General features: G+C 33.0%; 1 protein-coding gene and 4 long non-coding RNA genes across 5 annotated transcripts in view; 4 read left to right on the top strand and 1 right to left on the bottom strand.

The window, feature by feature from the left end:
• Positions 1–69, top strand: part of LOC128279370 (uncharacterized) — a 2,637-nt gene extending 2,568 nt beyond the window's left edge. The window contains exon 3 of the long non-coding RNA XR_008269422.1: positions 1–69. This exon is cut by the window's left edge and continues 287 nt beyond it. This is a non-coding gene — a long non-coding RNA (uncharacterized LOC128279370).
• A 35,981-nt stretch (positions 70–36,050) lies between these two features.
• Positions 36,051–45,350, top strand: LOC128279367 (uncharacterized). Its single transcript, XR_008269419.1, has 3 exons — positions 36,051–36,183; positions 37,100–37,141; positions 45,109–45,350. It is a non-coding gene; the product is annotated as an uncharacterized LOC128279367 (long non-coding RNA).
• LOC128279371 (uncharacterized) lies at positions 37,258–38,278 on the top strand. Its single transcript, XR_008269423.1, has 2 exons — positions 37,258–37,373; positions 38,020–38,278. It is a non-coding gene; the product is annotated as an uncharacterized LOC128279371 (long non-coding RNA).
• A 6,385-nt stretch (positions 45,351–51,735) lies between the features above and the next one.
• Positions 51,736–52,463, top strand: LOC128279369 (uncharacterized). Its single transcript, XR_008269421.1, has 2 exons — positions 51,736–51,865; positions 52,194–52,463. It is a non-coding gene; the product is annotated as an uncharacterized LOC128279369 (long non-coding RNA).
• Positions 52,464–53,003: 540 nt separating this feature from the next.
• LOC108484905 (GDSL esterase/lipase At5g22810-like) lies at positions 53,004–54,425 on the bottom strand. The gene is made up of 5 exons (XM_017788789.1): positions 54,200–54,425; positions 53,968–54,098; positions 53,655–53,888; positions 53,320–53,575; positions 53,004–53,200 (listed from the first exon to the last, which is right to left on the bottom strand). Exons 1-5 carry the CDS (start codon positions 54,423–54,425, stop codon positions 53,004–53,006), a joined length of 1,044 nt encoding a protein of 347 aa, XP_017644278.1.
• Between the last annotated feature and the right edge of the window lie 17,664 nt (positions 54,426–72,089).

Below are 72,089 nucleotides of genomic sequence, written 5' to 3'. Positions count from 1 at the left end.
GATTGAATTGAGATTCATTGATGAGCTAGTAACTAATGCAGGATTAAGTGATTGGTAAATAGTTAATAATGCTTCATGAATGGTTTGCGATGTAATGATAGTTATGTCTAGTATGTGGTAATGATATGGGCAAATTCTATAATATTTATTGCATAAGAAAATAACTTGAGCATAACATGTTTGTAGATATTTAAGAGCTCATTTATGCCACGTTGTATGTTATTGGATAAGTATGTATCTATGCATGTGGTGTGAGAGTGACAAAAGGCTTGATAATTAGCCTATTTCTGGCCACACGGCCTGAGCACATGGGCGTGTGAAGCCTTAACGCAAGAGATTTTTCTAAGTTTTTCATGAGTTCTCGATTGGGTCCCGAACCGCCTGAATGCATGTATTGGGCCTCGTAAGCTCGCATAAGGGATGATTGCATGTGAAAAAAAAAGTTTTTAATTATTTGAGATTTCATGGCCCTGTTTAGTATGAAAGTGTTAGAAAAAGTCAGGTAGCACCTCGAACCCCGTCCCGGCGTTGGATGCGGGCGAGGGGTGTTACAGCGCCGGCGATGGTCCGATGACCGGACGGTGACCGGCCCTGTGGCCGAAAATCGCCTCCCCCAGCTCCCTCTCTCTTTTTTTTTTTTCTCTCTTCGCTACTGCAAATGAAATTTTTTAAAAAATTTTGGCCTTTTATAGCCTCCCAAAACGACGTCGTTTTAGAGGCTGCCCTTTAACCCCAAAACGGCGTTGTTTAATGCCCATCCAACCCGATCCGACCTGACCCGCTAGAGGATCCGAGTGTTTTTGTTTAAGGGGTTATTTATGCACGCGGTCCTTCCGCTTTTTATTACTTTGCAATTAAGTTTCAATTTATTTTCAATTTAGCCCATAATTTTTCGCGCTTTTTCAATTTAGTCCCCGCTGATACGCTGCGTTTCGATGGAAGGAATAATTTCTGTTTTGGTCCTTCCAGGTTACGCTCGTATTGTATTTTGGTCCTTTTCCCTTTATTTCTTTTAAAATTGACCCCAAAACTTCATTTTTGTTTCGAATTTAATCCTTTTTCCAGATTTAATTTAGTTTTTATATTACTTTTACCATTTTTTATTGTTTTAACATTATTTATTATTATATTTACCATTATCGTTATTATTATTATTATTAATATATTTTTACTATTATTAGAATTATTATTTTAGTTTCAATTAATACTTATATATATATATATATTATGTATATATTATATATTTATAGTTGTTTTTAATATTAATATTATTCCTAATAAATATATGTATACATATTTAAATACTATATTATACACATATTTTAATACCATGTTATATACATATTATTATTATATCTATTTTTTACCCTTATTATATTTGTTATTAATATTAGTATGTGTTTTATTATATGTATATATCTTTAATGTATATATATATATATTTTATGTAATATTATTAATAGTTGTTTTTTAACATTATTATTATTTCTAATATGTATATACTATGTAAATATTTTAATATTATATTATGTATACATTTTTATATATTATGTATATATATCTTTTAATATTGTATTTTTATATGTTATGTATATATCTTTAATACTATATTATTTATATATTTTTTATTTTTCATATTATCTTACGTATATATTTTTAATAACTATATTATGTATATATTATTACTATATATCTATTTATGTAGCACTATTAATGGTTGTTTTACTATTATTATTATTCCTAGTATATATACTATGTATACATTTTTAAATACTATTTTATATATATATATATATATATATATATATTAATACCGTATTATGTACATGTTATTATTATATCTATTTTTATCCCTATTATATTTATTATTAATATTAGTATATATTTTATTATATGTGTATATATATACTTTTTATATATAGTATTATTTTATATATCATTATATTTATTATTATACTTATTATTTTCACTATTTTTGCTTATTATTTTATTTAATACTATTATGTATTATTTGGTATACATATATCTTTTTGTACATATTGTTATTTTTTATTATATGATATTATTTTATTATGGTATTAATACATTTTATTTTTTTTATTGTAAGTATTATTTATTATTACTCTAATATCCTAATATTATATTATAATACTTTTTATTAATCATCTCATTATTTTGCATCGTTTATTTACTTATGAATTTTAGTTACAATAACATCGTCAAATTTTTTTATCATTGTTTTAGAAACATTTTATTTTAATAAATAAGGCAATGTACAGATTTTAACATTAAGTCTGTGATTTCATCGCTATGTTGGGTGAATCACGTTGGCTGGTGTTAAAAACGGGGCATCCTTCAAAAAACCAAAAACTTGAAATTTCTCGTGTTTTAGTCAGATCATGATTAAATGTTATATTGAACTCGCAATTTTGAAATTCAAGACAACGCATGTTTAATGAGATACCAATTATGGGCGTCGCGGGGGTGCTAATACCTTCCCCGTGCATAACCGGCTCCCGAACCCTATTTTTTCTCTGGCTTTTGACGTAGACCTATGCTCGTCTTCTTTTTGTTTAAAAAATAAATTTTCTTTTAAAAAAGGAGGATTTATTAGGTGTCCGATCACACCTAGGAAAAAGGATCGGTGGCGACTCCCTTTTTAATAAAATCCAAAGTCGGATTTCAAATTTTCAATAAATAGCCTCAATTAGTGACCGAAAGCAGAAATTTTTACGTCGCTACAATGAATACACGTGACAAGGCTGGTACTATCATTTTTAGGCTTGGTGGACTCGTAACCACATAAGTGTACCAAAGTTTGGAGCTGCTTTGGGCCTTTACACGGATGAGTTCATGACTTCCGAGAATTTTTTACAACTTCACCGTCACATACACTACTCGCCCTCTTGCTGTTGAACCGACCTTACGGTGAGTACTGTTCCCTATGACGTAAGTCACTCAAAGGTAACTTCTCTTCCTCCAACACTACACTACATTCATGCTATCTTGGCTCATACCTTGACTGGGAGGAGAGAGAACACAGGAGTAGTTAGCACCACCGACGCATACTATCTTTGGAGCATGGCCACTGGTCATGTCTTTGATCTGGCATATTTCGTAGCGCTTGCTTTTCACCATCAGACGGACCGCCACAAGAGGGGCCCCATCTGCCTTGGCCCTTACGTGACTCGCCTCGCTCGACACTTCGGCCTCTTCAACACTTTAGAGATGTCATCGACACTCACACTAGTAGGCCAGATGTCTCATCAAGGAATATCTAGCATGATCCACATGAGGATGATAGATCGACGCCGTGGATTCGACCCCCCTCAGTACAGACTCGTTTAGTCTGATGACCAGGATGAGCCAGAGGACATTACTCATGATGTCCCTCCCCTTCACGAGGACCCACCCCCACCACCACCACCACCGAGTCACTGACCTCCAGCTACCACTTAGACAGATTTATCCAAGCGATTCACTCGCTTTGAGCAGCAGTACTTTGAGCAGTTCGACAGCATCGATGCCACTCTTCGACAGATTTGCCACCTCCACATCTCTCCTTCAGCACCATCGACCCACGAGGCATCTGATGATAAAGACCTTTGAAACCTTTATTTTACTATTATTTTTATTTTTATTTTATTTCAATTTTATTTTGTTTTTTATTTCTTTTTGAAGACTTATGTTTTATATTTTGACCGATGTTTTTCTTTATGATTATTATCGAGTGACGCCTTAATTCTCTTCCACAGTTGTGTTTATTTTCTTATTAGTAACTTAGAATCATGCCTTTTATTCGACTTTCTCTACAACTCTTTCTTGCGCTCTTCCAAGGATTTCATTCAAAATTTTAAGGCAGTTTTGCCTCTCTCCCTCTCTTCTGATATTATGCTTATATTGTTATTAACTATCTTTGTACATTGAGGACAATGTACATCTTAAGTGTGGGGAGGTTATTTATGTGATTATCAGAAAAATCCCTGAATTTTTATCTTGTTCTCAAATAATTTCCTCATATTACTATTAGAATGAATCTTGAATGACTTATGATTTTTATTAATATGTTTTGAATTAAATCATAGGCAATTGTGCATTGATTTTTTAAACTTTAAGATATTAGATAATCAAAAATGATAAGTTGACTTTTGAGAAGTAAAATTGCTAGGTTGTTTCCCTGAATTAAGGTATTATCTTGAAATTTTAAATTTACAGGATTGACATCAAATACTCATAATTTTCGTGAGATCTTGAGCCTTTTAGAGCATATATCTTTCTTGCTCACTAATTCTATTGGTTATGAGTGTGTCAACATTGATTTGTTATTCTAGAACTTACATCGATTATACATGTCGAGACCACACCTTTGATTTGTTATACTAAAATGATAAAGACACTTAGGTTTAACCCATTTACCCCATAAAAAGCCTACCCATATAATTGACACCTAGTGAACCCCTTTGGGACTTAACTATTATTTCTTGATTTTTCCCTTAATATTAACCCACAACTTAACCCTTTTTTATTCATTTAGAATTTCTCCCTTTTTATTAACTCCCTTTTTATCAAGATTTAATTTGATTAGTTACTTAATTATGTTCATTCATTCCAGTTGCTGAATTATTTCTTATTATGTATTTTCTATTATTGTACTTGTTCTTGTTCTTACAAAAAAAAAAAAAAGAGAAAGAGAAACTTATATTGATATTCATTCCAATTATATATTGTTCTAAAGAGCTTGGGTAAGTTAAAGTCATTATATTGAGAGAAAGGCTCAATTCATTAGTTTGGGTTAGTGTTAATCCTGGCACTTATTTGTAATTCAGTGATTAGCTTTTTTTTTCTAAGTATGGTAAGCTATTAAATTAATCTCGATTCTAACCCTCTTTTGCAGCCTTTATCCACACCTTTAACCCAAGCCCCATTGCAACCCTGTTAAAGACCTTTTGATTTGTGTATCATTTCATTATAATGGTGGAGATTTGATTTTCATTTAAGCCTATGGTAATAACTTTTCATGTTTGACTATTGAGTGCTTAATTATTAAACCTTAAACACTTTGAGTGATTTGAGTGAACCATTAGTGAGGATGTCAACCTTGTCAATTTGGAATTAAATGTGATTACTTAGATAAAGGGGGATACCTATGATTTTATGATTAAAATGCTCAATTTGAATTGTTTGAAACTTTAATGTTCTTATAGTTAAGCTCTTAACGTATGATTACTTGTGGATTATTTCATACATTATTAATGAGAATTATAAGTTGAGAAGGATTTATTTTATTCGTGAATTGAGGATTTTGCTTGAGGACAAGCAAATGCTTAAGTGCGGGGATCTTTGATAAACCATAATATATACATATTTTTACCCCATGCTTGGCATATTTATGGATGATTTTTCCTTGGTTTCATTGAATTTGATGCTCTTAATCCTTTAATTTCATGTTTTATACTCAGAAAAGCTTAGGATAGCAAAAAGAGTGAGAAACGGGCCAAAAACGGACAAATTGGGCCTAAATCAGTGTTTCACATAGCTTAGGCACTTTCACACGGGTGATCCACACGCCCGTGTGTGACACACGGGTAGACCACACGCCCGTGTGTCATGGCTGTTTCGACATTAATCCAAGTCAGAATTGCACACGGCTTGAGCACCTTCACACGGTCGTGTGCTACGACCGTGTCCCTGTCGAGCCCAAGTCTAGTTCTACTCAAAAAAGGCTAATTTTGGGCTATTTTGGGCATTCAAAAGTCTATATAAACACCCTAAAAAAGAATTTAGGGAGATGTAGAGTTGAAGGCAAAAAATACTCAATGACAGCCATCAGAATCACCTCAGAGGCAGGATCTACATCAAGACTGAAGATTTCCATCTAATTTCCTAGAAGTTCTTGGGGTTCCTTTATGTTTTGTTGTTTTCTAAACTTTGACATATTTTCCATTATTATTATGAACTAAACTCCCTAAATACCTAAGGAAGATAAAACCTAAGACGGATCTCATTATTATTTGAGTTATATGATAAATACTTGTTCTTATTCTTAATTGTGAATTTAACCCTTACTTTAATATTCCAGGATATTAATTCAGGTTTTTGATGTGCTTATTCAGTGGAGCAAAAGTCCTTGTTTAAGATTAGATCATTCATAATTAAGCGGAGTTGCATACAATCCTAGAGATAGGACAACATAAATCTGTAGGATTAGAGTCAAATCTAATAAGGGAATCCATAGATCGAGTTAATGCGGTAATAGGGTTTTAATTAGAAAGAGATTTCGATTAATCAACCTAGAGTAAGTTGTTTTTAGTCTCGAAAGGGATATTAACATAAATCAGAGATTTCTACGGGTTAAATCAAGTGAATAAATCGTCTAATTCAAAGGTAATAAGTGAAGTCTAGGTGGATTCTTCCTTGGGTATTGTCTTCTCCATCGGTTTTCCAAAAAGTATTTTTCCACTTTAATCTCTGTCGCAATCTCAGTTAATTAGATAATTAGTTTTAGATAAAACATTCTCTTAAATTTTAGGCTAGATAATAAGAAGATAGTAATTACTAGTACTTTTAATCCTCGTGGATACGATATTTCCAGTCTCACCATAACTATACTATTGTTCGATAGGTGCGCTTACCTTAAGTCGAATTTTTAGTTAGTTTAGCGACCATCAGATCATAAAACGGAGATTTAATGGAATCACGGTGGATTAGTTCAGCACTAAAACCACCCTTTTGAGCTTCAATAAGGCAAAGGCAAAAGAGACCAAGGATAACAAAAACATTGGCTGCCATTGTTGTACGATGATTGAGATTAAGAAAATTTTTGGTTTGAATTACTTATTTGATAGGATTGAAAGGGTAGTTGAATCAGCACAAAACAAATCAAATTCCAATATTTAAAAAGTAATTAATGGTGAAATAACAACCAAAAAATACAGTGAATTTCTATTTTTTTAATTGAATCTTTTGAGATTCTTTGAATCATATGGCCTCCTTAAATTGCAATTATAGTGAGCATGGAAAAGTATTGTAGCGACGTAAAAATTTTGCTTTGGTCGCTAATTGAGGTGACTTATTGGAAATTTGAAAAACCGACTTTCGGTTTTATTAAAAAAAAAGGAGTCGCCACCGATCTTTTTTCTAGGTGTGATCGGACACCTAATAAATCATCTTTTTTGAAAAGAAAATTTATTCTTGAACAAAAATGAAGGCCAAATTTGGGTCTACGCAAAAATCCAGAGAAAAATAGGGTTTGGGAGTCGGTTACGTGCGAGGAAGGTATTAGCACCCTCACGACGCCCAAAATTGGTATCTTTATTAAAGAAGTGTTGTCTTGATTTTCAAAAATACGAATTCAATTTGGCATCTAATCGTGATTCGATCAAAAAATGAGAATTTCTAGTTTTCGATTTAGAAGGGTGTTCCGTTTTTAACACGAGCCGACGAATTTCACCCAACATAGCGATGAAATCGATGACTTAATGTTAAATCGGTTCAATGCTTTATTTATTGAAATTAATAAAAATGAATAAAAATCTTTAAAGTAGTGAACAGCAAAATGATATAAATGGGCGGGAAACAAAAAATCAAAGGGTTAGAAATACATCGAAACAAAATAAATATGATAATAATTTTAAAGACAATAACAATGTATGCGATATTAAATATGATAACAATAGCGTTAAACGCGAAATAGAGACGAACGTATATACAAACACATAACAACGAGTGAAGTGACGTAAACGTAATATTAAAAATACTAATAATGTTACCTACATACCTACGTATATATATTTAAAATATGAACATAATAATAGTATTACAAAGTATATTCATAGTATGAAAACATATTCATAGTATAATGTTAAAAAACATACATAATATATAGTTATAAAAAATATAATATGTAAGAAGAAAATGATATAGTATTCAAATATATACATGATATATAAAAATACAATATTAAAAGGTATATATATACGTAATATATAAAACGTATATATAATATAATGTTAGAATATTTACATAATACATACATACATAATAATAATGTTGAAAACACATACTAATATTAATTACAATACTAATATTACATAAAGATATACCTATATATATATATATATATATATATATATATATATAAAGATATACACCTATATAATAAAGTATATAAATAATATGATATTTAAAAAATATATATATACGTAATATATAAAAATATAATATTAAAAAATAATATACATAATATAAGAGTATTAAAATAATAAATAATAAATAATAAAGAAATAAGTAAAATAATATACATAATAATATAGTAAGAAAATAATATATTTATAATAAGTACTTAAAAACATCTATATGTATATACGTATAATAATGATAAAAAAATAATAGTGAAAATAATAAATATAATAATAGAAACGATAATACTATATAAAAATTATATATATACATATATAATAAAATATATATACTAATATTAATAATAAATATAATATTATAATACTAATAATAATAATATGAAATTAAAGTAACTAAAATAATATTGTATGCATATATAATGAAAATATACATTAATATATAAAAAATAATAATAATATTGATAATATTAATAATATTAGAAATAATAATAATATTTAATAAAGAAACAAAATAAATAAGAAAGGACTAAAATTGAACTAATAACAAAGTTTTGAGGCAAATTTAAAAGGAAATAAAGGGGAAAGGACTACATTGCACGCGCAAACAAACAAGAGGGACTAGATCAGGCAATAAACCATTCAGCCTCAAACGCACAGCAGCAGAGGGACCAAAATGAAAAAAATAAAATTTTTGGGCAAAATTAAAAATACAAAAAATTGAATTTCAAAACTATACAAAAGCAGAAGGGCTAAAAGTGCAATTAGCCCTTCCGTCAAAAACACGCGGATCCTAAATGGGTATGGGTCGGGATTGACCGGGTCGCATCAAAACGACGTTGTTTTGGGGTTAAAAGGCAGCCCCCAAAATGACATCGTTTTGAAGGGCTATTTAAATCCAATTTTTTTAAAAAAATTCATTCTTCTCCTATAAAAAAAAATTCTCTTCTCCTCTCATCTTCCTCTGCAGAGACCCCCACACCGTGAAGACTCGGCCACCACCACCGCCACCACTGTCACGGCATACCACGCCGCCTTTTTTGCTTCTTTTTTTTATTTTTTTAAAAAACTTATTGATATATCTTATATAGATACATAGAATACAAATAAAAATAAAATATTTATGAATATATGCGTAGTTTCGAAAGAAAAGAAAAAAGAAAAAAGAAAAATCAACAACCTTTCGTGTTTGCTATTTGCTGTCTTGTTTATGTGCTTGAATCTGGTGTTTTGATATTGCGAAGATCGATTTTGTACTCTAGAAATCTACTGTTTGTATTGATGAAAGAAAAATCCGAATAGATTCAGCCCCCCATTTTTACAATATTTTGTTTAGCTTTTTATAGCCATTTTACATCAATTTTTTTCAATATTTGCTGTCTTTTCTTTCTTTGATTTTACAGGTGCAAGTGGTGGTGGAGCAGGTGGCGGTGGGTGGTGGTGGCAGAGTCGTCAGAGGCAAGTGGGGAGAGGGTGGCTAGGGTTTTAGCTTTTTCTGAAACCCTAAGTCTAGAGTTAGGTCAGAAATTGGGCCTCTTAGGTTTGGGCTAGGGTTTAATTTTGGGTTTGGGTAGTTGGGTTTAGTTTATTTATTTGGGCTTCTATTGGGTTTTGATGTAAATGGGTTTAAGTGGGTCTGATGGGTTAAGGGTTTTGGGTTGGTTTGATTCAATTTGGGTTTGGGGTTTGATGGGTCAAAATTGGCCTGTAACAGCTGCCCCTCTTTGCTCATTGTCGTGTAACGAGAATAGAGCATAGACACAAAGAAAGGCCAATTTTGCCCGGTCTTGCCGAGTCTTGACTTCTTTGGTGCTCTTCTTGTTCAAGTAGTCTCTTTCCAGTCCATTGTATCCTGTAGCTTTGGTTCAATCCACTGTATCTTCTGATATATGCCTTGTAGCTTCAATCTGCTCGCATCTTCAGGGGTATGAGGTTCCTAGCTTCGATCTGCTTCACTGTAACTTCAGAAAGATGAGATCTACAGCTTCAATCTGCTATTCTACCGCTTCAGTGGGATAAGGTTTGTGGTCTTCTCTTCAGCAACTTTAGAAAGGCAAGATCTGATATCCTCGATCAACTCCACTACAACTTCAGGGAGACAAAATCTGGTGTCTTCAATCAGCTCCAATCTTTATTCTTTACTCGGCATGTGATCCTGAGCTCAACTCACTTCTCGCAATATGAGTTGTCTCTTTAAAATAGACATTAAAAACAAAAATTGAAAATACATCAGCGTGTCCTGAGGCTCAACTCACCTCTCGCAATATGAGTTGATTTTTTTGAAAAGCAGAATTTGAAAAGTAGAAATTGAAAATACCTCAGCGTGCCCTGAGGCTCAACTCACCTCTCGAAATATGAGTTGATTTTTTTTTTGAAAAGTAGAAATTGAAAAACAGAAATTGAAAATATCTCGGCGTGTGACCTGAGCTCAACTCACTTCTCGCAATACGAGTTGACTTTTTTTAAAAAAAAATAGGAATTGAAAATACCTCAGCGTGTGACCTGAGGCTCAACTTACCTCTCCCAATATGAGTTGATTTTTGAAACATAAATTGAAAATACCTCGGCATGTGACCCGAGGATCAACTCACCTCTCGCAATATGAGTTGATTTTTGAAAAGCATAAATTGAAAAATGGAAATTGAAAATACCTCAGCGTGTCCTAAGGCTCAACTCACCTCTCACAATATGAGTTGATTTTTGAAACATAAATTGAAAATACCTCGGCATGTGACCCGAGGCTCAACTCGCCTCTCGCAATACGAGTTGATTTTTGACAAACAGAAATTGAAATTACCTCAGCGTGTCCTGAGGCTCAACTCACTTCTTGCAATATGAGTTGATTTTCTTTGAAACATAAATTGAAAAATACCTCAGCGTGTCCTAAGGCTCAACTCACCTCTCGCAATATGAGTCGATTTTTGAAAAACAGAAATTGAAAATACCTCAGCGTGACCTGAGGCTCAACTCACCTCTCACAATATGAGTTGATTTTTTGAAACATAAATTAAAAAACAAAAACTGAACATACCTCAGCGTGCCCTGAGGCTCAACTCACCTCTCGCAATATGGTCGATTTTTGAAAAACAGAAATTGAAAAAACCTCAGCGTGTCCTAAGGCTCAACTCACCTCTTGCAATATGAGTTGATTTTTGAAACAGAAATAAAAATATCAGAATACCAAAACAAATCATCTGGTGGAACTCAAGTGTCTCTTCCTTGATCCAGTATAACTATCATTCAAAATTTCTTGCTCTGCTGGAGTACCTGTATATGTCATGCATGATGTTATCATGATAGGCACATGTTTGCCTTGAATACCTTTATGCCTATATGATTATGCTATGCGCATTGGGCTTGTTTGACATATGTCCCTTTTCGTCATGATTTTTGATGATCTGCGTTCATTGCTTCGACTCTTGACTTTCTCTTCAGTACCCATTCTCTACTTTATGAGTAACCTGCGTTTATCAGATATCACTCTTTTGCCCCCCGTTGAACTTTGTCCTTGCTTTGAGGCTCTTTATCAAATTCTCATCCGGGTAATACTCAACATTTGTTTTGTTTAGAGCATGTCATTTTAGAATGTTCTAGATGTTCAACGCATGAACTCTTCCATATTTCTTAATCAATAATCTTTTCGAGCATGGCTTCTTGCGTACAAAGTTTCAGACTACTGAAAATGCTTCAAATATTGTAATCTTGCTGTTTGCCTCACTTCTTGAATCTTTTTACTCCTTGGGCCCAAACCTGCTTCATTAGGACGCCCTTTCGGGTTTTCATTCTAATTTTTGTTTATCAAGACGCCCTTTTCAGGTTTTCATCTTGATCTTCTTCTTCTTCTTCTTCTTCTTCTTCTTCTTCTTCTTCTTCTTCTTCTTCTTCTTTTTAAGGCGTCATCACTCATTGCCCATCAAGGCTCTATTACTGACGTAGTACGCTGCCCTATTGCTCGGTTGGTATTTCGACCCAAAATCTAAGGAAATAACCGCGTTTTGCTCAACCAGCTTACCCCACCGTAACTTTAGGGTCCATTCCACTATAATTTGGGGATACAAGGTTGGTACTATCTTTAAACCATTCCATCGAAATTCCCGGCTATATGATTTGTATTAACTTTCATCCATCCCACTGTAACTCAAAGGTATAGGATCTGTAACTTGTTCCATCAACTGACCATTCCCCGGGTGACCTGATTAGATGTTTATGCGTGATATTTGCATGGATGCAGAATGTCATTTTTTTTAGAATGATCCCTTTTTATGCTTAGATTGACTTTGCTTGTTTTCATCGAGATTATATCACTGACGCGATATCTTGTTTCTGTTCAGCTAATATTTTTGACAGAAAATCTGAAGAGATAAATTCGATTTACGCTTAAATATTTCCAACTCTTACACTTGGTGAGCTCTTAAACAACAGTCGTGTTTCAGGTTCCTGTACTATTTAGAAGCTTTCAGAGTAATTGTAACACCCCCTACCCGTATTCATTGCCGGAATAGGGTACGAGGCATTACCGGAGTTTACTGAACATTTTCAGATAATTTTGAGTCATTTATTATTCATATTTTGAAATAATCATAACGTCTCTCTATTGGGCTCTCGAAGCCCAAAACATACATTAGAAACCAACTGGAATAAAATTGAGATCATAAAAATTTTTGCAAAATCTTAAATTATATTTTCATCTAAGTACTTACCATTTCAACGCTCCTTATAATTAAACATGTTACCATTCAATCAATAGCTTGGCACTTGTCTAAGCGTCAAACAACAACATTATTAGTATACTTGCACATATTTCATATAAATTCAACATTGATATACCTATTTTCTCAACATATCACACTTGAATTTAATAATAGTCTCAACTTACATAATTTCCTTATATCAACATATCAAAGATAATTATATATGTACATGTCACAAAATATGTTATTCTCTTTATCGTTTCTTCATAAGCATATATCATTCATTTCGTTATGTCAATATTTCATGCACCATCATTTCCTTATATCTTGTATATATTTATTTGGTAATAGTTCAGATTAAACTTAACATAAATTAAATTTCATGTACCCATACTTATTTCATTTATCTATCTTTTAATTATTTCATACAACTATTTTGTACATATATTTCCATATGACCAATTCCTAAACATTTCACACAACCATTTCATATAACCATTCCATCTTATACATATTACCGAATATCGATTGTTCAATAGATATCTTGGCGTTTCTCTTCCTCGGTCTTATTTATCTTCAACATGATGTCATAGTATCTTTCAACTATGGTTTTACTCGTTTTTTGTCATGTTGCCATGGTATCTTTCAACCATGGTCTTATTCATTTTCCCTTCATGTTGCCATGGTATCTTTCAACCATGGTCTTACTTATTTCATGTCAGGTTGCCATGGTATCTTTCAACCATGGCCTTATGCATTTCATATCACGTTGCCATGGTATCTTTCAACCATGGTCTTACACATTTCATATCACGTTGCCATGGTATCTTTCAACCATGGTCTTACACATTCCATATCAGTTGCCATGGTATCTTTCAACCATGGTCTTACACATTCCATATCACGGTTGCCATGGTATCTTTCAACCATGGTCTTACACATTTCATATCACGTTGCCATGGTATCTTTCAACCATTGTCTTACACATTTCATATCAGGTTGCCATGGTATCTTTCAACCATGGTCTTACACATTCCATATCAGGTTGCCATGATATCTTTCAACCATGGTCTTACACATTTCATATCAGGTTGCCATGGTATCTTTCAACCATGGTCTTACACATTCCATATCAGAGAACACACTCCCACGAACCTCATCCTTACAGTGGGATTACCATCCAAGCTAAATCCTCAGAATATAAACTCATAGAGTATTGTCGGATTACCACCCAAGCTAAATCCTCAGCAACAATTACTCTAATGAGCTTGATCTCAATTACCAATCCAAAGCTAAATTCAGACCCTAATTCGGATTACCCGTCCAGGCTAAATCCATTTTCCACATATTCTTCGAAGGCTATATCAGGATAGGATCACCCATCCGGCTAGATCCTTTTTACCGTCAATTCCTTTTCGAGATCCATCGAATTTTCCTTCCATTCAACCGTGATTTTTTCCTTTTTTTTCAAATATATCAATGTTTCATAAATTTCCATATAATGAACATTCAAATCATATTCATATAAAAACATGCATTTCAAGCATTTAAGAATATAATTCAAGTTACACGAACTTACTTGGCGAAATTGCGTAAATATCAAGATTAAGGGACATTCTGGTAATTTACCATTTTCCCAATTTTCACCCGATCTTAAATTGAAAATTTCATTCAATTTATTAATTTAGATAATAAAAAATTCATTCCCTTCAATTTGGTCATTTTTGACATTTTTACAAAATTACATACAAGTTTTACTTTTATTCAATTCATCCTTAAACCTAAAACATGCAAATTAGCCATGCTAGCTGGATATTCATATATATTTTCCTCCTCCTCCTCTCCATTCCACATCCTTAATGTATATAACACACTTGTAAGTAACATTATCTATAATCTTTATTATTTACTTTTATGAATATTCAAGCTGTCCATCTGTGTCATAGTCACTAAATTATTTATATCTGGAGCTATATAACTCCAAATTAAGATCCAATAATTTTCTCTGAAACTAGACTCATATATCTTCTTACCATAAAATTTTCAGAATTTTTAGTTTAGCCAATAAGTACAGTTTATTCTTTAAAGTTACCCTTGTTCTGCTGTCTAACAGTTCCGACTGTTCTTCACTAAAAATTAATTATATCCTCGTACAAGATTCAAATGATGTTTTCATTTGTTTCTATGGAAAATAGCCTCACTAAGTATTCTAAACATATGAATTTAAGCCTGTAATTATTTTTCTCCAATTTTTTATGATTTTTCAAAGACAAAATAGGGGAACCCGAAATCATTCTGACCTTGTCTCATAAAATTTATTATATCTCATGATTCACAATTCCATTGCTTACATAGTTCTTTTATAATAAACTAGACTCAATAATCTTTAATTTAATATTTTATTCATCCTCTAATTCGATTTATACAGTTTTTAGTGATTTTTCAAAGATACACTACTGCTGTTGTCCAAAACAGTTTTAATGAAAAATGTTGATTTCCATTTTGCCCCAAATTTCAAAGTTTATACAATTCAGTCCTTGCTCAATTAACCCCTCAATTGAGCTAATTTTTCTCAATTAACACTTTAGTCTATCATTTTAAACTTCTTCATAACCCCTAAAAATCAAAACTTTAGCATTAGACATTAATTCCAAACTCTTTCTTAATTAGGTCCTAAAATGAATTTTCCATCAATTTTACTTGATAAAATCATCATATACCAAAAGTAAAGCTTCAATTCTATGATTATTCATCATATTATTTCAGCACTCATCCATAAAAACTTTAAAAATTAGCCATGAAATCAAAAACTAATGAAATAGTAAGTTGGACCCAATTGTAAAATTCCAAAAACATAGAAATTTCAAGGAGAAAGCAAGAATTAAACTTACATGAAGCTAGAGCATGAAAACCAGCTTGAACCACCTTCCATGGCTATTTTTCAGCTGATGAATATGAAGAGAAATGAAGAGAATTCTAGATATTCCAATTTAGTCCCATTTTTATTTAGCAAATTTTGACAATTTTCCAATTTTGCCCTTATTTCACCCATTTCCTGATTTTTCTCAGCTATTGCCGCCCAAAATATCTCCTTTGGGCTTATTTTCACTTTAGGTCCTTCCTCATTTGACAATTGAGCTATTTAATTATTTTAGCAACTTTTACACATTTTCCAATTTAATCCCTTTTATTTAATTGACCACCCAAACGTCAAAATTTTCTAATGAAATTTTAATACTATCTTATTGACATTCCGTAAATATTTATAAAAATATTTATGGCTCTGTTTATAATATCGAGATCTCGATACTTTTTTTTCTCAATTTCTTGACCAAATAAATCTTTATAAAACATAATTTACTATTCCAAAAATCTTTTAAAAACTACATTTGGCTCGTAAATATTAAATAATATAATCTACGAGTTCATTTGTCGGATTTGATGGTCTCGAACCATTATTTTCGACATCGTTGAAATTCAAGCTATTACAGTAATATGCAAAAATCCTTTTATAAAAGTATGATTAGTCCATTAATCATTATTTCAATGTGAAATGCTTGAAAAGGATCGAACTGATGGACAAGAAGAAAATTGATTAAGAGCATAGCTCGAAACAAACAAGTTGAACAATGAGAGTAAATGCAAGTTTATTGGAGCCCATTTTGAAAAGAATAAGATAATCAAAGATAAATTCAGAAATGAGTAAAATGGAAAGCTAAGTGCCCCAAATATCGCAGCCTGAGCTTCTCTGTACAAACTCCTTTGAAACCATTTTGAGTTCAGCATGTGTTTAGGATTCAGAGTACTTTGTCGATGCCCCAAGACGTAGCATATTTCTTCACTGTTAATCCAAGTATAGCAAGACTATCATATGCCCCCACCTTTGAACAAAATTTGAGCCACCTTTTTCAGGTTTTCAACTCAAAACCCCTTTGGTCTTAAGGCGCCCTTTACGGATTTTCACCTTGACCTCTCTATTTTCTTTTCTTTCTTTTTCTTTCTTTCTTTTTTGCTTTTGAATGAATGAAGGTCACAAAGCACCCTTTGCGGGTTTTCACCTTGGCCTCTCCTTTTTAAGTATCTCTGGACTGAATTCGAATTTAGGATTGGATCAGTGTTCTTCCGGGGAAAGCCTCATTTACCTCATAAAGTTCTTAAGCATTCATTTTCCTTTGAAATCCTTTTGTATTGAAAGGATCTTCTGCAATACCAAGTTCCTACTATGAAATTCCTTTGGGTGAACCATTTCCGTCATAACTCAGCACCATACACGTTTGACTTTCAAACCCTTTTCTGCAGTCAAGTTTACTGAAGAAATTTACTTCATCCAATTCTTGATTCAATCAAAGCTTGGAGAAAAAGAATCTTAATTTCCATGGACAGAACCACCTCTAATGCCCCAGTGAAGGTCCTGGTCAACTTTAATAAGCACAAAGAGTAAAAGGTAGTTTCTTATGCCAATATTTACAAGTCTCGGTCACCTTCCATAACTTTTCTTTATTTTTTTATTTTTCTTTTGGCAGCCTTTGTTGCATTGTGATATGACATTGTATAGTTACACATTAAAACATGATTCTTTCTGGCATTTGATCTCTCTTTTTTTATTTTTTTTGTTTTTTTTGTTTTGTTTTTTTTTGTTTTTTTTCTTTTCATGACTGTCGACTTTATGATATTGGCATATGAAGCAACATTCACCTTCTTAGTGAAGCAATTGACGACCACGACGATGATGTCGACTAGAAGCTTTTGACGAGATCATCCCCAGAACATCTATGCCCCACGTATTGAAAAGTTTGTGAAGAGATGGAAGAAGCACATGAGTCTTGACGACATAACTGATGCCATTCCCTTCCCATGGTGGACCAACAATATCCGATCCTCATTGATTAGCCTGGCTATTGCAGAACCATTGTCATGTGTTCTTTAGACACCCTTATGGACCTCTTTCAAGATGTTCCTAAGTGCGTCTTAATATGATCGTGCGAAAACATCCTTGAATTCTTGGAAATAACTCCATAGTCTTGCCTTATTTCTGCGGTGAGCTAGGTTTCAATCTTCATCTCTTTCCCAAGCTCACAATGTCAGCTGACCCTTTGTAAGTTAGGGTCTGTCTTTCATCTCATTCTGTCATCCTTCACGAATCGGAAGATAGACACAATCTGCATCTTCAAGTCCCGAGATCCTCTAGACACATATCTTGCTCCAAAGGGAGTTAGTAATGCCGCCGTGACATTGATATCTGGGGACCTAGTGTGTGTACGAAGGCAAATTCCAGAGAATAAATGATTCTAAGGATGATTATTTGTATAGGATGATCATGAATGTAAAATAAAAGAATGAAAGCCCAAATAATAAAAGAATCTATAAATAGAAGAAAATTTACTCAAAAAGATGCATTTCATTGAAATAAAAATTTTGGACCGGGGCTTATTTCTCAAAAGAAGTCTTATCACCTCTAGGCTTAAGGCAATAAGTATGTTTTGAATATTACTCTAGATTAGCTTTAAAAGTACACGGATCTCTTCCACTGCCCCATTGTTCAAAACACTCCCAAGTATGTAAAGTTCGGAGGTGGGTGATATCGAGGTCGTGGTTGAGTTGGGTACGAATTAGAAGTATAGTGGCTTCATGTTCCCACCACATGGGTTTCTGGCTCTTTTTTCTTCATGAGTGCTGCCCTTTTAAGCTCTCGGTGCCTTCCATCCTTCTATTTTTGATGGCATTCTCTATAAGTTCCCCAGATATTACGATATCCGAAAAATCCTTCGTAGCACTTCCCACCAGCTTATCATAGAATGGAGCTTTCAATATGTTGATGAAAAGGACCGTTATCTCAGTCTTAGTCAGTGGAGGCTCCACTTGGGCCGAGATATCTCTCCATCTCTGCGCATACTGTCTAAAAGTTTCAGACGTCTTTTTCTCCATCATTTGTAGAGTCATTCGGTCAGGCACCATATCGGATACGTGTTTGTACTGTTCACAGAATGCTGACACTAAATCCTTCCATGATAGGATCTTTTCTCTATTAAGCTGATTATACCATCGAAGAGCTTATCCGACTAAAATATCCTGAAAATAGTGTATGAGGAGCTTATCTTCATTCACATAGCTGTCATCTTCCGACAAAACATGATGAGATGCGTTCTTGGACATCTCGTTCCGTCGTATTTTTCAAAATCTGATGCCTTAAACTTCGGAGGTAGAACCAGATCGGGCACTAGATTGAGCTCATTGGCACTTAATGCAGAGAAGACTTCAGTGCCTTCGATTGCCTTGAGCCTTTCTTCCAAACTCCTATACTTGTCCCAAACATCATGATCGTCTAACTTCAACTTGGCTATCTCTACTGGGTCAACCAAATCTGGAATATTAGGATCAACAGGATTAACTCTGGGGTTTGATACAGATATACCTTGACCTGGATGAGTAGGTAGTACAGGTCGTTGCTCCAGGCCTACAGGTTCCCATTGAGGACATCCTCTTTGCGTTACATGAACGTGAGGTGGGGTGAATCTTGGGGGATAAAACGGATCCTGATCATGATTAACTCTCAACTGAGGTTCCATAACGTCAGGAATCTGCATAAGTCCCTTCCCTTTAACTAAAGTTGACATCATCTCCATCATTTTGGCTATTTGATCCTTTTGCTCGAGTCATTCCTCTCGAGATCTTACCATCAGATCTCTCGTTTCCTGCTGTGATTTAGCCATTCCAATTTTCTTTGGGCCCTTATCATTCTTTCAATTCTCTCATTGAATTCGGCCTCCATAGTTCTAGCTCTTAGCCGCGTCTTATACGAATGTCGTGATTCCAGACTCGTAGCATCACAACTGTAGATCATATGGTTTCAGCCTCAGTGAATGATTAAGGGACATGTACATACAATGAATGGATGAATGAATAAATGTCAAATGAATGTTAGTCATGAATGAATATGCAAATATTTGGTGTTAATTTCAAGATAGCCCCTATTTAGGCATTTCCTTAATCAAAAGAGTCTATTACACAACGTTTCGGTCATTCGTGTAATTGACTCCTCCATCAGAAACCCGTTTTTGGCAACCAATCTCTAATCAGCACCTTCCTAACAAGATGCCTATGATGCATGATGAAAAATAGAAATACAGACAAACAACCTTGGTTAGCACAACACATATGAACAGAGAAAAACTGTAGAAAATCTAACAAATTAAGCTACTTGGTCCAATGGACTCGATTCCCTTGCATAGAAAGCGTAAATGTAAAAGAAACAGAAGGTAAGATGTGTTTTTCCCGTGTACTTATTTCGGTGACTAGTAAACGGACAAAGGTTAGGCATGGCTCTAGTTAGGTGGCTCGTACGGTTCACTATATGCGGTTTTGGCTCTAGATAGGTACTCGAATTGTCCATACTGTCATCTACTAAGATTAGTATAGAGCCTCGGTCATTGCCCATCATAGGCTTTCGAGTCCAATTCGAGGGATTACATTTACTTATGCCTATGCGGAGGGACAAGTTAACTCACGAAAGCATTAGTCATATATAACCCGAAAGTATTCACTAGCCTGTGCGGAGGGACAAGTTAACTCACGAAGGCATAGCGTTTACTTTCACTTACACGGACGGAGCCCGGGTATAGAGCTCAGGTTATGCAAAATGCAAGTGTACGGTGTGTGGGGAGAAACTTGCAAACCTTTTCGCTTTATTTAAAACTAAAAACTAGAATCGTAAAAACTTAAAGCTGAAAAACGGAAGATAAACAAGTTAGGAAAATATTTACTACACGATACAAATGATTCTTCGAAATTTAAAATTTTAAGGATCACGACTAAATATGTTTTTGAACAAGGAATTTTCGCAAATTTTGACAACACATGCTTAACTCGACTCGACTCTCAAAAAGGATTCCCCAGTGAAGGCGCCAGCTGTAGCGACGTAAAAATTTACTTTGGTCGCTAATTGAGGTGACTTATTGGAAATTTGAAAAACCGACTTTCGATTTTATTAAAAAAAAGGAGTCGCCACCGATCTTTTTTCTAGGTGTGATCGGACACCTAATAAATAATCTTTTTTGAAAAGAAAATTTATTCTTGAACAAAAATGAAGGCCAAATTTGGGTCTACGCGAAAATCCAGAGAAAAATAGGGTTCGGGAGTCGGTTATGTGCGAGGAAGGTATTAGCACCCTCGCGACGCCCAAAATTGGTATCTTTATTAAACAAGTGTTGTCTTGATTTTCAAAAATACGAATTCAATTTGACATCTAATCGTGATTCGATCAAAAAATGAGAATTTCTAGTTTTCGGTTTAGAAGGGTGTTCCGTTTTTAACACGAGCCGACGAATTTCACCCAACATAGCGATGAAATCGATGACTTAATGTTAAATCGGTTCAATGCTTTATTTATTGAAATTAATAAAAAAATGAATAAAAATCTTTAAAGTAGTGAACAGCAAAATGATATAAATGGGCGGGAAACAAAAAATCAAAGAGTTACAAATACATCGAAACAAAATAAATATGATAATAATTTTAAAGACAATAACAATGTATGCGATATTAAATATGATAACAATAGCGTTAAACGCGAAATAGAGACGAACGTATATACAAACACATAACAACGGGTGAAGTGACGTAAACGTAATATTAAAAATACTAATAATGTTACCTACATACCTACGTATATATATTTAAAATATGAACATAATAATAGTATTACAAAGTATATACATAGTATGAAAACATATTCATAGTATAATGTTAAAAATACATACATAATATATAGTTATAAAAAATATAATATGTAAGAAGAAAATGATATAGTATTCAAATATATACATGATATATAAAAATACAATATTAAAAGGTATATATATACGTAATATATAAAAACGTATATATAATATAATGTTAGAATATTTACATAATACATACATACATAATAATAATGCTTTCAAATTCTAAGACATTTGCTCGTATTTTGAAAATCTTAAAAACTTAGGAGGGTACTTGACTATTCGAACTCAACGAGAAAAATTGCAACCCAATAAGTTAGGGCACTACTTTTCTCGAAGCCTCCAAACATCAAGCATTGCCTTTTATTTTTTTTTTAAAAAAACCTTGAAATATTATTTTAAATGACGTTTTAGGATGACATATTAATGCATCATGAAGCATAGATGTACAAAATATTCTAACATTTCCATACAAACATAAATAATATCATTAAGACAAAACTAAATAACATGAACATACATTTAATGAAAAAAATCATACTAGGGTAAATATAAGATAATAAACAAATAAAAATATGAGTAAACTAAAAGAAAAACATAATACATGCAAAATTATACAACAATATATATCATAAAATAGCACATAAAAGAAATAATTAAACATAGCATATAAAAATGAAACTATGCACAAATAAGATAAATGACATACACTAAAAATGAATAAATAGAACATTTACAAATTATAAAAATATAATGCAATAGTTCAAAATACATGAAATGATACTAAAATATATATACATGCATAGAAAATATATATTTGAAAATAAACTATATAAAAGGTTAAATATTATAATATATAAAATACATAATCAAATGTATAAAAGATAGGAATAAATATACATATTTGAAAAATGAAGGAATTAAAATAAAAAAAAAGGTTGAAAAACTAAGATAGACGAAGAATAAAATAAGAACAAACCACAGAGAGTAAGAACGCAAGAGGGGGAGAAATTTGAGTGAATGCTCTCAAGAATTCTTATTGCCTTCCAAAACTTAAGTCATTTACAATGAAGGGAGAGGCCTCTATTTATAGTTGAGCCTCCTCAAATCCAACGGTATAGATCTATTACATCAACGGTTAAGATTAAAGGATATCTACAAATTAAATCTCCAAGATTACAAGATCATTTCTTCAAGATTGCATATCATATCAAAGATTACATATCATATCTAAGATTGTATCATATCTAAGATTGTATATCATATCTAAGATTGCATATCCTTAAAGATTATATTTTCATATGAGTCAAGCTTATAGGACCTTAAATCTTTTCAAGTAATGGGCCATTCCGATTGGGCCAAATTATATATTTGTAATTTGGTACTGGACTTAGACTTTGTTTTATTTTTATTTTTTGGGGGTTTATTATTTTAAATACTGAAATGGGCCGGGCAAAATTGAGTATCTACAGCTGCCCCTCTTTGCTCATTGCTGTGTAACAGGAATAGAGCAAAGACTATAAAAGGACCAATTTTGCCTGGGCTCACCGAGTCTTGAGTTCTTGATCCTTGATCTTCACTGCAACTCAGGAAGACAATATCTGCTATCTTTGATCTGCTCCCCGTCTAATACAGAGACGCCAAATCTGTTATCTTCGATCTGCTCCCCGTCTAATACAGAGATGCCAAATTTGCTTCTTCAATCTGCTCCTTGCAAACTCATGACTGTCATGTTGTTATCTTCGATCTGCTCTCCGTCGAGCACAAAGATGCCAAATCTGTTTCTTCGATTTGTTCCCTGACAATACAGAGATGCCAAATCATCTTAGATTTTCTTTAACATAAGCACGTGAAAGCCAAATCAGCTATGTCTTTGATTTGCTCCTTGTAAGCACAAGGATGCCAAACCATCTTGGATCTGCTTCAGTATAAACATCTGAAAGTTGGATCTGCTATGTGTCTGCCCTCCGTCAAAGTGGAGATGCCAGACTTCGATTTGTTCTCTGACAATACAGAGATGCCAAATCATCTTAGATTTGCTTCAACGTAAGCACGTGAAAGCCAAATCAGCTCTGTCTTCAATTTGCTCCTTGTAAGCACAAGGATGCCAAACCATCTTGGATCTACTTCAGTATAAACATCTGAAGTTTGGATCTGCTATGTGTCTGCCCTCTGTCGAAGTGGAGATGCTAGACTTCGATTTGTTCTCTGACAATACAGAGATGCCAAATCATCTTAGATTTGTTTCAACGTAAGCACGTGAAAGCCAAATCAGCTCTGTCTTCAATTTGCTCCTTGTAAGCAAAAGGATGCCAAACCATCTTGGATCTACTTCAGTATAAACATCTGAAGGTTGGATCTGCTATGTGTCTGCCCTCCATTGAAGCGGAGATGCCAAACTTTGATTTGTTCTCTGACAATACAGAGATGCCAAATCATCTTAGATTTGCTTCAACGTAAACACGTGAAAGCCAAATCAGCTATGTCTTCGATCTGCTCTCCGCCAATACAGAGATGCCAAATCTGGTATCTTCGATCCGCTCTCCGACAATACGAGATGCCAAATCTACTATCTTCAACTTGTTCCCTATAAACACAGGATGCCATGTGAAATCTCGACCGCTTCACCAGAAGCTCGGGAGTGTCGATTTGTTATCTTCGATCCGTTCCCTATAAACACAAGGATGCCAAATCTGCTATCTTCAACTTGTTCCCTATAAACACAGGGATGCCATGCTGAAATCCTCGATCTACTTTGTCAGTAAGCACGAGTGTCGATCTCATTATCTTCGATCTGTTCCCTATAAACACAGGGATGCCAAATCTGCTATCTTCAACTTGTTCCCTATAAACACAAGGATGCCATGCTGAAATCTTCGATCTGCTTCGCTGTAAGCACAGGAATGTCAGATCTGCTATCTTCGATCTGTTCCCTATAAACACAGGGATGCCAAATCTTGTTTCTTTGATCTACATTGCCCCATAAAAGACATAACCTGTAGAATGCATATGAGTTCATGTCTAATAATTAGGATGCTATGATCGAAGTGAGTCAAATTCTCCTAATGCAAAATGTTATGAATATGACCCCTATTTCAGACGTCATTACTTATTCCCTCATCAAAGTTTTATCTTGATGAATCAACTTAGTCCTATTGTACCATTCTCCAAATGTTGTGACCCGCTGGAGATGTTTATGGAATGATCCTTTCTTAAGATCAATATTGCTTAAAACGTCCAACCACCTTTTGGACTGAAGAAGAAATTTCCCCGAGTACATCCGACCCTCAAATATGAAAATTCTTTAAACAATTGTCTTGTTTCAGTTTCTTGTATTATCTAAAAATTTCCAGAGTAATATGCAAAACTTCGTTTGTAAGGATATTTAGTTCATCTATCATTATTTTAATGCAACATACTTTAAGGATAATGGAAGATGAATTTAATCTTGAGAATAATTAAATTTGAATAAATTTGTCAAAGATACAAAGGAAATTAATCTGAAAGCCTATCTTTGAGAAGAAAAAGAATCTAAAGATAGCAAACAGGACAAAAGTTAGATGCCCTAGATATCGCCGCTCGAGCGTTTATATGCCAGCTCCATGAAGACTTTCTTGAATTCAACATGTGTTTAAAATATCCAAAGTACTTTGTTGATGCCCCGATATGCAACGCGCTTCACTCTACGTTGAATCAGATATAGCAAGATTATTGTGTGCTCTTCAAAATTTGAGCTGCCATTTCGGGTTTTCAACTCCAAACCCTTTTGGTCACAAGGCGCCCTTTGCGGGTTTTCACCTTGGCCTCTCTATTTTTCTTTTTTCTTTTTTCTTTTTTTTCTTTTTATATTTTTCTCTTTTTCTTTTCTTTTTTTTTTTTTGAAATAGAAGTCCCAAAGTGCCCTTTGCGGGTTTTCACATTGGCTTCCCTTCTCCTTCAGACAAAGTACTCCTTGACCGAGTCCGAATTCACTGGATCAGATAAATTATTCCTATCCATTTCTTGTCAAAATCAGTGCACCTCTAGAGAAAGCCCTCTTCGCAACATATGGCCCTTCCCAATTCGGCATCCTTTTGCATGGGAAGGATCTCTTTCAACACAAGGTTTCCCTTATGAAATTCTTTTGGACGAACCTTCTTTGTCATAAGTCTGTGTCATCCATTCTTAGTACATTTGCTTAGGATGAATACTTTTAAGTTAAATTTACTAAAGGTATTCAATTCTTGACTCCATCAAAGCTTGGAGGAAAAATCTTGATTCATAAACCCATGAGAAAGGGATTGCCCCAGCAGTAGTCCTGGTTGTTGTTTGTCAAACCCTACAAAAAGATGGTTCAATGATTCTCAGCAGACAAGAATGAAGTTGCTGACTTTATCCTTCAACCTGGAAAGCTGAGGTACAGGGATTACTCCCGGAACATACATCCCACCATGACTCGATGATGTTTCTGAAGCATCCCTAATCTTTATAAATTGCCCCCAACTGTGAAGCTGCCAAATTAGCGTAGCAAATAGAAGCCACAACAAATATGGTTGTTGTACTCCTTTGATACATATAGGATAGAGAATGAACAAACTCTTGCAGATCATCAGCCGAAAACCCAGCCTGGTCTAAGAGAACATAATAGCGGGTCTGCCTCGTGATTCCAATCATTCCAGCATGGGCACCAAGGTAAAAATCATTGTTCTTTGGATGGCATACTTTGTTGTCAATGACAATACCATGTAGCACATTGTCAGGAGATCCCTGTTGAAAAAAACTTGGTATGATGGTTTTTCGTACAACAACAACAACAATCTTTAGGGTTCCACTTCTCGTCAAGAAACTTGCAAGCCTCAATAACTTGATCAAAACTTGATTGAATTGAGACTCGCTAACCCCATTCCTGAAAATAATGATTTGATCAGGCTTTCTCTTTCCTGAACTTGTATAGAAGTCTAAGAGAGCTTCCTTCATGATACCGTCATCCACTTTGTCAGAAACTGGTTTTGAAGAAAGAATCTATCATTTTAAGCTTCAGAGATCGTATGCGGCCCGATGCCCCATAGCCGAAATCAATGGCCACCGCCGAGCTAACCATTACAGCTATTGACGACACATCAGACTGCTCAGGAAAGCCAAACAATGCACCCATTCCAAGGATGATGGTTGGAACCTTTGAAATAACTGGAATTAAAGGTGTTTTCCCCAGCGTAAGCATAGAGAGTAGGCGGTAGTTTCTTATGCCAATTTTTACCAGTCTAGGTTATCTTCTGTAATTTGTTTTTTTTCTTCTTTTTCTTTTCTTTTGGCAACCTTTGTTGTACTGTGGTATGGGGCATTATCTTTGAAAAGACTGCAAACTTTTGGCATTGTGCAGTTATATATAATCTTTTTTTTTTAGAAATGGATGACTTTTGACTTTGTAATATTGGCTTATAAAGCTATCTCCCCCTCTTAATGGAGTAGTTGACGTCTACAAAGATGAATCATTGTCAGGTTGAAACTTTTGATGAGCTCGGGCCCATAACATACATGCCTCATAAGTCTTGACTCCTTTAAATTTGGCATTCATTGTACAACTGATGCGATCCCTTTCCATAGTGGACCAATAGTGCCCCAAAACCTCATATTTATTCTAGCAATTTCAAATCCTCCTGCATGCGTCTTTGGACCACATTTTTGAATTCCCATAATAGTCTCAACAAGGTCTTGTTTTGTCTCCTCAGCTAATTCCAATTTCGCAATCTTTCCTTTCTCTAAGGCTATATTTCCTACTACCACTTCATGGGGTAAAAGCCATTTTCAACAAATTCAGAAACAAGTCACAATTTCTGTCACCTTCAAAGTACTGAGATTCCTCTAAACACATATCGCACTCAAAAAGAACTCTGAATCTGCAGTATTGTTGCCCGTGTCATTGATATCTAGGGATCTATGATAGGCACACAAAAGAATATACAAGGATTTCAAGAATGACTATTTACATGAAATGAAAATTTATAAAGAATGTCAAAGGTAAAAAGAATCAGAGTGAAAGAATATTTACTCGGATAAATAATAAAAGTATGTTTTATTGAAAATAAAAAAGTCTGAACATGAGCTGACTTCTCAAAAGAAATCTCATTACACTTAGGCTTTAGAGTAACAAGAGTGTTCTGAATATTACTACGTAAAATTCCTAAAGATTACAAGAAGTTCTTTTGCAGTCCAATTGTTTAAAGAACTTCCCGATTCGTAAAGGCGAATGCCCTCAAGGTTTTTTTGTTCAGTTCCTTCCTCATGTATGACATTGATGGGATGATTTTCATTTCCAAACACCCCCTTCTCCGGGTAAGCTATCCCTCCTGACACAAAAGTCAGGGATATGTAAGGGAACGTCGTTAATTCCCATTCAATTTCTTTCTCACTCAGCCGTGATCCTCTTCTCTCTCTCTCTTTTTCTTTCACTTTTTAATAACTTTAACTAATTAGGGTCTTTTTATAATTTTGAATGCAAATGATGCAATGAAATGCTATAAGATGCAAATGAATGCAAAAGGTATTGATCTCAATTCAATCTCATTTAGAAAACTTTATTTAGAAAAAGAATATCTTGACATATAAATGGATTACAAATACGCTTTCGCCCTAATGCCCAAAGTTTTAACTCTATCTAATAAAAGGGCTAACTCTCGTCCTATATCCAACGATGATCCGTACATTAGACTCAATGCATCAGCTCGTATTGCCAAATCTTGTACATATTCGGCAAACTCTCAAATCTGGGCTACGGCTTCACCAATGACGTGATCCCTTTCTCTGACATGTCCTCTAGACTGATGAAGCTCTCCTTTTAGATAATCTTCTCGCGCCTCGAGCTACTCAATCCGAAGTTCACCATCATGCAATGCCACTTCCAAATCTTGCACCTTACTTTTTATCTCCTTTAACTCGACCGTAGGATCATGATTTTGATGCCAACGAAGGGATCTTCCAAGCTCAGTTACCTTGGTCTTCAACCATTTATTTTCTTCCTCTAATGCCAAATTCTGCGGCTGCATCTCTTGGCACTTCCACTCCCAATACTCGGCTCTAACTTTTTCCTCTTGGACCTCTTTCTGCAACTGAACCGAAGACCCTCCTATTCTCATTCTCCTCAAGGATTCTTGTGCCTTTTTGTAATGCTCTTTCAAATCATCTCGATCATCCTCGATCTTCCTCTCTTTCTCGACCTCCATCTTTTGAACATCGACGTCTAAGCTCAAGTACATCTGTTCTTCTTCAAGCTTTGCTATCCTTTTCTCAAGCTCTAAGTTCTTTCTCTCGAACTCTTGCTTCATAATTTCTAACTCCGAAGGCATCACTTGTAAATATTCCTCTATCGGTTGAGCTTCTTCCACGTTTGGCTTAGGGATGTTATCATTAATCCTTCTACCTCTCCACTCGACGTACTCCGGAGTCGTAGCAGAGCTAATAACTACTCCCTTTAATCGACAAGTCTTGTTCCAAGCACTAGAGATCTCACTGACTTTCCACTTGTAGTCAGCTCCTCTATACATGAACTCACTCTGAACCAAACTGTAAGTTGTCGGTATGAACTGTCTCAATCCATGTTGCCTCAGCATAAGCAAAGGGGTATAACCAATGGCACCCCAAATTCCCAACAGAGGGACCCAATCAAAACTGCCATATCGGTAAAGAATCTCACCAGGAATCATCTATGGAGCCCTCCACTCTACGTCCTTTAACTGCAGATTCTGAAGTAGCGCTATCCAACTTTTTTCAAGAACATCAACTTTCCTAGTTGAAGCTACTATGTCCTTCAACGGGGAGTAATCCTCGAAGAAGACCCGACAAACCACCCTATCTATCAAACGGAAGTGACTGTAGAACCAAGCTAAAAGTAACTGAACACAACCAACAAACCTGCCCGTACTGGCCCTCCTACATGCATTCAAGGACCTGAATGTCTCCGCCAAAATCGCAGGAATAGGAGTGACCCGCTTGCTAAGTCGATGGAAGAGATCCGTGGTCGCCTTATCCACATATCCCAAGGCCTTGGGGAAAACCATCAATCCGTATCAGTTTAAGGCAAAAATGTCTACCCTCTGTTTAGATCAGATCTTTCAAAGCTCTCCACGGAATGCACTTACTCTCACCCTTTTCCTTAATTCTAGCCATGATCCACTGCTCGCTCATCCCCGTAATGGTCATCAGCTTCTTACCAAAGGTTGGGACACAAGCAGCTCAAGAATAAATCCTATCACACTGAAATCTAAGACACCGAAGTAAGGCTGTGTATTCCTCCACAGTAGGCACTAAATCTACCTCCCCAAAGGTAAAACAACTGTATGCTGGGTTCCAAAACTGAGCGAGAGCTTGAAAAAAGTTCTCATCAACCTGAATATCAAACAAATAGAGCAAATTTCCGTACTTACCGTAGAATAATTGCTTGGTCTCATTGCCCCATTGATCCCAAATCGCCTTAAGCTCTTACAGATTATTCTGTGTGACACTGATGAGAGAGTAGTCTGACAACTCCGACATATATCCCACAGTTATGCTATCCCCTTTTCCTAGCTGAGTTTGTTCAGACCATCTATGGACGTTAACGTTGCCCTCCACTCTATCAAGAAGTCCGGTCTCCATAATAAAACTTTCTAACTTAGAAACTGACCGTGAATCGATACCTTTTAAATGCGAAATGACATGCAATGAAAAAAAGAAACAGTCAGTATCACATAATATTAATAAACTCAAGAACGATATGTGAAGGTAATATCTAAAGTATAATTCTAACTAAGTTGAGCTCTTACGGTTTTTCTATATGAGGTTTTAGTTCTAAAGTTGAGGTACCTGAACCAGCAGATTCCTCGATTCTCACCCATTATAGGCTCATTTGAATCGAGTTCAGTTCAGGGGAATACATTTCCCTATGGCTACACGGAGATAAAAATCTCACGAAACCATAGGTACGGATGTATCCCGAAAGTGATCCACTATCCTGCACGGAGGCAAAAACCTCACGAAGGCGTAGTTTCTCACTCCCACTTAAGGGTGTGACCACAACGGTCATGCAAATGCAATGCGTATCAGAATATATAACATATGCAATAATACAAACACATGTAATGCAAAGAGGATTGAATTTTAAAATTTTTCAAATTTTCGACATTAAGACAAAAGGTAATCAATTATACGGCTTGACTCTCTTATTAGTCCCCAGTGGAGTCGCCAAGCTGTCGAGACCATTTTTTTAAATCGAGTTTTGGAAAATGGGAATCGACTTTAAGAAAAATGAAAATGGGAGTCGCCACCAATCTTTTTAGGTGTGATTGGATCACCTTATAAAATGTTTTGTCTTAAAACATTAATTTTGGTCTACGAAAGTCGAGAAAACGGATTCGGGAGTCAGTTACGTGCGAGGAAGGATTAGCACCCTCGTAACGCCCAAAAATTGGTACCTAATTAATTATCAAATATCTTTAAGATCGGAAATTTAAAAAATTTAAGATGCAATCCTCTTTAAAATATTTTGGTTTTTGAAAATTGGGGTTCACTTGTATCAAAATATTGATACTAAGTTAGCCTTTTTGGAAATCCCTATCTCGAAACTACAAAACGCCACATCCAGTAAGTTAGGACACAACGCTTTGAAATTCTAAGACATTTGCTCGTATTTTGAAAATCTTAAAAACTTAGGAGGGTACTTGACTATTCGAACTCAACGAGAAAAATTGCAACCCAATAAGTTAGGGCACTACTTTTCTCGAAGCCTCCAAACATCAAGCATTGCCTTTTATTTTTTTTTTTAAAACCTTGAAATATTATTTTAAATGACGTTTTAGGATGACATATTAATGCATCATGAAGCATAGATGTACAAAATATTCTAACATTTCCATACAAACATAAATAATATCATTAAGACAAAACTAAATAACATGAACATACATTTAATGAAAAAATCATACTAGGGTAAATATAAGATAATAAACAAATAAAAACATGAGTAAACTAAAAGAAAAACATAATACATGCAAAAATTATACAACAATATATATCATAAAATAGCACATAAAAGAAATAATTAAACATAGCATATAAAAAATGAAACTATGCACAAATAAGATAAATGACATACACTAAAAAATGAATAAATAGAACATTTATAAATTATAAAAATATAATGCAATAGTTCAAAATACATGAAATCATAATAAAATATATATACATGCATAGAAAATATATATTTGAAAATAAACTATATAAAAGGTTAAATATTATAATATATAAAATACATAATCAAATGTATAAAAGATAGGAATAAATATACATATTTGAAAAATGAAGGAATTAAAATAAAAAAAAAGGTTGAAAAACTAAGATAGACGAAGAATAAAATAAGAACAAACCACAGAGAGTAAGAACGCAAGAGGGAGAGAAATTTGAGTGAATGCTCTCAAGAATTCTTATTGCCTCCCAAAACTTAAGTCATTTACAATGAAGGGAGAGGCCTCTATTTATAGTTTAGCCTCCCCAAATCCAACGGTACAGATCAATTACATCAACGGTTAAGATTAAAGGATATCTACAAATTAAATCTCCAAGATTACAAGATCATATTTTCAAGATTGCATATCATATCTAAGATTGTATCATATCTAAGACTGCATATCATATCTAAGATTGCATATCCTTAAAGATTATATTTCCATATGAGTCAAGCTTATAGATGGACCTTAAATCTTTTCAAGTAATGGCCATTCCGATTGGGCCAAATTATATGTTTGTAATTTTGTACTGGACTTGAACTTTGTTTTATTTTTATTTTTTTTGGGGTTTATTATTTTAAATACTGAAATGGGCCAGGCAAAATTGAGTGTCTACAATATATAGTTATAAAAAATATAATATGTAAGAAGAAAATGATATAGTATTCAAATATATACATGATATATAAAATACAATATTAAAAGGTATATATATACGTAATATATAAAACGTATATATAATATAATGTTAGAATATTTACATAATATATACATACATAATAATAATGTTGAAAACACATACTAATATTAATTACAATACTTATATTACATAAAGATATACCTATATATATATATATATATTAAAAAATAATATACATAATATAAGAGTATTAAAATAATAAATAAAAATAATAAAGAAATAAGTAAAAATAATATACATAATAATATAGTAAGAAAATAATATATTTATAATAAGTACTTAAAACATCTATATGTATATACGTATAATAATGATAAAAAAATAATAGTGAAAATAATAAATATAATAATAAATATAATAATAGAAACGATAATACTATATAAAATTATATATATACCTATATATAATAAAATATATATACTAATATTAATAATAAATATAATATTATAATACTAATAATAATAATATGAAATTAAAGTAACTAAAAATAATACCGTATGCATATATAATGAAAATATACATTAATATATAAAATAATAATAATATTGATAATATTAATAATATTAGAAATAATAATAATATTTAATAAAGAAACAAAAATAAATAAGAAAGGACTAAAATTGAACTAATAACAAAGTTTTGGGGCAAATTTAAAAGGAAATAAAAGGAAAAGGACTAAATTGCACGTGCAAACAAACAAGAGGGACTAGATCGGGCAATAAACCATTCAGCCTCAAACGCACAGCAGCAGAGGGTCCAAAATGAAACAAAAATAAAATTTCTGGGCAAAATTAAAAATACGAAAAATTGTATTTCGAAACTATAAAAAAGCGGAAGGGCTAAAGTGCAATTAGCCCTTCCGTAAAAAACACGCGGATCCTAAGCGGGTATGGGTCGGGTCGGACCTGGTGGCATCAAAACGACGTCGTTTTGGGGTTAAAAGGCAGCTCCCAAAACGACGTCGTTTTGAAGGGCTATTTAAATCCAATTTTTTTAAAAAATTTCATTCTTCTCCTATAAAAAAAAATTCTCTTCTCCTCTCATCTTCCTCTGCAGAGACCCCCACGCCGGTGAAGACTCGGCCACCACCACCGCCACCACCGACGCCGGCTGCTGCTTGCCACCGTGATTACTGTGGTGGAAAGGTATTTTTTTGCTTTTTTTTTTTTTTTAAAAAACTTATTAATATATCTTATATATATACATTGAATATAAATAAAAATAAAATATTTATGAATATATGCGTAGTTTCGAAAGAAAAGAAAAAAGAAAAAAGAAAAATCAACAACCTTTCGTGTTTTCTATTTGTTGTTTTGTTTATGTGCTTGAATCTAGTGTTTTGATATTGCGAAGATCGATTTTGTACTCTAGAAATCTATTGTTTGTATTGATGAAAGAAAAATCCGAATAGATTCAGCCCCCCCTTTTTACAATATTTTGTTTGGCTTTTTATAGCCATTTTACATCAATTTTTTTCAATATTTGTTGTCTTTTCTTTCTTTGATTTTGCAGGTGCAAGTGGTGGCGGAGCAGGTGGCGGTGGGTGGTGGTGGCGAGTCGTCAGAGGCAAGTGGGGAGAGGGTGGCTAGGGTTTTAGCTTTTTTTGAAACCCTAAGTCTAGAGTTGGGTCAAAAATTGGGCTTCTTAGGTTTGGGCTAGGGTTTAATTTTGGGTTTGGGTGGTTAGGTTTAGGTTATTTATTTGGGCTTCTGTTGGGTTTTGATGTAAATAGATTTAAATGAGTCTGATGGGTTAAGGGTTTTGGGTTGGTTTGATTCAATTTGAGTTTGGGGTTTGGTGGGTCAAAATTGGCCTGTAACAAGTATAATTTATATATTTTTGCGTTGATGCTGTTGAATTTATATGGAATTATTTATAGTGATATTGATTATCTTAGGAATTTGAACAACCATACCTATTGATAACTGATAATTAATGTCTAACTATTTATCTTAATTCATTTTGGATGACTGTAAAATTATAATATTATTATAAAATTATTTAAGGGTGGAAAATTCAAAATAATTAATAATTTATAATATACATCCGAATTAATATGGACATATAGTTCTCCAAATTCATTTACATCCGAACAATTATTTGTTCAAATTCATTTTGGATAAATACAAAACTATATAATTTTAGAAACTATAATAAATTATAATTTTTAATAATTATTAAGAAAATCTACCTAATGAAATACCCTATACTCGGCTCGGTCGCCAAACTTGAATATCAGGATATCACACCACATTCATACATCACACATATTATAGATTGTGTCCCATTATTAAGCAACACCCTTTTATTTTAGAATATGCATGAGTTTTAAGTCAAACTTACTTTAATCATCATAATACATGCTAAACATACATCAAATAGACCTACAATAATAACTAAACATGCATAGGGACCAGTTAGCAAAATTCCAAAACAAGTCACGTAGGTATCGATACTGAAACAAATGTATCGATATTGAAACAAAGGAATCGATATTTCTTTTAAATGGTATCGATACCAAACAACATTTTGTTTCTCGTCTAAAAATCAAATCATAGAATTTATCAATACCTTTATTTAAGTATCGATTATTTTACCTCAAGTATCGATACTCGAGATAAGGTATCGATACCAAATTACCATACTGACTTCCTGCACATCGAAATATCACAGAGGTGTCGTTTTTAAAAACCGAATATCGATGCCTCTACTCCAGACCACAAAGATACAGTAGTTGAAGGAAAATAACTCATTCTAACTAACAACTATTCAACATGCAAATTTTACCTCATTAAACCATCATCAAAACTACCATAACAACGGTTCAGTCATCGAAGACATGTCTGAGCAAGGAATTAACATAACAAGTTCCAAGTCTATAAATCCTAAGATCAATTAAGCTATGAAAACTTTTAAAACTTCATGGCAATATTTATGCAATAAATCTACAACATTATTCAACGTCTATCGACTATACATACAATTCATGGCACTTCAATATAGTAAATATTCAAACCAAAACAATATCAGTGAAATAATTATAACATCCATCAAAAGTGCTAAAAAACTAAACCCATAAAATGTAACGCCCTAATTTTCGGGAATTCTGTGAATGTTGGCATAGGTTTAATTAAGCTAGTGGGCCTCTAGAAAGCCCAAACTTAAGATAGAACCCGACAATTTTAGTTAATTTTTGTTCCATAAGAAAAAGGGGGTGAAATTATGAAATAGAACCTATGTAAAAATGTTTGAAAATGCTATAGGCTAAATTGAAGTGGCCAAATAAATAGGAATGCAAAATAGGAGGATTTGCATGACAAACCTCCCATTTTACATGAAGTGGCCAGCCATCATGTTGTTGTAGACAAAATGTGCACTTGATATCCATAATTTATGGTACAAATTGATACAGATTGATAATAGGTTAGGTAAATGTTCCATGATAATAGGTTAGGTAAATGTTCCATGATAATGGGTTAGGTAAATGTTTCATGATAATAGGTTAGGTAAATGTTTCATGATAAGAATTTCATGTCTTTTGTATTAAAGAATTAAATGGATGAAATATGAGGGTTTATTAAAAGAAAAAGGGGTGAAAAGAACAAATTTTTGTCCATCTTTGTTCATCATAGCTGAAAGTTAGAGAAGAGAAAGGAGAGGAGAAAGCTATTGAGTATTCGGTCATTAAGAGGAGGAAAATTGAAGGTAAGTTCTTGGTACATTGCTTCTATTTTGAGGTTCATGAGTTCTTCTTGATTCTACCTTAAGTCTTGAAGTATATTTTGATTTTTAGTTGTGTTGTGAGCATTTAGTCATGAATTAGAATGAAGGAAATGGTTGTTGTTTCATGTTCTTTTGATGAAAAATGGAAGATAGGTGAAGTTGAGCCAAACAAATGAGCATTCATGTGCCTTAGATGCTAAGGGGAAAAATCGGCTAACATGTTGTGCTTTAAAATGATGAAATGGAGATTATACTTAAGTAAAATCATAGATATGTGATGATTGATTGGTGATATACATGTTTAAATAACAAGCATGCAAGTTATGTGTGAAAGAGTGATTTGGTAATAAATCTGCTTGGGACAGCAGTAGTAACGTGAATTTGGAAAATCACCATAAATTGTAGGAGATGAGTTAGAAGCTTCATAAATTATGTAATTAAAGCTTAATGAGTCTAGTTTCAAATGGAATCAACAAGAACATATTTTGAATTCTGTACAATGATAAATTTGATTCGTAATGAAGAGTGGTCAGATTAGTCAAACAGTGAAACATGGGAAACTTTGAGAAAAATCTGGTATTGATTGGCTAAACCAAAAATTCTGAAAATTTTATGGATAGAAGATATATGAGTCTATTTTCAGGGAAAATTAACGGAACTTGATTTGGAGTTTCGTAGCTCCAGTTATAAATGATTTAGTGACTGTTGCTCAGGAAGACAGCTTGCAGTGAAATTATGATTATGTGGTAAACATTGACAAAAATTTGTTAATGAGTTGCTTATTGATTTCTTATAAGCTTACTATGATCAGTAGGTGTGGTTGGCCGAATATTGTAAGGGGTTAATACGTAGTTTGTATTTGAATAGTTAGATTAACATGTTAGTAATCCAATTGTAGGCGGTTCGTGTGTGGATCTCGTCAGCATATCGTCGCAAACAAGTGTGTAACTAACACCCTCTTTCTTAGTCTAGATCGGCAAAAGTCAAAAAGCCGAAATGCCGAAAACCGGTATTTTGTAGATTTGCGAGTGTGCGAATGCTCGTGAGGTAAATCGATTAATATTTTTGGTAAGCTGCAATGTTTGGACTGCAAAGTGCATGATTTCTGTGCCCTCGATATTTTTGGGCTTAATGGGCCAAAATTGGAATGATGGGCCAACGGGCCCAATTCGGTAAGAACCCTTGGTAGTGATTAGTACGTGAAAGGTAGGAATATGCATGAAAAACCCTAAAATAGATAAATTACTAAAATACCTTTAAAAGTGGAAAATTTATAGTTTTACCCCTAGGAGATAAATTACCGAAATACCCCTAGGGTTAAATTGACCTAAATGTATGTTTGACTATTGTTATTTACTACATGCCATGTTGTTATTATCTGATGCATGGGACTGGGATATTGACGGAGGAAGTACTGAAAGTGGCTTGTCCACGTACTAGAGGCTTTGCCTCAATTTATCGTTAACCGAGCGAAAAAGGTCAAGAATCGTGGAGTGTTAAATGGGTGGGTTGAGCTATTCCCACATGGAGTGTATGGTGGGTACGGGTGGAGTGTAGTGGTTGATGGGTTAAGTAGTCTCCCCAAATGGGCTTCCATATGTTTACTGATGTTGCATGTATTTTGAAATGGGCCTATGGGCCATATCATTATTTGAATAAGGGCTAAGGCCCGGTTATTGTAATCTGAAAAGGGCTCGCCCAGACCACTGTTACTGAATGGGCTTAGGCCCAATAGGCTTGAGCTGACTTGGGCTTTGAATGGGTTTTCCTTACACACTGAGTTTCCCCAAACTCACCCTTTTATTTTCATCCACGCAGGAAATCCCCAACCATAGTGGGCTTGGAGCTGTGAAGGAATTCGAAATGGCCACCCGTTCTAAAAGTTTGATTTTCTTCTGGTGAACTGGACATCCTTTTATTTACGTTTGAAGTTTTGGGTTTTTAAATGTAATAAGGTCGCTTAATTATTTTTAATGGTTTTAATATGTATTACTAAGATAGGTATTACTTATTTTAACTGTTGAAATTGGATAGCTTTAGGGCGCGTTTTCAAAAACAACAGTTGATTTCAAAATAACACGACAACAAGCAAAGCTTCTGCAATGAAAGTATTTTCCAAAATTAATCACTTTTCCTAAAAATGACTTAATCAAATCGGTTTCCTAGAAATATCCATGACGTTAAGGTGTGGCAATGGTGGTATGCATGTCTAGGATTGGATCCGAAGGGAGCTTGGTACTTAAGCGGTCCGATGGACTCACCACCTCTTTTCCAGTTCAGTCGTTAAGGCCGAATCGACGTGCCACTTTGAAGTCAAAAACCCGTGTTCCCTTTTTAGTGTTTTAAAAAGCCGACTTTTGTCAAACTAACCAAGTGAATGGAAGCTGGGCACCAGGTAGGTATCCATAACAGAGGAGGTGAGCCATGAAGGATGCTTAAGTACCAAGCTCTCTGATTGGATCCAATCCTAGACATGCCCACATCCATTGCCACACTTGGTTATAACAAGTTGAAATTTCTTTGAGTGATTATCTTTGGTAAATCGAATATTCGTGACGTCGTGTTATTTTAAAAAAACAAGTATCGTTTTGAAATCACGCCCTAAGTCTAGCCCATTTGAATTAGTATCCATCAATTTAAAGTTGTTTTTAATAATATAATCCCAGAAAAATCAAAGAAGAAAATAAAGTTAAAATGGCCTTATTACAACCCAAAAATTAAATAGCAATTAAAAATAACTTAAGAAAACCAGTCTCTTTTTCAAACCCAAAAGTATTCACCATGGCCACTCTGAATCCCCTCCGGCTCCAAGTCACCCACATCAAGGCTCACCTCCAAGGTTAAAGAAGGGGTGAGTTTGGGGAAACTCAGTATGTAAGGAAAATCCATTCAAAGCCCAAGTCAGCTCAAGCAAATTGGGCCTAAGCCCATTCAGGTAACAGTGGTACTCGGCCAGAGCCCTTTTCAGATTACAAAATACATGCAACATTAGTAAACATATGCAAGCCCATTTGGGGAGACTACTCAACCCACCAACCACTACACTCCCCGTGCACCCATACACTCCATGTGGGAATAGCTCAACCCACTCATTAACACTCCACGATTCTTGACCTTTGCTGCTCGCTTATCAATAAATTGAGGCAAAGCCTCCAAGATCGTGGACAAGCCACTTTCAAGACTTCCTCGTCAATATCCCATCCCATGCATCGATAATAACAACATGGCATGCAAGAAATAACAACAATCAAACATGCATTTAGGCCAATTTAACCCTATGGGTATTTCGGTGTAAAACTGTAAATTTTTCACTTTTAAAGGTATTTCAAGAATTTATCTATTTTAGGGTTTTTCATGCATATTCCTACCTTTCACGTACTAACAGAATCACTACCGAGGGTTCTTACTGAATTGGGCTGTTGGCCCATCATTCCAATTTTGGCCCATTAAGCCCAAAAATATCGAGGGCACGTAAATCATGCACTTTGCATCCAAACATTGCGTACTTACCAAAAACATTAATCGATTTACCTCACGAGCATTCGCACACTCGCAAATCTACAAAATACCGCTTTTCAAGATTTCAACTTTTCGACTTTTGCCGATCTAGACTAAGAAAGAGGTGTTAGTTACACACATGCTTATGACGATATGTTGACGAGATCCACACACGAACTGCCTACAATTGGATTACTAACACATTAATCTAACTATTCAAATACGAACTACGTATTAACCCTGTAGCGACGTAAAAAAAAATTTGGTTTGGGGTAGCTAATTGTGGCAATTTATTGAGAACTTTAAAACTGAAGTTTGATTTTTTTTGAAACATAAACTGAAAAAACAGAAATAAAGATGGGAGTCGCCACCGATCCTTTTTATAGGTATGATCGGACACCTAATAAATTTATTTTTTTTAAATGAAGGCCGAGTTTAGGTCTACGTTAAAATCAGAGAAAAAGTAGGGTTCGGGAGTCAGTTACGCGCGAGGAAGGTATGAGCACCCTCGTGACGCCCAAAATTGGTATCTTTTAAACATGTGTTGTCTTAATTTTTAAAAATGCTAGTTCAATTTAAATTCCAATCGTGATCCAATTTAAAAGACGAGAACTTTCAATTTTGATTTTTGAGAAGGATATATTGTTTTAACACGAGCCGACAAATTCCATCCAACATAGCGATGAAATTTACGACTTAACGTTAAATCGGTGTATTGCCTCGACTAGTAATTAAAACATGAAAACTATTCATGAAATAAGAATTTGAAATAAATCAAATATGCAAACAATGACATTTTCAAATGAAAAATATTAACATAATACTAGAGCAAGAGCAAAACAATAATAATATTTAAAAGAGAAATAAAACCAAACATAAACAAATATAAAGTACATTTAGTAATAATAATATAAGGTAATATATACATAAGATAATATGCAAAAATATAATATATGACATATATACATGATGTATGAAAATATAATGCCTAATAGACATATATATGCAATATTACTAAATATATACGTACTAGATACAAATATATACGCACGACTTAGAGCTAGCAGCGGTGATCTTTGCGTTGAAAATCTGGAGACATTACTTATATGGAGAAAAGTGTATCATATACACAGACCATAAAAGCCTAAAGTATCTGTTAACTCAGAAGGAGTTAAACCTTAGGCAACGAAGATGGGTAGAGTTGCTTAAGGATTACGACTGTTCGATTGAGTACCACCTAGGTAAGGCTAACGTGGTGGCTGATGCGTTAAGTCGAAGGGTTGTTTCTGATTTGAGAGCCTTGTTTGCACGTTTGAGTCTGTTTGATGATGGAAGTCTGTTAGCAGAATTGCAAGTGAGGCCTATTTGGACTGAACAAATTAAAGAAAAACAGTTGAAGGATAACTCGTTGATTCTTCGGTTTCAGCAAGTTGAGAAGGGTGAGAATGAGGATTTTGGACTGAATACTGAAGGAGTTTTATGCTTCCGAGGAAGAATTTGTGTTCCGAAGGACTCTGACTTGAGAAAGTCAATATTGAAGGAAGCTCATGGAGGACTTTGTGCCATGCATCCTGGAGGGAATAAGTTGTATCACGACTTGCGAGAACTGCATCGGTGGCACTGGCTTAAACGAGAAGTAATCTGAGTTCGTGGGGAAATGTCGACATGCCGCAAGTGAAAGTGAACATCAATTTCCTTCGGATTATCGCAACCGGTGAAAATTCCATTGTGGAAGTGGGAGAGAGTCACTATGGACTTTGTGAGTGGGCTACCTTTGACACCCACCAAGAAAGATTCGTGTGGGTAGTGGTGGATAGGTTAACAAAATCGCCCATTTCATACCAACAGACTGATTACTCCTCGCAAAAGTTGGCTAGGTTGTATGTGGCGTAGATAGTACGACTACATGGAGTGCCGGTGTCGATTATTTCGACCGAGACCCTAGGTTTACATCTCGGTTCGGAAGAAGTTGCAGGAGGCATTGGGTACACGTTTGATTTCAAGATCGCCTTTCACCCACAAAGATGGACAATGGAGAGGGTTATTCAGATTTTGGAGGATATGTTAAGGGTTGTATCATCAATTTTCGTGGGAGTTGGGAGGACTACTTGCCATTGGCGAGTTTGCATACAATAACAGCTACCAAGCAAGTATTCAGATGGCTCCATATGAGGCACTTTATGGGCGGAGATGTCGACGCCCTACGTGTTGGACGAGTTGGGTGAACGACAAGTGCTTGGACCAGAGTTGGTGGTAGATACTGAAAGTAAGGTTAAGTTGATAAGAGATCGATTAAAAGAGCCATCTGATAGACAGAAGTCGTATGCGGACCTAAAGCGCAAAGAGATAGAGTTCGCGGTTGGGGATATGGTTTTTTTAAAGGTTTCACCTTGGAAGAAGATCTTGAGATTCGGCAAGAAAGGCAAATTGAGTCCGCGGTTTATAGGGCCTTATCGAGTTCTTAAGCGAGTAGGGCCAGTAGCGTATCAGTTAGAGTTACCACCAGAGTTAGACAGAATCCATGACGTTTTTCATGTGTCTATGTTAAGACGATATCGATCGGATCCCTCACATGTTGTGCCAGTGGAGGAGATTGAAGTAAGGACTGATTTGACCTTTGAGGAAGAACCCATACAAATTTTAGATCGAGAGGTTAAAGTTCTAAGAAGGAAGTCGGTTCCGTTGGTAAAAGTACTGTGGCGTAATCATGGGAGGGAAGAAGCTACTTGGGAATCAGAAGAGACTATGCGTCAACAATACCCTCAACTATTTGGATCAGGTAAATTTCGAGGCCGAAATTTCTTTAAGGGGGTAGAGTTGTAACGCCCCAATTTTTGGGAATTCTGTGAATGTTGGCATAGGTTTAATTATGTTTGTGGGCCTCTAGAAGGCCCAAGCTTAAGATAGAACCCGGTAATTTTAGTTAATTTTTGTTCCATAAGAAAAAGGGAGTGAAATTATGAAATAGGACTCATGTGAAAATGTTTGAAAATGCTATAGGCTAAATTGAGGTGGCCAAATAAATAGGAGTGCAAAATAGGAGGATTTGCATGACAAACCTCCCATTTTACATGAAGTGGCTAGCCATCATGTTGTTGTAGACAATATGAGTACTTGATATCCATAATTTATGGTACAAATTGATACAAATTGATAATGGGTTAGGTAAATGTTCCATGATAATGGATTAGGTAAATATTCCATGATAATGGGTTAGGTAAATGTTTCATGATAATGGTTTAGGTAAATGTTTCATGATAAGAAATTCATGTCTTTTGTATTAAAAAATTAAATGGATGAAATATGAAGTTTTATTAAAAGAAAAAGGGGTGAAAAGAACAAAGTTTTGTCCATCTTTGTTCATCCTAGCCTAAAGTTAGAGAAGAGAAAGGAGAGGAGAAAGCTCTTAAATGTTCGGTCACTTGGGGAAGAAAATTGAAGGTAAGTTCATGGTAGTTTGCTTCTATCTTGATGTTCATGAGTTCTTCTTGATTCTATCTTAACTCTTGAAGCATATTTTGATTTTTAGCTGTGTTGTGAGCATTTAGTCGTGAATTAAAATGAAGGAAATGGTTGTTGTTTCATGTTCTTTTGATGAAAAATGGAAGATAGGTGAAGTTGAGCCAAACAAATGAGCATGCATGTGCCTTAGATGCTAAAGGAAAAATCGGCTAACATGTTGTGCTTTAAAATGATGAAATGGAGATTATGCTTAAGTAAAAATCATAGATATGTGATGATTGATTGGTGATATACATGTTTAAATAACATGCATGCAAGATAGGTGTATGAAAGAGTGATTTGGTAATAAATCTGCTTGGGACAGCAGTAGTAACGTGACTTTGGAAAATCACCATAAATTGTGGGAGATGAATTAGAAGCTTAATAAATTATGTAATTAAAGCTTAATGAGTCTAGTTTCAAATGGAATAAACGAGAACATATTTTGAATTCTGTACAATGAGAAATTTGATTCGTAATGAAGTGTGGTCAGATTAGTCAAACAGTGAAACATGGGAAACTTTGAGAAAAATCTGGTATTGATTGGCTAAACCAAAAATTCTGAAAATTTTATGGATAGAAGATATATGAGTCTATTTTCAAGGAAAATTAACGGAACTTGATTTGGAGTTTCGTAGCTCCAGTTATAAATAATTTAGTGACTGTTGCTCAGGAAGACAGCTTGCAGTGAAATTATGATTATGTGGTAAACATTGACAAAATTTGTTAATGAGTTGCTTATTGATTTCTTATAAGCTTACTATGATCTATAGGTGTGGTTGGCCGAATATTGTAAGGGGTTAATACGTAGTTTGTATTTGAATAGTTAGATTAACGTTTTAGTAATCCAATTGTAGGCGGTTCGTGTGTGGATCTCGTCAAGATATCGTCGCAAATGTGTGTGTAACTAACACCCTCTTTCTTAGTCTAGATCGGCAAAAGCGAAATGCCGAAATGTCAAAACCGGTATTTTGTAGATTTATGAGTGTCGAATGCTCGTGAGGTAAATCGATTAATGTTTTTGGTAAGTTGCAATGTTTGGACTGCAAAGTGCATGATTTCTATGCCCTCGATATTTTTGGGCTTAATGGGCCAAAATTGAATGATGGGTCAACGGCCCAATTCGGTAAGAACCCTCGACGTGATTACGTTAGTACGTGAAAAGTAGGAATATGCATGAAAACCCTAAAATAGATAAATTACTGAAATACCTTTAAAAGTGGAAAATTTACGCTTTACCCTAGTAGATAAATTACCAAATACCCCTAGGGTTAAATTGACCTAAATGCATGTTTGATCGTTGTTATTTATCTGCATGCCATGTTGTTATTATCGATGCATGGGATGGGATATTGACGGAGGAAGTATTGAAAGTGGCTTGTCCACGATCGGAGGCTTTGCCTCAATTTATCGATAATCGAGCAAAGAAGGTCGCAAATCTGTGGAGTGTTGGGCTGGGTGGGTTGAGCTATTCCCCACATGGAGTGTATGGCTGGTAGGGTGGAGTGTAGTGGTTGGTGGGTTGAGTAGTCTCCCCAAATGGGCTTGCATATGTTATTGATGTTGCATGTATTTTGAAATGGGCCTATGGGCCATACTGTTATCTGAATAAGGGGCTAAGGCCCAATTTATTGTAATCTGAAAAGGGCTCTGGCCCAGTACCACTGTTACCCAAATGGGCTTGCATATGTTATTGATGTTGCATGTATTTTGAAATGGGCCTATGGGCCATACTGTTATCTGAATAAGGGGCTAAGGCCCAGTTTATTGTAATCTGAAAAGGGCTCGCCCAAGACCACTGCTACTGAATGGGCTTAGGCCCAATGGGCTTGAGTGACTTGGACTTTGAATGGGTTTTCCTTACACACGAGTTTCCCAAACTCACCCCTTTTATTTTCATCCACGCAGGAAATCCCCAACCATAGTGGGCTTGGAGCTGTGAGGGAATTCGGAGTGGCCACCCGTTCTGAAAGTTTGATTTTCTTCTGGTGAACTGGACATCCTTTTAATTACGTTTGAGGTTTTGGGCTTTTAAATGTAATAAGGCCGCTTATTTATTTTTGATGGTTTTTAATATGTATTACTAAGATAGGTAATACTTATTTTAACTGTTGAAATTAGATAGCTTTAGGGCGCGTTTTCAAAAACAACAGTTGATTTCAAAATAACACGACAACAAGCAAAGCTTCCGCAATGAAAGTATTTTCCAAAATTAATCACTTTTCCTAAAAATGACTTAATCGAATCGGTTTCCTAGAAATATCCATGACGTTAAGGTGTGGCAATGGCGGTATGCATGTCTAGGATTGGATCCGAAGGGAGGTTGGTACTTAAGCAGTCCGATGGACTCACCACCTCTTTTCCGGTTTCCTACCGGTGCACCGGCTTCCATTCACTTTAACCCTTAATGAATTAATCTTTTGAACATCAAGTACGATTTTCTAGACTTAGAATGGAATTTTTTTTTTTACGTTTTTGATGTGGCATGCCGGATCCGGCCATAACTTCTGGGCCGGGTTTGGGGTGCTACAAGTTATATATTCACATGCATTCACAAGTTAAATGATAATGACCCAAACTACAATTACATACACAATTTACCATGAGAAACGAGTTTTTGGTTGAAAACTAGAAAAACCCACAAACTTGAGAAATGACAAAATCAATTTGTTTTGGGTGTTTTTCTTGAAATTCTATGGAGATTTATGGCTTCGATGATAATAGAAATTAAAAAATGAAGTTTGTAAAATAAAATTGAGAGGGAGAAGCTTGGGAAGAACAAGGGACGGCAACAAAAATATGGAGAAAAACTAACTATAAAGATGGAGGGGAAAAATATGGTATTTATAAAACTTTGATAAATTTGCTTTTTAATTACTCTTAAATTACATTTTTACAAAATGGTCCTTATTTTAACATTGAAAGTCTTTTCAAATGTGTGACACCTAAAACAAAATGAATCTTACATCAAGATTTTAATAAAATTATACTTTTAAAATATACAAAGCTTAACATATACGCAAACACAATATGTACATTTCTTTTCTCTGTTTACTTTGTTGGTTTTTGGGGCAAAACAGAGAATATCTCGATCGGACGATAGAATATAGAAATCTCATATGATTTAATATATTTGACAATTCGCACTATACATCAATCTAAATTGTATTTTTCTCTCCGAATTTCGAAAAAGAACTTTTATAACAACATTTTACTTCAGATGAATGTAAAATATCATAAAAACAATGTTTATCCATGAGCAAATAATGCATGCATTTCTTGGGTTTATAGCCAATTGGATGAGGGTGGAAAAAATTTATGCCCTTTGTAATGGAAACTTTGGGTGAACAACATGGTTGAAATTGATATAATAAAGTTGTCAACGAATTGTTGACGGTGGTCTAAAAAAAACTCTAATTAAAAGCTTTATTTTTTCAGTACATATCTTCAATTAAAACTAATCTCAGAAACTCTCCTTTATTTTATTTTTTACATAAATTTAATTAAAACAAAATAAAATGAAAATTTCAATTTAAAGAAAAATTCATAAATCAATTTTATCAAACAAAAACTAATAATATTTTTATTCGATAAGCATAAGTACGAGTTAATATCTAAGATAATTTTATTGAAAAATATATCCTAATGAAAAACTAATAATAATATAAATAGTAAAATCTAATTTAAGTTGATGGTGCCGCAGACAATTCAATCTAAGTTGATGGTGGTGTTGCAGCTGATTTTTTAGAACAGTATTCCTTGAATTTAGAAGTCACATCACGCCAGGCAACAAATATTACTTCTTTAAAGCAATAATCTGGAACTGCCATAAACCCAGAACAACATTTTATTGGAAATAAAATCTTGTGAAAATTAAAAGATTTTAACATATCGTCAAAGCATTTGTCATCAACATATTTATCCATGTACTGATTGCACTTATCTTCTCTTGGATTCCCCGTTGGTGACTCTTCCGGCGGCGGCGGCTTTGTATCATCTGGTGGTGGTGAGCTAAAAAATGGTGGAAAATTTAACAATGGTTGTAAAATTTGGTCTATTAACCATAAACAAGGGAGCCGTGGCGAAAAATTATTAGGTTGTTCAGTTGAATGATAATCATTAATAGAAAATCCTTGACCGAACAATATGGCTAAGAAAGACAAAATAAATAACGAAGCTAACAAGACACCATTCATATCGATGAAACTTCGAAAAGCTTAATAAAATTGAAAGAAAAGAAAATAGAATATAATTTTGTAATGCATATAGCTAATAGAATAAGCATATATTTATAGCAAAAAATTTATCTTATTTTTAAAATAATTATACAATAGATGAGATATATAACAACTTTATCAATTGATTGTAAATAAAAACTAATTTTTGAAATCAAATAATTCAATGCAAATCTTAACCTTTGTGATCTATTATCAACAATTTTAAAAAAAATTGAAAATTTATATTTCTAAATTAAATATTTTTCTAGTAATTGAATAAAATTTATTAATATCATATGTGTGAATACCTTAAAAGGAAGAATTTGTTTACCATTATTTATGTTTGTTGGCTAGTTGTAAGAGTTACTTATCATTTCTTGATGTCATCGTAGCTATAATATTTTTCCATTTAAATTTTTTCTCTTTGTGATTGTTAATCTATATTAAAATTTTACTTTTTTTTAAAACAAATAAAACTTTCAAGAAATTAAAAAATAGTAAATCAAATATGTAAATAGATAAAATGATATAATGAAAAGTTTTGAATTTAATTTCATTTAGCAATTCAAAATAAATAATGTTCTCTCATTTCGAGTTTATTAGATTTAGGTAACAACCATTATCAATTATTCATTATTATTCAAAATTAAGAATAGAATAAATATTTTGATTAAAAATAATTTTGTATCCTCACTTCAAAAAGATTTTAAATGATTAACTTAATTTGTTCATAATTAGTCAAAATATTTAGTCAAATAATGATATTTTGAAGAGTTTGAGCATGATTTACTCAACTTGTTTAAAGAAATATTGCAATCAAAGTAGTTAAAAGTGAAAATATCTCTTTTATTTTGTGCTATAACAAAGGTTTTAATTGAAACGAAATTCAAGTGATTTATGTTAATCATGTTAACTTGGATTCACAAATTTACAAAAAACTATATATTGGAATATTTTATTTTATTTTCAGTGTGCAAATTAGAGAGTTTCAATTTAGTTTGAAAGAAACATTTATAAGTGTTTTTATGTGGTAAATAATCATTGTGAAAAGATTTAGTGAAAAAGTTGGATATAGATAATTGTATAACAGTGGAAGAAAAGACAGGTTGATTCTCCAATATATTATGTCAATTATTGACCATAATGAAAGCAACGGTAGGTTGTGAATTCTGAGTTTTGAACAAAATACATATGATTACTTGGAATATCTGTGAGGCAAAGAAACTAGTGAAAAGAAGATTTCTGACGAAGATGATCTAGAAAGCTAGGTGTTGATGGCCAAGTAAATAGGTCGAGAAGGTATGGATGGCCAAATGACGTTTTTTACTTTGTTTTTTTTTTTCTCCTTTTGTCAGTATCTCAAGAAGAATAATTGTTGTATTGGGCAAGTCAAAGTTTGGGATTATGTGCAGTGAGGTAGGTAGAAATTTGATTCTTCAAAAAAAAAAATGATGTTATTGTGATTTTTAAGTGTATGATGGCATACATTTATACACTATGTGTCTTAAAACAATAGAAGTGTTTATGGGCGAAGATTATCACTTTGGTGCTTCGATGGATAGTGGCTTGGTGTGTGGGGGATTTTGTTGCTAGGTAGAGAAGAAACAAAAAAGGAAAAAGAAAAACTTTGGAGAGGAAAACTTAAAGGATGAAAGAAATGAATTAACAAACTTTGAATGTATTTTAAATGCCCTAAAACTTTAACCCCTAAACCCTATGCATATCTCTTTCTTTTGTAAAATGCCATATAATAGAATAGCTTGGAATGTATTAGAAACGTTAAGAGCAAGTGTAATTCTAGTGCAAGAAAATTACATTTACATCTTAACTATTGAAAATATTATTTTCGTAACCATTTTTTAAAAAACGGGAATCGACTTGAATTTTAAAAATGAAAACGAAAAACTGGAGTCACCACCAATCCTTTTTTTGATGAGGTGTGATCGGGTCACCTCATAAAAGTGATTGTTTTTAATAAATGGTTTGATTTATTTAAACAACGATTTTGGTCCACGCAAATTAAGAAAACAGGTTCGGGAGTCATTACGCACGAGGAAGGATTAGCACCCTCGATACACCCAAAATTGGTACCTAGTTGATTAATTAGTGTCTTAGTGTCGAAGATTTGAAAACTTGAAAGAATTTAAAATACGATCCCTCTTTGAATTAATGCTAAAAAATGATCGAATAAGTTAAAACGGAGGTTAAGGACTCCCTCATCTCGAAGTAATAAAATGTCACGTCTAGTAAGTTAGGACACGACATGACGAACTTTGAGAATGAGCTTGCCTATATTTGAAATTCATGTATTTTGACCCCTTTTTTAAAAGGGTATTCGACTATTTAGTATAAACGAGAAAAATCAAAACTGAGTAAGTTAGGGCACGATATCTCGAATTTCTAAATGCCGAATATTGCCTTTGTTAACAAAAATCTTATCCCGAGGTAACAAAATGTCATACCCGGTAAGTTAGGGCACAACACCTCGTAACTCCGAAAGTAAGTATTTATTTCTAAACTCGTATTGTGATTTAAAAAAATATTCCGTTATTTAGGTTAGATGAGAAAAATCGAAACCCAGTAAGTTAGGGCACGATTGTTTCGAATTACCAAATACGGAATATTACTTTTATGAAAGAATTATTTTGGGTTGGGTAAAAGTTAGTATAACATAAGTTGTAATAAAATGGGATAATAAAGAATGCATAGGCAAATACAAATTTTGATATTGATAGGCATAACAGAGTAAACATAGATGCGGATGTGAAGGATAATGATAAGAGCAAAAATGAATAAAACGAATAAAAAGGAAATAACGAATAAGCTAGTAAATATTCAAATTAAAAGGAACTAATCATAAATAAACAATCATTATGTAAAACTAAAAATGATAGTATAGCAATGATAATAATAATATTAATAGTAATAATACAAGTAATAAGTATTTTAAGGTTTGGAATGATGTATGAAAAGGTATATATGTATGTGTATATATGAATAAATAAATAATATATAATATGAGTGAGAAATAAAAACAAAATAAATGTATTTAAAGAGTAATGGGTAAAATATAATAATAATAATATAATAGTAGTAATAATAATAAGGTAATAAATAATAACGGTAATAGTAATAATAATATATATAAGTAATAATATAAATGGATACATAGAGAATATATATAATAACATAATAATAGCTATGTAAAATTAATTAATCTAATAACATGATGATAATACTAGTAATAATAATAAGGTGGAAAACAATAATAATAATAAATTAGTAAGAAGAAAAACAATATATTTGTAATAACAATAAATAATAATAATAATAATAATAATAATAATAATAATAATAAGTTAAATTAATTGATAATGAAGTAATAAGTAAATAAATATAAAAAGAAAGTATATAATATAATATTTATATGAAATTATTTAGTTTAATAATAAGATGATAATAATAGGGATAATATTAAAATAAAGGTAATAACAATATGTTAAGTCATAATAATAATAGTAATAATATTTAAAATATATGTATATATAAAACAGTGGTAAAAGGATATGTATATATATATATAATAATAATAATGATGGATATAATAATAAAAATGGCATTAGAATAAAATAAATATAAGTATAAATATAATGATAACAACAACAATAATAATAATACATTAATAAAAATAACAAGAACATGTTAGTAATAACAAATTAATGAATTAATAATAAAATGAATAAATGAATACACATGAAAAAAATCATAATAATAGTATTAGCAAATTAATAATAATAATAATAATAATAATAATAATAATAATAATAATAATAATAAGCTTAATAAAAAATGATACAATGATTACATTAATATTAAAAATAATTAATTTAATGTTGAAGGCATGAAAATGAACAAAAAAAAGGACTAAAAATCGAAACAAAACATAGTTCTGGGGCCAAATCAAAAAATAAAAATAAGGGGAAGGACCCATTTGGAGTGCGCGAATAACATGGGGGACTAAAAAGGAAATTTTTCCTTCTCCCAAAACGCTGCGCTTTAATCAGGACCAAAATGTAAACGAAATAAAATTAAAGGGGTGAATTTAAAAGCATAATAAGTTTAATTGTAAAATGATAAAAAAGCGGAGGGGCCAAAAGCGCAAATAACCCCTCCGCTTCAAAACACGCGGATCCCAAGGTAAGACGGGTCGGGTCTTCAGGTCAGCTCCTAAACGGCGTCGTTTCAGCATTTTAAAGAGGCTGGGCAAAACGGTGCGTTTTGTCAGCCTATATAAGCCATATTTTTTTTATTTCACCTTCTCCTTTCTAAAACAAAAAAAACCTTCAAATCCTCTCCCCCTTTTCTCTCTGCCAACCCAGAATCCGACGAGAAGTAGACCGGTCGCAGTCGTGCCGTCCGCCGTGCCAGCCACCGTGAATCGGAAAATGGTAAAAATTTGAATTTTTTTATTTTCTAAAGTGTATTTATAATATGTGTGTACGAGGGTAAATAGATTAAGAAAAAAAAGAAAAAGAAAGAAAACAACGATAATGGTCAAATGAAATCATCTTGGGCTATTTAGATTTTTTCTCTGTTTAGGCTATTTTCTGCTTTTGATATTGTTGTGGTCTCCGTTCTTGCTCATAGGTTTAAAATCTAATGTTGTTTTTATTTTTACCAATGGCCAATCGATACAATGGTTTCTGCTTGGCTTTTTATAGCCATTAAATGCCTCTCCTTTCTACTTTCTGTCCCTTCTCTATTTAATATTTGCAGGTAGTGGAGCAAGTAGGTGGCTGACGTGACAGTGGCGGTGGAGCAGAGGCGATGGCCAGATTCTGACATGGGGCGGCAGCAGCTAATTAGGCTAGGGTTTTTAGTTCCCCCTTTTTTTGTTTTGTGTATTGGGCTTGGGTTCTTTTAAGCTTAGGGCATTTAGTTGGGTATTAATTTGGGCCTGTAAATTGAACTTGTACAATTATAACTTGATTAAAATTAGTATATGACCGAACATATATTTATACTAGTGAACATTATTAAACTATATCTTAAGCCTCAATCATTTTTATCAATATCATATTTTTATCCAAAACATATAATTTTCTAGTCTTAAAAGGACAAAAAAAAAAGGTATTTAGTAGAAAAATCAATTGAATTTTTTAAATCATGTAGGTTTCTCTAAACGATTTGACGGACGATAGTCACAAAAAAAAAAAAACGTTGCATGCGACGTGGAAGAATGACATGCCATGTCCGCTGGTTATTCCTTACTGGTATCTCGATATTGTGCTTGCTTTCTTTGGTTGGTACAGTTTCTTTGGTTCTAAGCAGCTTTTTTCATTGTCGCTTTTTTATGTGTTGCAAATTCTTTATTCGGACATTTTTTGTGCACCTAGTCTATGTTTTACAATATGTGTTGAGCTTTTTTATTTGATAATGTTTTTTAAGCTGGTTTGGTTATCGCCAAACTGGTTTTAAGAAAATTGCATTGTTTTTATTAATTGCAATAAAATATAAAGGACATGCATGATAAAATATTATCTTTTTTCTTTCAACCTAAGCTAAATGATAAATGATAAAATTTGACTATGGCTGAATAAGAGAGCTTCCACTCCGAATAAGTTCATGGGCTAAAATCTGGTTTGCCGCCTCTGTAGGATGAAAGCTATCCCAGAAAACATATTGAGATGCATTGGAGCATGTTCCAATGGAGTGTTGATTGCATAGTATTGACGTTTCCAGCAATCCAGTCCCACAACAAGCTCTTCTTACCTCTGCAAAACCTGTTTTCATATGCTTAAATTATTAGTGCTTTCTCGCCTAGAAGTGAAGCTTTACTCATGCTACCAGATTTTTGAAATAATATAGAGTAAGTATTTAAGATATATAATAACATCTTTACCATTCTCAGCAGGCTCTGTGATAAGGGTGTAAAGAGGATTGTAGATGTCTAAGACAACCAACTTAAGCTTAGAAAGCCTTCTTGTTAACCTTTGAGACCTGTGCTTGAGCTTGTTGTTAAATGAAATCGCATTGTTATTTAACCTGGCCACACACTGATTGTTTCCATGCCAAAAAGCTGTGATTGCTGCTGGTAAGCACCCAAGTGGTGGCAAAGTTGTGACTCCAATTCTCCTTGCTCCAAGCTCGTACAGATTCTGTGACAAACTTCATCTATTAATAGAAAACCATGAAATTGTATTGTTTTTTATTTAAGAAAAAAATGCTAGGGAAAACCTGAATGAAATGATCATATGAGTTAAGGAGAATATCTGAGAATGTGTCTGGAGTATAGGTGGTAAATAATAAAGGATTAATGTAATAGTTTTGAAGAAAGTCACTGCTCCCAGCACTAATAAGATGGATTCCACGAGATATTCTGGAAGAAGCATTAAATTTTCCCGTAATATCCACCAACTTATTTTTGTACTCTCTGTAGTTCTCCAACTGTTGACTCAGAGAGATGGTATTCTGTAACAAGAAATAAATATTTAAAAGCCCGTAGGGAAATAGAGAAATAAAGACAAGTTTTTGTTTCATTTTTACTTACATATAAAATTGCTGTAGCATTATAATAACCGGAAGCAGCTGATGCAAAATTGGCTCCAATCAACAACATTTCCCCGTTAGCCTTGTCACTCATGTAAGCGAGCTGATAGTCAGTGAAGCCAATTTGCTCAGCTGTGTTTTTAAAACCAAAAAGAAAAAGAAAAACCATTAGTTAAATAAATATATATATATAAACAATATAAATAAATAAATAAAAAGTTTATTGAATTAACCAATGATATCTAAAGCTAATTTCCCGTTGCAAAATCGTCCTGTTGGTTCATGGTCAACAAAATCCCTCCCATAAGGAGGGAAGTTAGCTTTTATTAGGGTGACAAGATCATTGTTGTTTCCTACGTCAAAAATGGAGTCTCCAAATATGAATAAAGCAGGAACAAATTGACCCTTAACCTCAAATAGCAGAAAGGTAAGAAAAATAAACGGAGCTAGAAACTTCATTTTTGACGATAAGTGAGAGAGAAGTAGGTTGGCTTAGAATAGCTTGGAAATGGCTCACAAACAGTAAGTGAGATATAGTTTGAATGCTTAGAAGAATGTTTGTTTGTTGGTGGCATCTACTTTGATTTATAAATTCCTTTCATTAGCTTTTTATAATCACACTTATTATATTTTTCACCTACTTAAAAACATTATTTTACATGTTTCACCTAACCAAAACATGTAAATTATAATGAAATTTTGAATACTTAATAATTTTAAATATAATACTATTTCCATTAATTTATAATCATAATATTTTTCTTTTCACCTATTTAAAAATATTATTATTTCATTGTTTCACGCCATAAATTTTGTTAATATATAAATTATAACATTAATTTTCTTGAACAAACATTGTGATTAAGAAAAACAAAAACACAAAATAAAACCATTCATGACACTGAAAACTTTGAAAAGTTAAACCACAATGAAATTGTAATTTCGCAATGCATATAATTAAAAAATTCTATATAAATATAAAAACAATATGTAATTACATTAAGAAGGTTACCAATATGTAATAATGAAATATTAAAGTTTAAATAAATAAAATTCAAAATTATTAAGAAAAACAAAATTAATAAATATTTTAATTATAATAAAAATCATTAACTAATTAGTTACAAAGGACATTATGGATGATGATAATCACCTGAATCATTTGTAAAAATAAATAAATAAATAACATAAATCTACTAAAATATTACAAATTAGCCGATCGTTGAGCAATCAGTAGGCTTAAACGACACCGTACGCTTTTCATTATCATATCCAATAATCAAGAAATTAATCTGCGCCAAGTTTCCATAAATTGCAAAATCTTCAACAGAAGAGAAGCTGAAGCACCTAACAGTGTCTGAAAGCGTAACAAAGGTGTTCAATGGCTTCAACTTAACATCGGCATCAGTGAAATGCACTATAACATCGGGAATTTCGATGTCGTTTCGAGCATCATAGCATAACTCCTTAAATTCAAATTAGCAGTACCTAAATCCACTCAATCTAATGAGTTTTTGGTACATTTTTTATAATCCAATCTTTACACTTTAAACCATTACTCCAATAATGTATCTCTAATTAAATGCACTTCATTACACTAAGTTACAATTTTTAATAATTTGATTAATCTTTTTAGTAAAACAGAAAATATCTCAATTGGATAAGAATAAAGAAATTCCATTTAATCAATATACTTGACAAATCACATTATCTAAATTACATTTTTTCTCTATATTTCAAAAAGAACTTTCACAACAACATTTTACTCCGTGATTTATTAATAAGAGAATAACGTAAAATATCATAAAAACAATGTTTATCCAATAGCAAGCACCCTTTTGTAATGGAAACTTTGGGTGAACAACATTGTTGAAATTAATAAAACAAATAATAAAGTTTGTTATTTTTACATAAATTTAATTAAAACAAAATAATAATAAAATTTCAATTTAAAGCAAAAATTCATAAATCAATTTTATTAAACAAAAATTAATAAGTTCTTTTTATTCTACAAGCATAACTAAGAGTTAATATGTAAGATAATTTTATTGAAACATATACCCTAATTAAAAACTAATAATAACATATAAATAGTAAAATCTAAGTTGATGGTGTTGCAGCTAATTTTTTAGAGCAATACTCTTGAATTTGGAAGTTACATCATGCCAGGCAACAAATATTACTTCTTTAAAGCAATAATAACAACATTTTGTTGGAAATAAATCTTGTGAAAATTAAAAGATTTTAACATATCGTCAAAGCATTTGTCATCAACATATTTATTCATGTACTAATTGCACTTATCTTCTCTTGAATTCCCTGTTGGTGACTCTTCTAGCGGCGGCTCTGTATTATCTGGGGGTGGTGGGCTAAAAAATGGTGGAAAATTTAACAATAGTTACAAAATTTAGTCTATTAACCATAGACAAGGGAATTATGGCGGAAAATTATTAAGTTGTTCAGTTGGACGATAATCATTAATAAAAAATCATTAATCAAACAATATGGTTGAGAAAGACAAAATAAAAACTAAAGTTAACAAAACACTATTCATATCTATGAAACTTTAAAAGATTAATGAAATTGAAAGAAAGTAAATAGAATATAATTTTGTAATGCATATAACCAATAGAATAAGTAGATATTTATAGCAAAAATTTATCTTATTTTTAAAATAATTATACAGTAGATGAGATATATAACAACTTTATCAATTGATTGTAAATAAAAATTAATTTTGAAATGAAATAATTCAATGCAAATCTTAACCTTTGTGATCTATTATCAACAATTTTTAATAAATTTTGAAAATTATATTTATAAATTAAATAATTTTTTCCCTAATAATTGAATAAAATTTATTAATATCGTATGGGTGAATACCTTAAAAGGAAGAATTTGTTCAAATAAGGCAAAGGCAAGAGAGACCAAGGATAACAAAAACATTGGCTGCCATTGTTGTACGGTGATTGAGATTAAGAAAATTTCTGGTTTGAATTACTTATTTGATAGGGTTGAAAGGGTAGTTGAATCAGCACAAAACAAATCAAATTCCAATATTTAAAGAGTAATTAATGGTGAAATAAGGACCAAAAAATACAGTGAATTTCTATTTTTTTAATTGAATCTCTTGAGATTCTTCGAACCATATGGCCTCCTTAAATTTCAATTATAGTGAGCATGGGAAAGTATAATTTATATATATTTGCGTTGATGCTGTTGAATTTATGTGGAATTATTTATAGTGATATTGATTATGTTAAGAATTTGAACAATCCTGCCTATTGATAAACTAAACATGTTAACTGATAATTAATATCTAAGTATTTTAATAGTGTTAATTAAATTTTAATTCAATTTTAATTCAATTAATATTGTTATCAATAAAGGAGAATGTGGATTTAAATGCGTTGAATTGATGAAAATTTAACATGTATTCCGTTTTTTGCAGAGTTGGCGTCCATAGAGAATGCTCTTCCAGCATCATGAGTCAGATCTCTTGGCAACTATATTGAAAAAATGAATCAGATCTTTTACAGTATTTCCACAGTAAAGTACTGTGTGTGAGTTTTGTGGGCTTTGTAAGCACAAAAACAGTCTCATTCAGCAGATCAGCTCTTCTAATATCTAATCCCCCTTGAACAGAGTTTATCCTAATTATACATGTGCAATTTCTTAATGTTTTGATCATGACCCCACCGGATAACAGGATAGCACATAGAACGAAATAGAGGAAAGAACTGACTTAATAAGTGTGTACCCTTCACCAAGAGATAGACAATCTCAAGCTTAGACAGCATCTTATCAATCATTGATCGGAAAAACCTCTGATCATTCACGCATCTAATCTGAATACCTAAATACTTTCCAGGCAGCCAAAATGCTCGACACCCATCGTTTCTTATTGCTCCGTCCGGCAAGTCGTAAAAAACGATTCAGATTTATTAGTGCTGAAAAGAAAATACGAACATCTGCAAATAACAAATGTGACGCAACAGACACTCTTGATAACATCAGATTCTCCCTCATTAATGCTACAATTTGTCTCTTCTTACCTATACTTAATTCCCACATTAATTCAACCCTTTTTCCTTATTCGTTTGGCTTTTCTCATATTCAGTTTATATCTTTTGACATTTTCCTACATATTTCATACAAAATTCACATTCACTATTCAAAATTCAATCTACTTTTGACTTCTCTTCAGTTTATTTTCGCCATAAAAAGATCCGTAATTTCAATGGCTACCAAACAGATTAATATTCTAACCATTTTTCTGTTGTTTTTCTCACTCTTTCTTCTTAACCTTCCTGGAACCAATGAAGCCGTATACAGAATCCATGATTTAAGCCTGGGAAACAAACAGAAAGATAGTAAAATTATGAACTTTAACCAAGCTTCCATGACTCATCTCTTCGCCAAAGGTTTCCCCCTCCCTCCTTCAGCTCCATCGAGAAGACACAATGATGCCTCCCATGGTTCAGTTGCATGGTCTAAAAGTTTAGCCCCTATGACTGCATAAACAAATCAAGTTGACTGCTTTGAAGCTTGTTCAAGGTTTTTTAAGTAGCTTTTTTGTGTTAATGGGAATTACAACACATGTTTATCTGTAGTTCATGTTTTTTGTTCCCTTGTTTTTAGTTTACTTTGCAATAAGAAAAAGAATTGCAAATACCAGATTTGAAGCCAATGTTACTTAAAAAAACAACACTATGTATGCATCAATTAGAAAAGGAATACAGGATATGCTTTTATCATTTTTCCTTTTTTGTTAAACCAATTAAGGATTTGTTTCTATACATATGGACATGCATTAGGAATTTTAATGCAGTCATTCTTTTTTATTATATTTGTGTGTTATTTAATTTTTTTCGCATTTATTAGATAACGATGAAAGATCATTTAATAATTTAGAGTAAAATAAAATTAAGGGGTTGGCTAAAAAAACACCTCTAACATATTAAAAAAACACCCTAATTCTCCTTTTCCTTATAATTGATTACAACATTTCTCATTTTATTTGATGAGTATTGTAAACGGGCCAATTTACCCGGCCCATTAGAAACCCAAAATAAAATACAAAATAAATAAATAATAAAAAAACCACATAATTAACAGTCCATTAAATGTCCTTTTACAAACATGACCCAAAACCCAATAACCAACCAAAGCCCAAATTAATACCTAAAACCAAATTAACCCAAGACCCAAAATACAAGCCCGATAGGCCCTAAAAATTAAAACTCTAGAACCCTAGGGTTCTCTCCTCGCGCCGCAGCCAAGAACCGGACAACGCCTCCAGCAACCATGCCAAGCCTCCAACACCGCACAACCAGCACACAGCCCTTGCACGCTACGCCCGCGCCTCCGTACGATGCCAACGCACTCCGTACCTGCGAAAGAAAACAAACAAAAGCAACAGTAGAGCAATAGCAAATAGGGAATAATGAAAATTTTGTATTTTGTTTTTCTTTCTTTTTGGCTATAAAGGCCTCAAAATTTCATTGTATTTTGGTTATGAGCACAGGCGATATACGCACACAAAAAAAAACACACACACAGAGAATAGAAAAAAAAAAGCAATCAAATAGCAGAGGTGATTTCTTTTTTTCTCCGAATCTCTTTAGTTTTCTATGCATCGTTTCGTTTTCTATTTGGGCCATTCGCTATTGTTATTTTGAAAAAAAAATAAAAGAACGGTGACAGAGGAGCCTTACCGTGCAAGCAAGCCATGGATTTCTTCTCCCTTCTTCGTTGAAATCGAAGTTGAGGAGGGATTTCGGGCTAAGATTCCTTCAGGCTCGAAGAGCCCCACATGGTGAAGATGAATCAGCATTTAGAAAAGGGGGTTAGGGATTTGAAAAACAAGCAGAATGGGTGCTTGTTGATTCGGTCGGTTTAGTCCATATAAAAGACTAGGAATGGCGCCGTTTTGACCAATTTTAATGGTCTTGATACGATGTAGTGTGGTGGCCTTCACCCGATGACCCGACCCACGCCTGGTTAAGACCCGCGTGTTAGGTCAGGGAGGGATATTTGCACCTTAAGTCCTTTTGTTCGGCGTTGTGTTGTAATTGAGTTTTATCTGCTTTTTCCTTTGTTTTAAATTTATTCCTTTAATTTACAAGTTAAGTCAATTCGATCCGCGCCTAAACGCAGCACTTTGGGATCTGGTATATTGCCAGTTTTAGTCCCTACACATCCGCGCGCGTTAAGCTTTAGTCTTTCTTCTAATTTCAATAACTTATTGTATTTATTAATTGTCCTTTTAGTTTTATTTTTGTTTCAATTTTCTTTTATTTATTCATTATTTTTAGCATGTTTTTGTTCTTTGAAACCCTTTTATTTTTGAAAATTTACTTATTATTCACCATTTAATATATTATCTTGGAGTATTTTATTAAGTTTTGCATGGTCTTAGTTTGTTACTCATGCTTTCATTTATATACATGCACATATATCTATATATGTAACTATATATATATATCTATCTATTTATTTTCTTTTAAATTTGTTTGTTCTTTTATATATATATATATATATATATATATATATATATACACTTTATAATAAGGTTAATTTTATTTTATGCATATTATTAATTTTATATTATTTTACACATATAATTTCTTTTAAATTTATCCTCATCTTTTATTATATAATCTTACATAATATATCTTTTAAATTATTATTATATATATAATTTTATTGACACCTATGTTTGATCTATATGTATATTATTAAATTTATGTATTTTATACACATAGTTTTCTTTATATATATATATAAGCATGTTCTTAAGTCCATTATAATTTATAATAAAAATAATTTAATCTTGTGTGCATTTCTATGATATTTTACTAACAATTATTTCTAAGTTTATTTATATACATATATATACATATGATTTGTAGATCCACCATGTTTTAAAGATTATATTTTATTATACCTTATTATTATTTTTTATATTTTAAGCATAATTTAAAATTTTCTTTATTACGTGTAAATTGTCAAATTTAAACCAATATTCTTCAACACTTTGCATATCATTCGATTTAAAATATTCATCCTATAATATATGTTTTAGTAATTTAGTATATATTTCTAGTTTGTTTTACAAATAATTTTAAATTCACCTATTTACATATTGTGTAAATTACATTCGTCATTATTTTAAAATCGTTTTATACCATATTGGCTTCTAATTGTTATTTTGTTTTTTACATCTTACATTGATTGTTTTATATCATGTTATGTATATTATTTTGGCACATTTTATGTATTGTTTTGTGGTGTTGTATATAATTGTTGTATTATTATTTTTTTATTGTATTACATGTTAATTATTCTCCATGCATGATCGAAATTGAGTACTATTTTTAAGTTAGTTATACTTAATTGTTTGTTTTGCCAATCGATCAAATAAGACACATTATCTCCATTCATCAAATATCGTATCTTATGTGTGTATATTATTCCATATCACTGTTTTCCACTTGGTTTACGGAATTTGGTTTTATAAGGTCCAAATCTTTAAAATTAATTCTTTTTAATTTCAAGTCGAATTATTGCGTTTTAAGCTAGTTTTATAATTATTCATTTAAAAATTCTTTAAGCGAAGGCGATGTTCGATATTTGGCAATTCGCGGAATCGTGCCTATCGTGCTGGGTAGCAATTTCTCGTTTGTTCAAAATAATCGAAGGTCCCTTTAGAATTTCACTCATGTCTTTTAAAAATTCTTTAAACGAAGGCGATGTTTGATTTTTGGCAATTCGCGGAATCGTGCCCTATAATGCTGGGTTGCAATTTCTCGTTTGTTCAAAATAATCGAAGGTCCCTTTTGAATTTCACTCACGTTTTCTAAAAACTCTTCAAAACGAAGGTAATATTCGATGTTTGGCAATTCGGGAATCGTGCCCTATCGTGCTGGGTTGCGATTTCTCGTTTGTTCAAAACAATCGAATATTCCATTGGGATTTCACTCATGCTTTTAAAAATTCTCCAAAACGAAGGTAATATTCGATGTTTGGCAATTCGGGGAATCGTGCCCTATCGTGCTGGGTTGCGATCTCCTGTTTGTTCAAGATAATCGAATATTCCTTTAGAATTTAATTCATGTTCTCCAAATTCTAAAATAAGGCAATGTTCGATGTCTAGAAATTCAAGGAGTTGTGCCCTACTGTGTTGGGTTTCGATTTTCTCGTTGGACTAAATAATTAGACATCCTTTTGCGGTTTTCAACAAATCAACTTTTGGAAGTCGAAATTTATCATGTTTTCGAGGGCATAAAGGATCATGTCCTATCGTACTGGATGTAATGCTATATTCCTCTTAAGCGAGAGAATTTTGATGACCAACTCGGGTTATTCAAATATTATTAAAAGGAACCACATTTCAAAAACATCTTTAAATCTTAGACATAAGGACAGTATCTAATCGATTTGGTACCAATTTTGGGCGTAATGAGGGTGCTAATCCTTCCTCATACGTAACCGACTCCCGAACCCATTTTCTCATATTTTCGTAAGACCAAAATCGTTGTTTTAGTAAAAAGAAATATTTTATTAAAATAACCAAATTTCTAGGTGATCCGATCACACCGAAACAAAAAGATCGGTGGTCACTCCATGTTTTATTTTTAAAAAGTCGATTCCCCGTTTTTCATTAAATTTAAAATCCTGAAAGATGGTTTCGACAAGTGTCTTTCCCAATGAGTCTTTTTCTTAATACAATAATTAGAGTTAAGATCTTAAATTAATGTGGTCCAAAGAAATTAATTAGTACATTTTCCAAATACCTTCATTTTCAACATCTTAAATTAATTAGTGTAATCAATTTAGTCCAAAAATTAGAGTCAAAATCTTAAAAACAAGAAAAATTAATTTTGTTATAATTAGTACATTTTCCAAATATCTTCATTTTCAACATCTTAAATTAATTAGTGTAATCAATTTAGTCTAAAAATTAGAGTTAACATATTAAAAACGGAAAAAATTAATTTTGTTGTAATTAATACAATAAATAGGCAGAGTTATATATATATATATATATATATATATATATGTTTATTTTGATGAACATTAACAACACCTAACGTAAACTCATATTATTATTAACAAAATTAAGTAAGTCCTTCTCACTACACTCTATTATTTGTAATTTTATTTTTATAAATTTGTTCTAAACTATTTTTTATAAAAATCTATTTTTCTAATTTTTTCTTTTTTATTTATTAATTCTTGTATAAATTAAAATCTGCTTTTAAATTTTTATAACTACTGATTTTTTCGTCATAATTTGTAGTGTTCAACAAAAGATGTCAAATTTTTACAGAAGTAACTTAAATGAAGGCAATCAGATCTCTATGGCGACATCACCATTTTTTACCGATCAGGTATGTAACGACCCAAATTTTAAGGTTATCGGAAAATTGAAATTTCGGGTTATAATTTCCGCAAAATAAATTCGTAAATATTTATTAGAAATAAGCTAGTAGTGTAGTTAATTAGACTTTGGTTAAGTGAATTAGCTTGAATTAAGGTTAATTTAGTGAAAGGACTAGATTGAATATAGTGTAAAAGTTTAATTATAGAATAGAGAAAATTCAAGGGATTAAATTAGTAATTAGGCCATAAGGTGAGAAATGTATGATAAAAATAAATAAAATGTGTAAAATATAAATGGTACACATGTAATAAACATGTGTATTTACTTATATTATAAGAAAATAATAATGATTAAAGTATATTATAATAATATAATATAATAAAGTAATTAAATAAAATAAAAGAAACAAATAAAAGAATGAATGAAAAACGAAACAGAGCTGTGAAAGAAAGAAAGAAAGAAAAAAGGGAAAGAAAAAGAAAAGGAAAATTTAGGGTTTTGGAGTTTCAAGCTTGATTGGTAAGTCAATTTGATTTTTTTTTGTAATTTTAATGTCTATGGAATCCTAGGAAAGAATACTACTTGAGTTATATTGAAATTTAGAAAGTTATTGAATTTTTAGATGTTGATTAAGTTGAATAAATGGAAGAATTAAGTGTTAATTTGATGGAAATTCAAGTTAGAAGTGGGAGAAGGATTAAATTGTGAAAGAAAATATAGGTCTTGCAATAATAGAGATTGAATTGAGAAGATGTTATAATTAGTGTTTTATGCTGAAATTTAAGAGTTGGGATAGTTTAAAATGATAATTGAATGAAAATATAGGATTTATTTTGAAGAAAAAGAATGGTTATGGTGGAAGGATTAAATTGGAATTTTAGTAAAAGTTACATGGAAATTAAAGAATGTGTTGTTAAATAATATATATTGATAATTTTAAATGTTAAATTTTATGTAGCCAACGTAGCACTGGAAACATCATCGAAAAAGGGAAAGGTGAAAGTGAACGAGGATATCGAGTAAATTCGAGAAATTCGGTTTGTATTTCTATAAACTATGCTTAATGTTTTAATACAATGTAATTGTTATTTTTATAGTTAGAATGTATATGAATAATATGATGGAAACTGTTACTACTATTGTATTGGAATTGAATTACATGTGAATTATTATGGAAAAGTATTGAAATGAAGTAAAACTAAATTAAGAATGGAAATTTGAAAATTGGAAGTTGACTGAAATCCCTATTAACAATGTCGGGCTAGTCGGATACAGTTAGCATGCCATAGGATTGGAAGTGTTCAGGGATATTCCGACTGTGTGTCGATGAGACACTATAAGTGTCGACTACTGTGACTGTTCCAGATTCGTTCCAAAGAGGTACTCAGACGACTATGATATTACTACTCATTCTCGTTACCTACGGTGTGTTCGGTTTCGGCCGATGAAACACTGTACATTATCCCCGGTGTGTGGGTTGGATCCGTGTATCCGTCCAAGTCTGAGTTATGTTAATAGGGGTAATTGAAAGTACTAAAGACAAAGACTGACTGCTATTGATTATGTGACTGTGACTATTATACAAGTATTGAAAGATATTGAATGATATGAAAAGTATAAAAAGAATTGTTTAAATACATTTAAGAGCTATAAGTTAAAGGTAAGTGATGAAGTTAATAAGATTATGAAATAAAAGTTATGCTACAATGTATATACATAGCATATTATTGTTTTAAGTATTAGTTTATAGAAATACCACTGAATGTATACTCAGCGTACGGTATGTTTCCGTGCGTAAGTTTAGGTACGAAAGAAAGTTAAGAACTCAACATCCAAGCCAATTCCGGACTCAAAGTGGTGAATACTTTTCTTTTGGTAAAATGGCATGTACCTAGGTTGTTAAGGTGTTATTTTGTATATGACAGTGTATAAACATGAAAGTTGTTGAAGTATGGTATAAAATATGCATATTTTGGAAGTTAAACCTACATGAGTTTGACTAGTAAGATAATGTTGTATAATTTTGATACAAATTGTGGTATAATATTCTTAAGAGGTAATGTATAAAGGAATGAATATTTGCTAAGTTTGAATGGTATAATGAATGATATTTGATTTAGGTACTATTAGTAAATGTTTGGGAATGAAATAGATATATTTGGCATGTGAAAATTTCCTCAAAAAGGGGTGGAAAATTGGCTTAAATCAAGCCTATATGGTGCCACATGGTCAGAGGACATGGACGTGCCTTATGGCCGTGTGAGAAACTCAGTAACCTCCTAAATATTACACGGACTTGACACACGGGCGTGTCATTTGGCCGTGGGCTTAAGTCAGTAGCTAGCTATGTACCATACGGCTGCAGCACACGGGCATGTTCCAGGCCACACGGGCGTGTCCCAAGCCACACGGGCGTGTGCCTCTATCTCCAAGGAAAAAATTTCTAAAGTTACCAGTTTAGTCCCGAATCACTTCTAAGACATATATTGGGCCTCGTAGGCCCATATTAAGGACTTTATGTTGAAATTTGATGAATATTGATCCAAAATGTAAAGTGTATGACTAGGTTTTGTATAAATTTTAGTGTTTAAGTCTGGTAATATCTCGTAGCCCTATTTCGGTGACGGCGTGGGGTTAGGGGTAATATCTAGTAGCCCTATTCCAATGACGGCATGGGGTTAGGGGTTGTTACAAGGTATAATAATTATCATGATGTTAATTTTTTTTATCTTCATAACATTTAATATTTGTTAACAAAATTATTTAAATTTTAGGTGTTCGAGTCTCGTGAAGAGCTGATGCAATGGGTGCAAAACATGGCATTCTCTCTTGGTTATATCATCGTCACGAGAAGAACAAAAGCAAAGGAAAATGGTGTGGTGTCTTACGTCACACTTATTTGTGATCGTGGCAGTGAATACAAATTTAAAGAATCAAGTAAAAAGTCTGGCACCAAAAAGACCAACTGTAAATTCTGATTGGTAGGTTCATATTTAAAACAATATGATGGGTGGACGTTGAGGGTGATATGTGATCAACATAACCATCAACCTGCACAACATATGGATGGACATGCTTATGCAAGGCGGTTGAAAGAAAATGAAAACAAATTATTGGTTGATTTGACGAGTAAGAATGTTACACCACGTGACATATTATCGACATTGAAGGAGCAGGACGAGAATAACGTTTCTACACTAAAAACCATATGCAATGCACGACAAAAGCTTCGCTCGTCCCAGAATGTCTGTAAAACTCTGATACAGGTTCTTATGTTGCTTTTGAATGATAAACAATTTTTTACTGAGTTTTCAGTAAATAATATTTCAAATGAATTGGAAAATCTATTCTTCATTCATCCACGATCATTGGATATATGACGTGCATTTCCAAATGTTTTGATTGTAGACGCAACGTACAAAACGAACAAATATGATTTGTCTTTTGTTCAGATTGTTGGCGTGACTTCAACCAACAAGACATTTAGTATAGCTTTTGCCTTTATAATTAACAAAAAGGAGGAGAACTATAATTGGGCTTTAACATATCTAAAGTTGAAACTAGAGGAGTGCATGTACCTACATGTTATTGTAACAGACAGAGAGTTGGCTCTGATGAATACATGCCAACAAGTTTTCCCCGATGCCACTCGGTTACTATACAGATGGCACATTATTGAAAATATTAAAAAGCATTATAGGCAGTCTATCAAGTCACAACATGAGTGGGACTCCTTTTGTGCTATGTGGATTGTACTCGTTGAATCTCCAACGTGGATATTGTACACTGAAAACTACAGAAAACTCCAACCAATGTTGAGCAAATATCCAGGTACAAGCCTCGTTATTCTATAAATAATTGTTTATAATTTTAGAAGACTTTTTATACATAACTAACATTTATATAAATTCAGGTGTTTTAAAATATCTAAATCAAGTGTGGTTAAGCAAATATAAGGAAATGTTTGTGTCGGTCTGGATTGATCGGCATCTCAACTTTGGAGAACGAACTACAAATAGAGTTGAGAGCCAGCATGCAAAGCTAAAGAAATACCTTTGTGCAAAAAATTCTTCTCTAGATAAATTTGTTGGTTGTATCGATTAGATTGTGAAGTCTCAACTTACATTGATATATGAAAGTTTTGAAAAGAGTAGAATTGTCCTCAAACACAGACACAACTTACCGTGTTTTAGATTATTACAGGGTTTTGTGGCACTTGAAGCTCTAGATATCCTAGAAGAGGAACTTCAGCGGTCGAGTAGACATCAACTTGACTCTTTAAATTGTTGTTGTAAACTACGTCATAATTGTGGGTTACCATGCGCTTACATGCTATCAGTTTACTTGAATTCAGGTGGTATATTTAACAATTATTTTCTAAATTTTATTTATATATTGAATTTCTATAAACTAATGGAATTTCAATGCAGGTGAGTGTATTCCATTGGATTCAATAGATGTATTCTGGAGGAAGCTTGACTTATCACCATCAACTTCTGTGGAAAATAAGGATATTTGTTGTGACGGTGAGTTAGAAATGTTCAAAAAAAATTCACTAAGCAGTCAAAAGTCGGGAAAAAAAGTCTGTTAAGAAAGTTAAGAGATATATTCCAGCCGAGTAAAACACTCATTAAAGAACCTACAATTTAAAAAAATACGCGTGGACGACCAACCTTGAAGCAACAACAACAAAAACGAGTCGATTCTATAAGTCAACCTCCCAGAAGACGTAGCCATTCAACCATGTCAAAATCTGTTGGGTTGGATCTGGTAGGGTTGAACAAAGAACCTGCAAGACATAGTTAATACGTAACTAAAATTCCAGACTTAAACTGGGAGCCATCATAGCAAGTTTCAAACTTCATAGACTTAAACCAGATGCTTGAATCATGTGACACTCATCCACTAATGAAAGAAATTCCAGATATGTTCCACCCTTACATCACACATGTACAATATGTCAGGGGTGATGGAAATTGCAGATTCCGATCAATATCTGTTTGTCTTGGTTATGGCGAAGATCAGTGGCTCTATGTTCGACATCAACTGCTAGACGAGTTATTGAGTTCATATGATGTCTATGCTAGAGTTTTCACTGATGGAATCGATGAATTACGCAATTCACTGTGTTTCTCACAATCGCCTGCACCAGCAGAACACTGGATGGTTATGCCTATAACTGGTGCCTTGATTGCCAACAGGTTTGGGGTGATTCTCAATTATTTAACCAAGTGAGGTGACATAACTTTCTTTCCTCTTTGGTGAGGTCCGAAACATTTTCAATACCATCATGCTATTTCAATTGCACATGTATATGAAAATCATAATGTGATGGTACAATTAGAAGGAGATTACCCAATGCCTACCATTTCAGTTTATTGGATCCGCCATAGAGTCCCGTCTACAGCTGGATGGCAAACCATGTATATGTCATGTCTGGAATTTTATAGACAACTGAGGATTATTGTTGAATAATTTTAATTTATTATATTTTAGCATTTTGCTCATATTTTTGTATTTATGTATTCATATATATGTTTAACAATAATCCTATAATAAAAAATATGTTGAATAATAATACTTATATCTTTAATAATAATAATAATACTTATAATATTTAATAATAGTACAATAATAAAATATGTTTAACAATTAAATGAGATAAAAAGTGAGTGGAGAGATGATAATTAATTCTTAATCATTACAATAGAAAGATGTTAATTACTAACCAATCAATAAAGTAAAAGAACATTAATTAATAACTAATTATTAATTATAGCAAAGGTGTGTTATTTACTAGGGTGTTTTTTTAGTATGTTGGGGGTGGTTTTTTAGCCAACCCCTAAAATTAAATTTGAAAAAACGTATTAATTGACTGTTGTTTGAGTTTAATGTCACAAGTGTTTCGACAGCTACCATTTACAAAATTGAATAAAGATATAAAATAATTATAAAGTCTACATCTTATTAGGTCTATGGAATGTGGAATATTAATTATTGGCCTCGTTTCTATAGATATATTGGGAAATTAAAAAAATTTAAACAATTCACTATTTAAGTTAAACCTATTAAATCAAGGCTTAATGAAAAATTTGACCATTAATGTTTGTATGTTTTGTCAAAATGGTCCTAATTGTATTTTTGAGTCATCAACCTTTTTTATTATAAAAAACAGCTTTTTCTAATTGATTTAATGAAAGTACAGTTAAAAAGTTAAAGTTAACGAGGATTATATGAAATTTCATATATGAAATATTTTTATAAGATGTAATTTATTACTTAAATAACCTAATAAGACAATTACCTATATAAAATAATAAAAAATAATACATAAAATTTAAAAAACTCTTAATTTAAAGAAAATAAAGATAATTATAAAAAAATTAACTAAGTTAAAAACCTCTCAATAAAAGATTGAAACAGTGAAATTATTCATTAAATCTACTAAAAAAATTAAAATTGATGAAAAAAACTCAAAAATATAATTATAACTATTTTGATAAAATATAAGGCTAATGTGCGAGCCCAATTTCGCCCAGGCCTCAAAACCCCAACCAATCACCCAGACCCAAATAACTTAAAACTACCCAGACCCACTAAAAACCCCAAGCCCACTAAATAAGCTCAAACCTAAAACCAAAACCCCAGCCCACAACATTTTTGACTCAGAAAACAAAAGAAAACCCTAGCTGCGCCGCACCTAGGTCTGCCATTGTCACATCCACCGCCACTTGTTCCGCCCTAGTTACTGTCGCCATTTGCACCTACAAGAAAAGGAGAAAGTGTAGCACCCCAAACCCGGCCCAGAAGTTATGGCCGGATCCGGCATGCCACATCAAAAACGTAAAAAAAAATTTCCATTCTAAGTCCAGAAAATCGTACCTGATGTTCAAAAGATTAATTCATTAAGGGTTAAAGTGAATGGAAGTCATGCACCGGTAGGAAACCGGAAAAGAGGTGGTGAGTCCATCGAATCGCTAAGTACCAAGCTCCTTTGGATCCAATCCTAGACATGCATACCGCCATTGCCACACCTTAACGTCATGGATATTTCTAGGAAACCGATTCGATTAAGTCATTTTAGGAAAAGTGATTAATTTTGGAAAATACTTTCATTGCGGAAGCTTTGCTTGTTGTCGTGTTATTTTGAAATCAACTGTTGTTTTTGAAAACGCGCCTAAAGCTATCCAATTTCAACAGTAAAATAAGTATTACCTATCTTAGTAATACATATTAAAACCATCAAAAATAATTAAGCGGCCTTATTACATTTAAAACCCAAAACTTCAAACGTAAATAAAAGATGTTCAGTTCACCGAAGAAAATCAAACTTTCGAACGGTGGCCACTCAAATTCCTCACGACTCCAAGCCCACTATGGTTGGGGATTACTGCGTGGATGAAAATAAAAGGGTGAGTTTGGGGAAACTCGATGTGTAAATTAACCCAACCATAGCCTATATCACTCAAACCACGAAATAGAATAAGTTGGCCTTAGCCCGAGCAATTCGAATAAAGCCCATAGGCCCATAGCGAAACGTAACAGATATTACATGTTTATGCGAAACCCAACCATATCCAACCGTATACACCCCATACCAACCTTACACCGTGTGGAGAGACAACTCGACCCACCCAACCGCTACACACCACGTAATTTGCAGCATGGTCGCGAGCGAATAATGTGACAGAGTCACCAGATCTGATAATCGTGGCGAGCCACCGAATCAGATATATGTGGCGAGCCACCAGATCGAATATTTGTGGCGAGCCACCAGATCGATATTTGTGGCGAGCCACCAGATCGAATATTTGTGGCGAGCCACCGTAACGCTTCCTCCATAATATAACCCATGTCCCCATGCAATGATATATAATCATGGCATACATCATACGTAATCGGATCGTCATGCTTTTCAGGTCAAAATTAACCCTAGGGATATAACGGTAATTTTACACCTGGGGTATAACAAGAATTTTCTATACATAGGGTATTATAGTAATTTAGCTACTTTTAGCGTTTTCATGCATATCCTAACTATTTACGTACTATCGAACATTTACCGCATACTTACGAATTGGGCCCGTTGGCCCATGAACCCGATCTTTGGCCCATTAAGCCCAAATTATCAAAATGTACGAAACCGCGTCTCGCGATTTATTACTTTAGATTACCAAATATACAAACCCAACTATTTTTCGAGCATTCGACATTCAAGAAATTCCCAAAATACCGACTTTTCGGCATTTCGCTTTTCGCTTTTGCCAATCTAGTCTATGAGAGGGTGTCGATTACACACTTGCTTTGCGACGATATCTTGATTTAGATCCACACACGAACCGCCTACAATTGGATTACTAACACGTTAATCTAACTATTCAAATACAAACTACGATTAACCCCCTTACAATATTCGCCAACCACACCTACAGATCATAGTAAGCTTATAAGAAATCAATAAGCAACTCATTAACAAATTTTGTCAATGTTTACCACATAATCATAATTTCACTGCAAGCTGTCTTCCTGAGCAACAGTCACTAAATCATTTATAACTGGAGCTACGAAACTCCAAATCAAGTTCTGTTAATTTTCCCTGAAAATAGACTCATATATCTTCTATCCATAAAATTTTCAGAATTTTTGGTTTAGCCAATCAATACCAGAATTTTCTCAAAGTTTTCCATGTTTCACTGTTTGACTAATCTGACCACCCTTCATTATGAATCAAATTT

This window comes from Gossypium arboreum, chromosome 8 (genome assembly GCF_025698485.1).
Source record: "Gossypium arboreum isolate Shixiya-1 chromosome 8, ASM2569848v2, whole genome shotgun sequence".
NCBI lineage: Eukaryota > Viridiplantae > Streptophyta > Magnoliopsida > Malvales > Malvaceae > Gossypium > Gossypium arboreum.
The sequence above is the reverse complement of the archived record's forward strand: the minus strand, read 5'-3'. Positions and strand labels throughout refer to the sequence as shown.

Bases quoted from the DNA above. Each gene is read 5' to 3' on its own strand.
- LOC108484905 (XM_017788789.1), bottom strand. From the start codon at position 54,425: ATGAAGTTTCTAGCTCCGTTTATTTTTCTTACCTTTCTGCTATTTGAG. The intron at 54,099-54,199 runs GTTAATTCAATA...TTAAAAACACAG, and splicing joins ATTAGCTTTAGATATCATTG to CTGAGCAAATTGGCTTCACT. The intron at 53,576-53,654 runs GTTTTCCCTAGC...AGTTTGTCACAG, and splicing joins CATATGATCATTTCATTCAG to AATCTGTACGAGCTTGGAGC.